Source organism: Meriones unguiculatus, chromosome 6, assembly GCF_030254825.1.
Source record: "Meriones unguiculatus strain TT.TT164.6M chromosome 6, Bangor_MerUng_6.1, whole genome shotgun sequence".
NCBI lineage: Eukaryota > Metazoa > Chordata > Mammalia > Rodentia > Muridae > Meriones > Meriones unguiculatus.
In genome coordinates, this window is record NC_083354.1 from 12,741,615 (window position 1) to 12,813,703 (window position 72,089).

Sequence of the window (72,089 nt, forward strand, 5' to 3'; positions counted from 1 at the left end):
GTACGGGAGAAGAGGCTTTCTTAGCCTCTCTCTGTCTCTCTCTCTCTCCTCTCTCCTCCACCCTACTTCTCACCCCTCTTCCTTTTCTCTCTCTTAGGAGTGTGTGGCTTTATGGTTATATTACTATCAAGAAGGGGAATACAAGCGTATTTCTCCCTTCCATAAATTCTCACCCTGGAGTCAAAACCTGTCCCCGGGTCAAGTCCTGAAGCTCTTTAGCAGGACGCCTCGCACCTCAGTTGCGCAGCCGTCCACCTTTCTTTCTGCTGACATATTTCATCATACCACACACTGTACCCTACAGTCCTTAAATCCGGTTAGATTTTGTGTCTACGTGGGTCTGTGGCTATCAGTACATACAGAATTTCTCAAAGGTTGATGATTTGAGTTAGTCAATCAGTCTAAAAGAAAACTTCCCAGGAAGATATTAAAAACAAACAAACAAACAAAAAACTGCTAAAGCAAGATCTAAGAACAATAGAAAAGGAAGACGATAAATAAAAGAGCAAATCTTGATACCAGCATTCACAGTTTCTAACTGAACTTCAGTGTTTACTGATTAGGATTCGCTTTAAATGCAGAACACGAAGTTGAGTGAGTGGCTTAAGGATTCTGAAGTTTACTCATGTTTCACCTTCTTGCAGTACAGAGTGTCCAGAGGAGAGGGTGTACCTTCATCGTCTTCAGGGTGTGGCCTAGGATTCCACCCCCTAGAGAGGAGAGAACCTAGAATTCCACCCTAGACAGGAGGAGGCATCACGTCACAGCCTGCAGAGGATACAGGGGTAGGATTCCAGCTACAACCTGAAAGTTCTCAGGATGGAGACTATCCCGAGAGCCACTGAAACTACAACTGTTGTGCACAAATTATAGTAAAAGGCGTGGGGAGGACTGGGTGATCCTCCGTGGAGACAGTGACAGCCTGCTTCAAAGAGACCCCAGTTCAAGGTGCCTAACAGATACTTCAAGAAAGATTTGGGGAGAAAACTGCATTGGCTATCCATTGGTAAACCCACACTTCTGTAGTAAAACAATGTCTACAAGTGTTTAAAATGGGTACTGAGATCCTTGAAAGGAAGAGGTGGTAGTTCAGGAAAGTTGTCAGAAAAATGGAAAATTGGAGGGATTGAAGTAATTCAAGGGGATGGAGAAATGGGTCAGCTGTTAAGAGTTTTTTAAGAACTGGGAAATAGTAAGAGCTGGAGAGGACAGGGTCTCCACAAGGAGAGCAACAGAACAAGAAAATTTGAACACAGGGAACTTCCCAGAGACTCATACTCCAACCAAGGACTATTCATAGAGATAACCCAGAACCCCTGCACAGATGTAGCCCAGGGCAGTTCAGAGTCCAATTGGGTTACATAGTAATGTGAAGAGGAACTGCCTCTGACATAATCTGACTGGCCTGCTCTTTGATCACCTCCACCTGGGGGGGAGCAGCCTTACCAGGCCATAGTAGAGGACAATGCAACCACTTTTGATGTGAACTGATAGACTAAGATCAGAAAGGAGAGGAGAACCTCCCCTATCAGTGGACTTGGGGAGTGGCATGCATGCAGAGGAAGGAGGAAGGGTGGGATTGGGAAGGGAGGAGGGAGGGGCTTATGGGGGGGATGCAGAATGAATAAAGTGTAATTGATGAAAAATTAAAAAAAAAATTAAAAAAAATCTGAGCACAGGGATTGCTCAGATTTTTCCTGAGACTGATATTCCAACCAAGGACCATGCATGGAGATAACCTAAGACCCCTGCACAGATGTAGCCCATGGCAGTTTAGTATCCAAGTGGGTTCCATTGTAATAGGAACAGGGACTGTCTCTGACATGAACTGATTGGTCTGCTCTTTAAGTACCTCCCCCTGAGGGGGAAGCAGCATTACCAGGCCACAGAAGAAGACAATGCAGCCACTCCTGATGAGACCTACTTGACTAGGATCAGAAGGAAGAAAAAGAAGTCCTCCCCTATCAGTGGACTTGGGGAGGGGCATGCATGCAGAGGGTAGCGGAAGGGAGGGCTTGGGAAGGGAGGAGGGAGAGAACCACAGGGGGATACAAAGTGAATAAAGTGTAATTAATAAAGAAAAATATAAACATAATAAAAAAAAGTTTTTTAAGAGGACCCAAATTCTGTTCCCAGCACCTACATGTCAACTCATGCCTAGGTGTCCCAGCTCCCTGGGATCTGATGCCACTGATCTCCCTTTAGAAGTGCGTTCTCATGCACATAACTACATGGAGGCTCATAATCAAACAAATAAAAATAAATACTTAAAAAAATAATAATTCAAAGAAAAACACTGAATTAGAAAATGTCAACAAAATCCAAAAACAAATGTATACTATTATAATAAAACTAAACAGTTGACTAATTACACTAAAATAGGAGATACAAATTTTTTGTTTATAACAAGTATACTTAAATTAGTAAGAATATTTGCAAAGTAAAATTGTGAGCAAAGATGCTATGGGAATGTACAAATAAAAGTATAGTTAGTGTTAGGCAAAGTAAACTTAAGGTGAAAATACGATGAAAAGAGAACGATGCCAGGATTAAATGCACAACCTCAGGTCATAAAATTCTATACATTCGAGAATACATGAACAAAATAAAGACACTATAACTACAAAAGAACTGGATAAAATTCAAATGTTAAATATGAAACTGAAATAGTCTGTTAAAATCTATCAATATTTATATATAGCCCATTTGTGTAGAACACACTTTGTCCTCAAGATGTTGAAATATTTACAAAAATTAGTAATTTGTTTGGATACTCAGAGAACCTTAGTAAACGCAGACAGAGATACGATCAGCCATTTTAATGCCAAGTGACTAATGTTGGTTCATAGATAGAAGCAATGTTCTACAGTGATTATGATCATCAACTAAAGAGCTAACCCCATCTGTGACCTTGGAAAGTTATTTATATTATCTATCTGTTGACCATTGATAATATTAGAAAACTGATACTTTCTTTGTGTGTGTGTGTGAGAATGTGTGTGCAGTGTATGTATGTATGTTTGTATGGTTATACATGTGTGTGCAGTTGTACATGACCTGTTTGAGTATGTATGTGTGTACAGTATATATATATGTGTGTTTACACAAGTATAAATATTGTGAAGTTGTACCTGACATGGTGCGGTGAGTGTGCATGTGTGTGTGTGTGTGTGTGTGTGTGTGTGTGTGTGTTTAGGAGGTCAGAGATCCATCTCAAGTCTATAAACTATTATTTAGTGTGGCATTCATCAATTCAGACACATTATTTGGCCAGCTAGGTCTAGGCGTCTGCCATTTCTACTACTCCCCAACCTCCAAGTCCCGGGGTTATGAACAGGTTCCACATTTCCTGATTTCACTTGGATGTTGGAAATCCAAACACAGATCCTCATGCTTGCACAGCAGCCACTTAACTCATTCAGTCCTCTCTCTAGGAATAAAATAATAGTTTCCACATCATAATGCACTTTGGAAAAGAAAATGATGCGACATAAACCGAATGTTTAGGACCACTGTAGTTCATGGTATACACAAATGATATTAGTATAAATATTAGCTCAAAGGCTAATAATGTGCTTTTTGTTGTTTTGTTTGAGTTTTTGAAACGAAAGGTCATTTGACAAGTTCTTTTCAGACACCCTGGACCTGAGTGCATCTTTCCTATCAGGTAGCATAGAGAGATATGCTCACTTAAATTTGAATATATTTTTCTACTTTTGATTAGTATTTTGCAGAGTTGTCTGAGAATATGTTTCTTTCCATGCTGTCTGTGGTGACTTAACAAGCAATGGAGACATATCATACCTATTGGGCTTATATTCCTAATTCTCCAATTAATATAAGTTAGGGAGACATGGATATTTCTGTGATGGTCAATGAATCTTCTTCGCTACCTGGTCATTATGGCCATTGTGGACCTACTTAATCTGCAGAGGAGGGTAAGGAGATTGTAAATTATGCCGTGGGAGTAAAGGAATTCCTATTTGTATGGGCAATGGATTTCATCACTTAAATATAACTTCTCAAATTTGAATGTCCAACATTGATCATAGTACTACCCAGAGCTCCTATAGAAAACTTCTCATGCTTTGTACATTTAAATTTTAGGGAAAAAAGATTAATGCCACTAGTTCTATAAATTTATCATCTTGAAAATTGTAGATTACTAACATGGAGTCTGATTGGATACATTGGCACCAATGTGTAGGTGAAATGTTTGCCAGTTAGGGATAGTTGCACAAAGGCAGATTTCAATTGCATGTGAATGCTCCCAGGTGCCATATTTGAGAGTAGAGTTGAAAAAGTACTATTGGTGTCAAAAAGCTCTGATAGAGACAGAAATTAAAATAATGTGATTACAAAATAAAAAGCCAATGTGATCGGTATTTTTTTTTCTTGTCAACTTGACTACATTTGGAATTAACTAAAATGGAGAGGCACAACTGAGAAGGATTTTGCTTAATTTGAAGCGGGAAGATCCACACCTATTCCTAATCTTTGGTGTAGGAAGACAAACCTTTAGTTTAGATCTTTTGGGGTGGAAAGACTCGCCTTTAAACCGGTCTGTGCCTTCTACTCTAAGTCTATGTACGGAAATGGAAAAAGAAATCTATTGCTCTTTGCCTGCTTCCTTTTGCTCTCACCATCAGGTCCCTTTCTTCACCAGCATGGGAGTGTACTGCTATGGGATTCTGGTATACACTGAAGACGAGCCTAGCTATACAGCCTCATGGCCTTAAACAACCACTGGATTCTTAGACATTCCATTGCAGTCATTGTTGGATGAGCCGCACCATAGCCTGAAACCATTCTAATATACATGTCATACATATAATAGAGATGTGTGTATATGTGATAGTTAGATAGATGATACAGAGATGATGGAGATGCAAGATACGTATCTGTTACTCTAAAGAACCCTGACCAATACAGCCCATAAACTGAATAAAACTGTTTTTCTCCTGCGTTATTACTTATCTGCGAAGCAAAGACAATTGCACTTAGAGGTTCATATGTTTAATGTAGTTGAGGACCACAAGGAATGGGCACCAGAAGGTAAAATGTGAACAATTGCCCAACGTAGGGTCCAGCTAGGAGGGAAGGTAATTAAACCAGCGGGAAATTGATGAGATTTATATTAGAATTTATGCTGAAGTATAATCACATAACAGAAGGAAGCAACAGGAGTCGATGAGAAAATCTGTTAGTGCTTAAAAGGCCTGCCTGGTTTTATCTTCCAATTATTGCCTCACCAAGATATAGCCCGTTCTGTACACTGTTTGCACTGTTGTGTTGGTACTTGTCCATTGAGAGGTAGAGTTTGGGCCTATTCCTCCTAGGAACTTAGAAAAACTTTGCCATTGCTTCTCCAAAGACACTGCAGTGAGTTACATATCCTGATTCTGGAAGCTACTTCCAAAAGTCACTGCTATAGTTTGTATATCATCAGGATTTGTCCTCTCTGATTTAACTCATGCCCTCAAAAAGACAGGAGATTAATTTTTATGGTTCTATATTTCTCCAGTTATATAAATCACTGGGCATAATGTTGCCATTAGCAGACTTCTGTAATACTAAACCTACATACAAGCATAATATGATTTACAACCATGATACAATCAATCCATTTTCAGAGAAGCAACATTTGATATTAAGGCATTTACTTAAATCTACAGAGAAAAGCAATGTTATAATTTCAGTCCATTGGGCTTTGGCAAACAGTATCCATTTTGAAAGTGAAATCTAATTTCTCTTCTTATGTAAAAATGAACAGTAACACAATGTAATTATGACAATAAATTATGTGACTGGGGGAACACAGATGCTTCTCTTTCGTTTGCCTATGTCTTTTTAATTTCTTGCCAAAGGTAATGCTTTATATTTACTAAACATGGATCATAAAAAGGGATCAGAATTTGTTTTACAAGCAAGTTTTAGACCTAAGTGGGGGAATTACAGCATAGAAGCCAGCGTGATGAAGATATATGGTGGATAGTTAACTTCCTGTGAAGAATTTATGCATCGCTGAAAGGAGTCATTTTTCACACTGAGTTTTGAAGAAATGGGGTCATGTTACAGACGTGGCAGAGTTTTTAGTCATCTTTGGGTTTGAAGCATTTGCAGAAATGACACATACCATTTTCTCACTTGAATGTAACGTGGTTTTAAAGCAATTTTTCCGGGATGCTTATATCTTTGCTCATTTTCGGTGTCCTTAAAATATACAAAATTGACTTAATGAGATATATTCACAAACAGGGGGCTAAACAAGGTCAAATGTCTTGGAAGACTGTCACATTCAGAGGGCACAGTTTAGTATTCTATTCCACGTGCCAACAATGCATCATTTCCCTGTTATTTGGTTTGCAGGCTTTCCTGAAAGCCTAATATCCTGGGTTCTAAGACTGAGAAGAACAATTGAATTTGAATATAATTAGGAAAGTTCACAGCTCAAAACAAATTGGTGAGGAACCAGTAACGTCAGAGGCTGACTCTCATTGGCAGTGCCCTTAGGAAGCAAGAGCAGAAACAGAAACCTTATTCCAGAATTTACAGTTAGGAAGTTGGCTATTGTTGGTACATCTGCCTTTCTTACAGGTGAACCCCTCAAGTGGTCTAACATGATAGTGTTCATTTTTCTGGGTAAGTAAACTGTGCCGCTAGTTCTGAGTTTGTTGCCATATTAACTCTTTGTAAACTGAATGCTGTACCATCTAGCCTAAGCTTACAGGGGCATGCAATAGAAAATGCCAATTGTGTTACTAACTCGTAATTTGATATTACTTACTGCTTTTGAGAAATGTATGTTTACCTGCTGTCGTTCATTTTTACTCTATAAAAAATACAAAACATGTACATTTCATTACTCCTGTTACTGCAAAGCAATCTAAATGACTTTAAGCTATTTATTAAGATCTAAGGAGTTCCCATATGTGCAAGAACCTTTAATAGCTGTCTAGTATATTTTTATAAGTTAAAGGATGACAAAGTTTTAACTATCTGTATAGCGTTGAAAGTAGATTTTTAAAAATAGAACAATGCAAACTGACTCTAATTTTCAGCCTTAATAATCAGGATCAGCTGAGTAGAGCAAAGATGCTGAGTTCTCCATTAAATGATCTTCCTCTTGAGTAGGTAAAATGTAGGCTTAACTTTTCTTTGTTGGGTTGTTATAAGAGGTTGGTCCAAATAACTTTCACTTAACAGGAAGCTTACAAAAATCTGCTAGGTAGATATGTGATTGATGAAGGTTAATATTTTTTCATGTTACGTTAGAGTCTATGTATTGATTTCAGGATGAGGGATAACTGTGATCATACTGGATATTAATAAACAAAACCAGAATATTTTCTTTACTGTTAGCTATAGTTGTTGATGAATGGGGCTAAATAAGAGCCAAGAAATAACGTAGGTTATTCCAAATTATAATTTTAAAAAAGGAAAAGCAAAATAAATCAAATCTAAGAAAATTAGCCAGGAAATAAAGGATCTTTTGCACATTTTCCATGTCTCCATGGAAATTCTTGTGTTGAGAGGTTTTGTTTCTCCTCATTCCTCTAATGTTTCTTTATTTCTTTATTAGTTTCTAGTATTTACAGTTTTGATATAAAGATAAATCTAAGAGTTTTCAATTTTTGTAGCAATATATCAGATCACACAAACTGTATCACTTTCTCCTCAAGGCTTTGGGTGAAAAGGTTATGGCCACTTGCTTTCATCTTTTACTTCTAAATTAACACAAAAACCAGGTTGTGGGGGGAAAAGGAAATTATTCCTAACATTGTTAGAACTGTGAATTTCCTTATACACAGCTCTTGCTCAGTATTATGTAATTACAGGTTATAGCTGAACAAATTCCTGTTGCTCCAAAATATGGAGGAGAGAGTGAATTTGTTAATGAACTTTATATATCTTTAAAAGGATGATATCCTTTACAACATTCCTTGTCTCACGACTTTTAACATAAAATTTATTCTTCACTTAACATCAGTAGCATTTATTTGACAAATCCCATTTCAAATATTAAGCCATGAATCATAGCCAGGAACAAGTAAGACGGAGTATGGAAAGAGAAAGCTGTGGTTTGGATTCTTGTGGGCCAAACCAGTGAGATGATTTCTTTAATCCATTAATTACATCATTTAAGTACAGAAAATGGTGTCAAATTCAAGCCGAATATTCAACAAGAAGTTGAGCGGGAGAAAGGAGGTGAAGCAATGTGGCAAAGAGATCACACAGGATCAACACACGGTGGAGCTGGGGAGGGTGCCATGATGCCCCTGTCTCGGATTCCCCAAGGCTGACATTCACAAGATGGCACAGGACTGTAATATCAGCACGGGGGAATCCCAATAGGGGAACCACGAGTTTAAAGACAATTTAGGGTACATGGTATGTTTAATACTCAGTTAAGCTATACATGAAGACACTGTATTCAAAAGAAACAAATCATCAAAAGATAAAGTAATAATAGGCATTTCCTAATAAAGCAAGCATTAACCATGAATCTGTAATTCAGAGTGTTTGGAGCTCTGAATTAGTATAAGTCACCTTGGACCTTTGTTGAAAAATAGCCTCTTAAAATGTGCTTGCCAGCTCGGAGTACAGGAGATTAGGGAGTAGATGAGCTTGTCTACAAGCAATTGAGAAAAACAGAAACTGGATATGTCATTTCCCAATCGAGTCTTCAGCAAGAAAATAATGACTGAGTTATCTGGGGAGATAGTTCAGTGGTTTAAAGCACTTACTGCTCTTGAGAGGATCCAGTATCTAGTCTCGGCACTAATATGGTAGCTCACAACCATCTGTCCTTCCATTTCCAGATCTAATTTCTCCTTCTGGCCTCTACAGGCATCAGGCTTGTACATGATGCACATACATAGACACAGGCAAAATACTCAAAAAGATAAAATAAAATAATTTTTTAAAAGAACTTCTAAAGATTTTAGTATATTTATCCTATATTATATGTCTAATATCCACTTATCAGTAATTATATGCCATGTGTGTCTTTCTGCTTCTAGGATACATCACTGAGGATGATCTTTTCTAGATCCCACCATTTGCCTGCATATTTCATGACTTCCTTATTTTTAATTGCTGAGTGGTGTTCCACTGTATAAATGTACCACAGTTTCTGAACCATTCCTCTGTTGAGGGACATCTGGATTGTTTCCAGATTCTGGCTATTACAAATAAAGCTGCTACAAACATGGTTGAGCAAATGTCCTTGATGTGTACTTGAGCATATTTTGGATATATGCCTAGCAATGGTATAGCTAAATCTTGAGGAAGCATTATTCCTAATTGTCTGAGAAAGTGCCAGATTGATTTCCAAAGTGGTTGTACAAGTTTACATTCCCACCAGCAATGGAGATAACTTAGAACCCTGCAGAGATATAGCCCATGGTAGCTCAGGATCCAAGTGGGTTCCCTAGTAATGGGAACAGGGATTGTCTCTGACATGAACTCAGTGGCTGGCTCTTTGATCACTTCCACCTGAGGGAGGAGCAGCCTTACCAGGCCACAGAGGAAGACCCTAACCTATCAGGTCTCATCAGGGTTGATGAGACCTGATAGGTTAGGGTCAGATGGAAGGGGAGGAGGACTGCCTTTATCAGTGGACTTGGGGAGGGGCATGGGAGGATGGGATTGGGAGGGAATGAGGGAGAGGGCTACAGCTGGGATACAGAGTGAATGAACTGTCATTAATATATAAAACAGTAACTCATTCTGTTGTATCTGGACCTAACTGTGTCTTTATGTACAGTCGTTTTGTTCTATGAAATCAGTGTCACCACTAATGTTCAGTGTATATATATATATATATTCACGATTATATCTTCTTGATAGATTTCTTTTATTAAAAAAAATACTTTTAAAGAAAAAAACAGAAAACGATGTCTGAGATAAACATATGGGCCTAGCCTCAGGAAGTAGTACATACAGCCCAATCAATTTTCTTGGATTCTTCTTAGAAAATGGGATTTGGAAAGAGGTAACCCCAAAAAATAATTTTCTTAATGCCTTATAACTCTACATTGTCACAGGCGATTCACTATTAATGCCCTCTTTCAATATAGTTAAATGACTTGGCTTAAACAAACAAAGCTTGTAATTCAGATCCCTGACTCAATTGTGATTTTCATATTTTTCCATTACTTGGATAAGCAAGTGTCTGTTTTGCAAGTTTTAAAATAGAAATTGATAAAACTGTAAAATGCACTAAAGTAGGATTGCTATTTTCTTGATTGCTTAAAAAAAAACAAACCCAGAACCCCTGCACAGATGTACCTCATGGCAGTTTAGTGTCCAAGTGGGTTCCATACTACTGGGAACAGGGACTGCTTCTGACATAAACTGGCCTGCTCCTTGATCACCTCCCCCTGAGGGGGGATCAGCCTTACCAGGCCACAGAAGAAGACAATGCAGCCACTCCTGATGAGATCTGATAGACTAGGATCAGAAGGAAGGAGAGGAGGACCTCCCCTATCAGTGGACTTGGGGAGGGGCATACGTGAAGAAGGGGGAGGGAAGGTGAGATTAGAAGGGGAGGAGGGGGGTTATGGGGGGATACAATGCGAATAAAGTGTAATTAATAAAAGTTAAAAAAGAAACTTCCTTGAAAATAACTTGTAAATATATGGATGACATATTAGTTATTTATATAGATCTTTTCTGTTAGGAGCCATGTCTGATGTAAAGAAACATACATTAATTGGCTACGCGTAAATTGCATCTGCGTGTTGAGAATACAATCCTGAATGGTCCCAGAAAGCGTAATGGTGTAGACAAGCCCATTTATACTCACTGCAGTACAAGCAATGCTGAACCTCTGGGATTTCTAAGCTGCCAGGGAGCCAAAAGACAGATATTTCCTTGTTTTGATTGTAGAAAAAGAAAGAAAGTATGAAATTCAGAGTTGTCCTTAACAGAGATGCTGATCATGATAAGTCTTAACAGGAGACCATTATCCTAAAGGTCATGAATTATGTGTTTACTATGGGCCAGAGAGTGTGCACTTCAAAAGGGCAAGGTAGCTTGGAGCACTGCAGAAAGATCTAAAACTTCTGGGTTGCATGTGGTGGAATATGAAAGTCATCTTACAAGGAGCCACCCAGAGAAACTAAGCGAAAAAGGGGGGGCAGCATTATATACATAAGGAGACGTAATAACTGCTCTGAGTCAAAGGAATCCAGGGAGGCAGACATTTGGCCAGGGAAGGAATTCAGTCGCTCAAAGTGCAGAGGCACAAGCTTCGCAAGGGTAGACATGGGACAGTGCAGGTAGATATGCACTAAAAGCTCTATCGCTTGAATGCCCATAGTAGCGTGACGGATGTTGTTGCAGGGATTCGTCACAGAGTATTGATAGGAAGAACCAGGTGAAGTAAATCTAATCTGGAATCTGATCTAGAGCAGGCAGACAGCTGAACTAGCTTTTTATCTAGGCTTGGTATTGAAAGTATTAGGATTAAATTACACATTAGAGAATTCCTGGTCTAGATATTTTATATCTAGCCATGAGAGAAATGGTATTCTCCATGAAGAGTGAAAAATAAAAGGGAGAGGGGACCGAGGACAGAACTAAAACAGAAAGTATAGTTAAACAGTGCTCGAAGAGGATGGCAGGGGAGACCGGCTCTAGGTGCTGTACAAGGTGGTTTAATCAAGAGACCTAGAAAAGAATATTGAACACAAATCAAAGAAATCATCAAAGGACCAGAGACTGGCAGATGAGACAGTTACAAGAGTTTTGCAAGAAAGTGATTAAAGACATTTTTTTCTTTATTAATTACACTTTATTCACTTTGTATCCCCCCTATGGTTCCCTCCCTCCTCCCATCCCAACTCCTCCCTTCCTCCCCCCTCTGCATGCATGCCCCTCCCCAAGTCCACTGATAAGGGAGGCCTTCTTTTCCTTCCTTCTGATCCTAGTCAATTAGGTCTCATCAGGAGTGGCTGCATTGTCTTCTTCTGTGGCCTGGTAATGCTGCTTCCTCCTCAGGGAGAGGTAATTGAAGAGCAGGCCAATCAGTTCATGTCAGAGAAAGTCCCTGTTCCAGAAAGGCAAAGAGGATGGACATCAGAAGAAGAAAACAGGAAACAAGTTAGGAATCTCCCACAGAGGGCCTCTGAAAGGCTCTGCCCTGCATACTATTAAAGCAGATACTGAGACTCATGGCCAACTGTTGGGCAGAGTGCATGAAATCTTATGAAAGAAGTAGGAAACAGTAAGATCTGGAGAGGACAGGAACTCCACAAGGAGAGCAACAGAACCAAAAATCTGAGCACAGATTTTTGCTTTCCTGAGACTGATACTCCATCCAAGGACCATGCATGGAGATAACCTAAGACCCCTGCACAGATGTAGTCCATGGCAGTTCAGGGTCCAAGTGGGTTCCATAGCAATAGGAACAGGGACTTTCTCTGACATGAACTGATTAAAGACATTTTTTTAAAAGCAGTTTAGGGGCTGGAGAGACAGAGGGCTCTGTTAAGAGTGCTTGCTGCTCTTGCTCCCAGGGCCCTTTTGGACAGCTTGCAATCTCACCAATACCAGCTCCAGAGGACCTAACTCCCTCTTCTGGTCTCCATGGTCACTCACATGTATGTGCATAAGTGCACATACACATGAATTAAAATAAAACCCGTTGTTAGAAGTAGTTTTGATGGGACAATAGTAATAAAAATTTTATAAGTCAAGGAGTAAATGGAAGGTGAGCAGCAGAGCAGGCGAATACTTGACCTTGTTGACCGTGTTCACCAGAGTCTTTCACAGCCCATCTGGCAGCCTCCTGGCGGCTGTCAGGATTTGTTCTCTTATCCATGAGGGTGGGGCTGGCCTCTGAGGACAACAGTACCAGGGCTCCAGGGACCAAATTAGGGATTCTATTTTTTGACTAACAGTGAGTATCAGAAGGAAAATGATAATGCTTTGTCCTCAGGAAACACAGCCAACATAGTAGAGCAGGAGCACACATTTGTGTCCCGGGAAAGAGCAGGAAGCCTGGCTATTCCTGTGGCTTTCTGGAGAAAGCCCAGCTGTCCATCAAGACTTGAAGGTCAGCTGGAGGCCCAGTTGCTGGAAGACAGTGAGAGATCTGCTGCTTAAAGAACAATTGATTCAATTATCACTTGCTTAGTTGGTTTTTTTGAGACAGAGTCTTGTTAGGTGGCCCAGGTTGGCCTTCACCTCATGGTTTGTTTCTTTGACACAAAGATTTGTTATGTAGCCCAAGCTAGCTTCCACCTCATGGCCCTTCTGTTTCAATTTCCTAAGTGCTGGAGTTATGGGTAGGTCCCACTTCCATCTCTATCTCTAAAAAGCACTTGACAAGTGTTTTCTGCAAACATTGATGGAGAAAGTATACACAAATGGGTTCTAGATCTTGGGGTTGGAGAATAATGTTCCATTGGCCACACGTCAACAACAGAGGAGGAGCAGGTCAGACCAGTATTGTTGGATCATAGTCATGTTCTGAGTGTTTTGCCCAGATGTATTACTGTTAGGTAGTGTTTTGTGCTTCAGAACTTACAAGTGAACACTATGGACCAGATTGTAGAGCTAGGGAACTGATGAAAACAAAACAAAACAACAACAAGAATCTCTTTAAAAAAATTTTTTTTTGTTTGGTTTATTGTTTTTTAGTCTTTCAAGACAGGGTTTCTCTGTGTAGCCCTGGCTGTCTTGGAACTCACTCAGTAAACCAGACTGCCTTAGAAATCCACCTGCATCCACTTCTTGAGTGCTGGGGTTAAAGGCATGTTACCACCTCCACCTGGCATTGTTTAAGAATCTTTTTATTTATTTTAATAAATTTGTATTTATTTTATATTAATTACAGTTTAGTCACTTTGTATACTAGCTGTAGTCCCCTCCCTCCTCCCATCACAATCCCACCCTCTTTCCCTCATTTCCTACTATGCCCCTCTCCAAGTCCATGAATAGGGGAGGTCCTCTTCCCCTTCCATCTGGCCCTAGCTTATCAGGTCTCATCAGAAATGGCTGCTTTGTCCTCCTCTATGGCCTGGCAAGGCTGCTCCCCCATCAGGGGGAGGTGGTCAAAGAGCTATGAGTTCATGTCAGAGACAGTCCCTGTTCCCCTTACTAGGACATCCACTTGGAGACTGAGCTGCCTTAGCTATGTTCAAGCAGGGGTTCTAGGTTATCTCCATGCATGGTCCTTGGTTGGAGTATCAGTCTCAGAAAAGACCCCTGTGCCCAGATATTTTAGTTCTGTTGCTATCCTTGTGGAGCTCCTGTCCTCTACAGGTTTTATTATCTCCCCCATCTCTCCTAAGATTCCCTGTACTCTGCCCAAAGTTTGTTTATGAATCTCAATATCTGCTTTGATACAATGCTGGGTAGCGTCTTTCAAAGGCCCTCCATGGTAGGCTCCTGTCCTGTTTCCTGTTTTCTCCTTCTTCTAATGCCTGTCCCATTTGCCTTTCTGAGTGAGGATTGATCATCTTATCCAGGGTCCTCCTTCTAGCTCAGCTTCTTTAGGTGTACAGATTTTTGTAGGTTTATCCTATATTATATGTCTAGTATCCACTTATAAGTAAGTATATACCGCGTGTGTCTTTCTGGGTTACCTCACTCAGGATGATCTTTTCTAGTTCCCACCATTTGACTGCAAATTTCATGATTTCCTTGTTTTTTTATTGCTGAGTAGTATTCCATTGTGTAAATGTACCACACTTTCTGTATCCATCCTTCCATTGAGGGACATCTGGGTAGAATGGAAAAGGATCTTCGCCAACCCTATAACTGACAGAGGGCTAATATCCAGAATATATAAAGAACTCAAGAAGTTAAAAAGAAACAAATCAGGTAATCCAATTTAAAAATGAGGTACAGAGCTAAACAAAGAATTCTCTGAAGAGGAATATAGAATGACAGAGAAACACTTAAAGAAATGCTCAATGTCCTTAGTCATCAGGGAGATGCAAATCAAAACAACACTGAGATTTCACTTACACCCATCAGAATGGCTAAGATGAATATCTCAAGTGACAACACATGCTGGAGAGGATGTGGAGAAATGGGAAACCTCCTCCATTGCTTGTGGAAATGTAAACTTGTACAACCACTTTGGAAATCAATCTGGCACTTTCTCAATTAGGAATAGTGCCTCCTCAAGATCCAGCTATACCACTCCTAGGCATATATCCAAAATATGCTCTAGTGCACAACAAGGACATTTGCTCAACAATGTTCCTAGAAGCTTTATTCGTAACAGCCAGAACCTGTTTAAAGAATCTTAAAGAGGAAGACAACGCAGCCAATTCTGATGAGACCTGGTAGACTAGGGTCAGAGGAAAGGGGAGGAGGACCTCCCCTATCAGTGGACTTGGGGAGGGGCATGGGAGGAGAAGAGACAGGGAGGGTGGGATTTGGAGAGGAAGAGGGAGGGGACTAGAGCTGGGATACAAAGTGAATAAACTGTAATTAATAAAAAATAAATAAAAATTTAAAACTCTAATCACATATGACACAGACCATACTCTATAGAATGGATCATGTTTCCCATAAAAATAAATTCACTTTCAGAGTGAAACAAACAGACAGAAAAGAATCTTAAACGGTGGATCTGTAAGTATATCCATGGTTTGTGGATATGGACCGTATGTCCGTTCTTTGGATATGGACCCAAGATAGAGCTCGGTGTATTGTCAGTCCTTTGAGAATCTTCCGTGCTGACTTCCGTAGTAGCTACACCAGTTTACACACCCACCAGCAGGGAACACGGGTCCTGCACCACGTTCTCATCAGCTTTGATTGTTTGCTTTCCTGACAAGCCATTCTGACTGATGAGAGATGCAATGCCAATTATGAATTATGTATTTGCACCTCCTTGATGACTAAGGGTGTTGACCATTTTATCAAGCAGAGGAACCATGTGGAGGATGGAAGAGGATTTGAGTATCCTTAACAGAGTCAACTAAGAATAAAACATAAGGATACTTACGTATGAAAATGTCATAATGAAACCAGTGACATCGTGTGGTAATTAAAATAATTAATGAAAACTATTTGTAACAGAGAAATACAGATCTACCAGGGGAGGGGAAGAAGATTCGGCTCAGCCTCACACTAGCTCTGCCGCATTTTATTGTCCATAATTCTGCCTTTCATTTTCAATATCTTAGATTTGAAGAAAATGGCTTCCAAACTGTAACACTGCAAACTTTCTGTTGTTTTCTTGCTGTTGCTGTTGCTGTGGGTCAAGCTGTGAGGCTGAGCTCGGAAAATGAATCTTCTTCCCCAACAAACGAGTGCGCATATTTAATGCAGCAATGCTTGACAGATTCAAAGGACTGTGAGCAGTCGTGGAGATCAGTGGAGGACGCCTGCATTGTTCCAGGTAAAAACCCGGTGTTAAAAGTTCATCCAAATGATTTATTTTTGCCAAGGTAGCAATGAATTTTAATATTGTCTCATACAGTCCTAAAAGCTAACTTATTCTTATGTTAAACTCTTCACTTAATTTTCATACTCGACTCTGTCAGTGAACCTCTTTACAAACCACTTTTATTAATGGGCCCTTATATGGTGACACTGAGGGGAGCTGTCAGTAAAATTTCAAGTTACTTTATTTCTCTATGGATTCAACAATTATATGCCTACTTCTCACAACATGACTAAAATTTTACAGATAATGTATCACTTTGAATATATGTTAATTTATTCGTGGTTAAATAGAAAAAAAATGTTTGTGATAACCAATTTTATTTGTACATTTACAATCTACTTCGCATAGAATTTTCCAATCCTGCTGTGTCATGGACAACTCAAAATATTTTAAAAAACTTGTATACTGCAAGGGAGGTTCGGGATTGCAGCAAAGATTGTAGTGACCGCAAGAATGCGTAAGAACTGAGCAGGCAGTGAGAAAACGAAGACACAGTTCCAGAGAAGCCTGCAAAAACAGACTTTTACTGGTCTGAGAGCTGGCAGCCAGAGACCTGGTCACACAGCATCTGGAGAGCGCAGGAGCTCAGAGTTTCTGAAAGTGTAAAAGGAGGAGGCCTTGGCAGAAACTGCTTTTCCAGGTGGGAGATAAACGGAACTGCCTGCTTTTTCAACCTCTGGGTGCAACCATTAGCTGCTCTCGGAATTCCAAGGAACCTTGGGCCTGTTTTATGGCCTCCACTTTTTGTTTGTTTTTGTTTTTGTTGTTGTTGTTGGATGGGGTGGGAGTCGTCTTTGAGTGTCCAGTGTTTGTAAAACAGCAACAAAGTTATCTGAATATTTGAGCAGCTGAGTTAATATTGATGAGAGTATTTCAGCATTCTCTAAAAGCAGGCTGCTATAAATGTACCAACTAGACAGTGAAACATGCCCTTGGTGTGGCTATGCCAAAGCATCCCACCATTATGATAACTTTAATTCTCTTTGTTCTGTGATTATTATAATTAAACATTTCTTGAAAATTGTACAAAGTTTGATGGGAGACAGGAAAGAGGAAAAGAAAATTTTGCGGCAGTGAACTTCAGTTTTAACCTTCCCCAGGTCTCCATCAGCAGGAACAGAAGGATTCCACAGGAAATCCAGGGTGCTCTGTTCTCTGGTCTGGAGAGAAAACAGAAATATTTACATCTCCAGTGGAGTTACAGTTATATAATCCGGTGCTCATATGTTTGCTCAGAATGAAATATTTTAAGATGAGGTCAGAAGTTGTTAAAAAAAAACTTAATGTTTAAATGATGAAATGCTTATCTATATTTGATAAGGCAACTTAAAATGCGGTGTTAAAATATTATACTTAATATGTCATGTTAGTATTATTATGTTAATAATGTTATTATTTCATGTTAGTTTATAAATCCGAGTCATGAGTCATTTGCAGTAAATTATAATAATATTTGAATAGTTACTTTATATGTGAAGCAGAGAGAAATAGCCCCAAATATACAACTATAATAATTCAATTAGTTTTTTTAAAAAAATAAGATATGAAAATGTTGTAGGATAGAGGGAGATTAAGTTTTGAGTAGAATATGAAATATAGGCAATTATAAGTGAGTTGTTCAACATTATAAAATGTTTTCTAAATGTTGGGAGGACTTTCACTTTTCATAGAAGTGCAGAACCACTCACATATCCTTTAATATAGATTTAGAAGAATAAGCACGTTATAGCAGCAGGTTATGACAGAAGAGCAAACAAAACAGTTAAAGTGATAAGAAAGCTTAGAATAGAGCGCTCCCAAGTCACCCTGGGTAAGGTCAGCTTTGATATTACAGAACAGAAAACACTGGCATTCTGCTGTGTGGACAACATCAATTAAAATACAGAAAGCCTTAAGGCATTTTGGAAAGCACTGTAAGGGGAAAACACTAAAAACACGTACTCTGTTTTAAAACTCACTTCTAGGGACAGGTTCACAGCATACTTCCTGGCATTCTGGCTCTTATGATCATTTTGTTTGTTTGTTTTTTAAGATTAATTTATTATTTATACAGTTTAATGCCTGCAGGCCAGAAGAGGGGACCTGATCTTATTATAGATGGTTGTGAGCCACCATATGGTTGCTGAGAATTGAACTCAGGACCTTTGGAAGAAGAGTCAGTGCTCTTTACCTCTGAGCCACCTCTCCAGCACCTCTTACAATCTTTCTGTCCTCTTCCTACATGACATTCCCTGACCTATGGATGCAGGAACAGTGATGTAGGTGAATCCTCTGAGGCTGGGATCCACTCGTGGAGGAATCCCCATCGTCCGTTGATCTCTGGACTGTGTCCAATTGTGGTTTTCAGTGATGGTCTCCATTTACAGTAGAGAGAATTTTCCTGGAGCTGGAGAGATGGCTCAGTAGTTAAGAGCACTGGCTATTTTACAGAGGACCCAGATTGCATTCTCAATACCACATGCCATTTTGCAGTTATCTCTACCCAACTTCCAGGGTATTTGATGCCCTCTTCTGTCCTCCACTGGCACCAAGCATGAATGTTGTGCACAGACATACATGGAGTAAAAACACTCATGCACAGAAATAAAAAGAAGTAAATCATTTTTTATTATTATCATTCAATTCTTATCCTGGCTGTGGCCCCTGCCTCATCTCCTCCTAATACCACCCTCCTTCCTTCTTCTCCCCCTTTGCCTCTCCCCTAGTCCACTGATAGGGAAGGTCCTTCTCCCATTCTATCTGACTCTGGCCTATCAGGTCTCATCAGAACTGGTTGCATTGTCTTCCTCTGTGGCCTGGCAAGGCTGCACCTCCACCATCAGAGAGCCTGCCACTGAATTCATGCCAGAGAAGACTCAGTCTCCAACTGGGGTCCCTATTAAGAAGTAAACGTTAAAAGTGAGACAGAGGAGTGTTCTTTGAGAATGGCTACGCTCATCTCTGGGTGTAAGAATAAGATTTAGAATGTAGCAGATCTACCAAAGTCGTAGTAGTTGACTTTTCTTCTATGATCCATGACCTCGTTAGTCAGGGGAAGCTGGCTAGGTCTCTAGCACCAGGCTTGGTTTCTTTCCTTTTGAGCGGGTCTTCATTCCAATTAGAAGGCTGTTGCACTTAGTACACCTTTATGAATATCTTGCCAAAGTGTGATTATGCAACAGTTTCTCATAGAAATGGCTGTATAAACGGTATCATCTGAACAATGGTAATAGACACGCTAATGGGGAAGGGAGAAATCTCAGGAGATCACACCTCTGGACAAGGAACTTCAGGCAACTGATGACTGCTAAGAAAGGGAAAGTTAGTTTCTCCTAGGGATGAGGGGCCTAATCAGCTGACCAATACAAAGTGTCAACTCTGAAAGCACATTTACACAAACAACAAACAAAAAAGACTCAGCAGATTGTATTTGTATATCTGTGCAAACATAGACACATACATGTAATAGCAATATATATACATATCTATATATACATGTATATGTAACACTGATAATCAGAGAAGACTATCAATTTAAGAGTGGGGGGAACTGGAAAAGTAGGAGGAAGGGTACTGAGTGCAGCTTGAGGAAGGAAAGGGAAAAGAAAAATTATATAATTCTATTGTAATTTAATATGTATAAAATTTTAAAACAAAAAAAAAATGAACCTGGAGGTTGAGAAGCAGCTCCTCAGTAGGATATTTGCCTGCTATGTAAGTTGGCACATTATATCCCTCTGGGGAGAGTTGGGGGAGGAAGATAAAATGAGTGAGCAGACCATAGGGGTATGGTCAAGCGATAGAATGAGTGAGCAGACCATAGGGGTATGGTCAAGCTTCTGATATTTTCTCTTTGATATTTGTAGGTTTTCTCTTTAAATGTGTAATTCCCAGGTATTGGAGGAATTCTTGGTTAGGTACATTAGCAACTCCCACCTTGATCCAGATGCTTTCACATCAAAACCTCTCAATCGTGGCTAATTTAAGAACAAAATTCAGAATTTTTTTGTATTCAGCAGATCTTAATTCATCCTGCTTCACTTAGTTTTTGGGGTACAAAAGATAAAGCTTCTTTGGAGCTCTCTGGGTAAATTAAGGACCAAGGAATCTGGTGCTTTGAGTATTGTTCCCATATCAAACTTAATATTCATATATTAAAATGCATCTCATGGCCAAAAATATTTTCATTTACTCTTAAAAATCTGGGGGTATGGGTGTGGGTGTGGAGTCACTTTCATGAACAAACCTTTAGCAAAACAAGATAATCTTGCTAAACTTACTAATTTTTTGGGTTGGTATATTAAAAAAACACTTTAGGAAGAAGAACTACAAATGTATATTCAGATTAATATTTCAGTGTTATATGTGATTAAAATCCAGGTGACTCCTGCAAGATAAATAATTCATCACTTTGTAACCTGAGTATCCAGTCTTTGGTGGAAAAAAATGTCCAGTTTAAACAGTGTCTTTGTATCGATGACCTTCACTGTACAATAAACAAACTTTTTGGAAAAAAATGCATCAATAAGACAGGTAATATTTGCTTCAGTTACTGGTTTAAATAGAATTATATCTACAAAATTCATCATGGGATAAGTGAAAATGTGAATTTTTATGATTGATATAAAGTTGACCCTGTTTCTATGTCATGGGTGAGCTTTTGTAGTTTATCTTGCATAAACATAATATGGGTTATTGGCTCTAGGTAGAGTAAAATAGTCTCCAAAGGGTCAAAATTGCTATGTTAGAATGGTAAAAAATACTTTCTTTTATTATATGTAAAAGCAAAATATACATTATAAATATGCATATATTTTAAATTTACCCTGTCTAACTTCATGGTCATGTGTGTAGACAGATGAAAAGTGGAATTAAATGCAATTTAATATGGAATTAAAGCTTTATGAGGAGCTAAGAGAATTAGGGAGAAAAAAACACCTAAAATTGTATAAGAAGAGAAATAAGGAAAACATCAGAGAAGCCCTTTGGTAAAGACACATTTCCAGAAGAAAATGAAGTTCATAAAAGTATATATGGGGAATAATGTCTTAAATGTACATACTTAAGTTAATTACAACTTGTATCAATTATCAGAATGTAAGGAAGACAAAAGTTAATGAAGACCAAGTATCTCCAAGAAAAAGTCAGTACTAATGTTATACACAATTGAATGGTGTATACACAATCTGCAATGGAAACTCACTGTCTCAACTTTTCTAAGTTACAGGTCATTTAAGACAGATCCCTTGAAACAATTTTCCAATATTTTTGAAATTGGACCCAATTCTTTAAAGTACAGAAGAGAGTTTGTGAATGCGTAAAGAGTAAACGGGCTTGTTCTTAAACCATTCTTTCAATCTATTCGCAGAGGAGTCACCACCGCCCTCCGAGTGGGTGCCACGATCAAATGTCACATCGTGGCTCCAGAGAAAAGACACATCTTTAGTGGCTAAAAGAAAGAATGACTGTGTCGCGGCGGCAGAGGCCTGCCAGGAATCTGAGCGCTGCGCTCGGCTCCACGAGAGTTTTACGAAAGCCTGCAGCACAGAAAGAACGCAGTGCCGCAGTCTCAGCGGCAGACTGTTGTGTGTGGGCCTGAGACAGAGCCTCAGAGGCACGGTTTTGTGGGACTGTCGGTGCGGATTCCCTTTAGAAGGAGACTGCATTCGGATTTGGAAAAGCTTGTTTGAAGACACTTGTGTACAAGATACTCAAGTCAATCAAATTCCCACCTTCAAGCAAGGCAACAGAGATGGGTCCAAGGACATTGCTTCAGGTTGGTATTTAAAGGAAGAATTTAGGAACATTAAACATAAAGAAAGTTAACTAAAGAATATTTAATTTCTGATTCTATTTGTCATTTCTACTTTGAATATTATTATTAAGTTTCTCTTGGAAATTTAATATCTGTACATCTTCATGCCATGATGATGGACAAATGGTACACGGCAAAATGAAGCAATGTGAATTTAATATTTTGGCACGTTGTCAGTTTTACTTCCTCATTTATTCATTGAGCAAATACTTAAGAAACATTTACAATGTGCTAAGTCTAGGAAGCAAAAGAAAGAAAGAAGTCCTTTATTGAAGAAGATTTCTATATTTTAGGGAAATTTTAAAATTAAAGAAACAACCAACTATAATAGCACATGCCTTTAATCCCCTGATGCACAAAGCAGAGGCAGGTGAATTTCTGTGAGTTTGAGGCCAGCCTGGTCTAGATACTGAGTTCCAGGAGAGCCAAAGCTACATGGTAGACTCTTTTTAGAAAAGGAAAGAAAAGAGAGAGGGGCGGGAGGAACATAAAGCATGGCAGGAGACAGTCATTTATTTAGAGAGCCTCTACCTCCCCACGATAACATCTAAACCCCTGAGAAAAAGGAGCAATGAAAACAAACAAAAACAAGGCTCTCTAGGGTCTTCTAGTCTCAAGTAAGGAGTTTCTCATGCCACCTTTCTGAGAAACAGACTGTGAGACAGATTTGCGTTCACAGCGTGCTCTGAGACAAAGGCTTAGCAGGAAAGGCCATGGAAAGGAACATGGGATTTAACGGAGGAGCTGAAATGCAGTGCAATTGCTGCAAGAACTTAGTTGCTTGCACAGAGCAGTGTGGGCTTGCAGAATTCTCTCCTATTAAGGCAAGAGGCTGATCCTTAATCCTCCTCTTGAGGATCTCTAGACATGAGTGATGGCCCAGGTAAGTCAATAACCTGCTGGGTAAACCCAGAACCTGGAAACACGCCAATAAACATGAGCCCTCGCTCGACGGTACTCACAACTATTATGAGACATGAATGATTGCACAGAAAAACATGTTGGATGATGGACCTATATAAACAAATGTTATATTCTAAATATGTGTTTGTATTCATGAATCACAGGAGAATGCATGAATGAACAAGACTTGAAGTTGATCCTAAAGTGTTTTGTTTTGTTTTTCTTTGTTTTCTCTTTTCTTTTTTCTTTATTTGGAGTCATTAATTCCAATGATACCATTGCCATTCATTTCATTAACATGGGTAGTTACTGGAAGAAAAGGCTTTAGGACCGAGAACAGATCTGGATCCAATGTGTCTGCAGTGTTTACTAGATATCCAAATGATGACCTTAAGCACTAAGTGTGAACTTTAAGTGTGATTTCATGTATGATGTATAGACATGAGATTTGGACAAACAGAAAGGACAAATTGAGAAGAAGAAATCACCCATTTATAAAATATAAGTCTATTGGACAAGTCTAGGTCACCGAAAATGTTTATGTTGTCTTAGGCCAGAATGGTAGCAGGGTCAGACGATGTCAAATTTCGAAGCTGTTGATGCAAGCGGATCAAAGCTTCTAGAAAATTTAGAAAATGGTTTAATAGTGAGAGAGTTAAAATGTTTTCTTTCTAAATAAGATGAAAAAGGAAAATAAGTACAGAGGGAATCTAACTACTCCTTTATATCATGGTAATGTATATAAACTATTATTTTTACCTACATTATAAAAACTGGATGTTATGATTTAAATGTTGTTATGAAGACTCTTAATGATATGCCAATATAAAGTAACTTGTGTAATTTAAGATTTGCACTTAAAAATTACAGCAAGACTGTGACCTTCTTTCCAACAATGATTACGAAGACAACTACTTTGCCCTTCCATTTTCTATTTATGAAATGATTCCTTTATTATTTTAAAAAATTCTTTTATGATTTTAAGAAATAATTCTCTACTAAAAGCAAAGGTTGGGTAAATTCTAAGGATGTTTTAATCATACAAGCTAAAGGATTTGAAGTCAACTGTTTTGTGTGTGCCTGTAGTGATGGCAGAGGCAGTAGCCATGTATGTTTATATATATATATATATATATATATATATATATATATATATATATATATATATTTCCATCAGAACATGAGCATCTTCATAGGCAGCGATAACTGTGTAGCACCTTTGTTAAGAATTTCCTATCCAACGCCCCTCCCCCAATTCACTGTGACAGAGCTAGAATGATTTTTGACTGGAGACAGTGACTTCACAATAGTTACATAGTTCATTTCTTTTTCTGAAGATTTAATGCTTGATTTTGAGAAAGTTTAAGTCAGGGATGTCTCCCCCCTCAAAGCTCCACTTTGGTCCGATCCATTTCCCACCCGTCTGGATCACAATATGCATATAGTATTAATGAAAGATGATTCAAACACGGGGCCATCAAGCCTTTAAAGAAATCGTAGGCCCTGGTACGCTTTTGTACTCAGCCTGTAGAATTATCATAGTTTGGTTTACAGGTTCTACACGTACAATCTTAGGCTTATTTCTCTATGACCTGGGCATTTCATTGCTTTCAGGATTCAAACAGATGCAGTCTTGTTTGGAAGTGACAGAGGCATGTGTAGGGGATGTGGTTTGTAATGCACAGTTGGCCCTTTACCTTAAAGCATGCTCAGCAAATGGAAATCTGTGCGATGTGAAACACTGCCAAGCAGCCATACGGTTCTTCTATCAAAACGTGCCTTTTAACACTGCCCAGATGTTGGCCTTTTGTGACTGTGCTCAATCTGATATACCCTGTCAGCAGTCCAGAGAAACTCTTCACAGCAAGCCGTGTGCACTGAATGCAGTTCCGCCCCCCACTTGCCTCAGTGTAATTCACACTTGCCGAAATGATGAAGTATGCAGGTGAGTAAAAACACACATACCTTGCTTTCTTATTTCGGCACCTTATTCATTATAGTCCAACCTTAACATTTGATCTCCTTCCATTACTGGAGTTCCCACCATCATCGGAAATGGTGTAAATAAAGCCAGACAATTCACATTCGGAATCTGTGGTGCATGTGTGGTATCCCTTTTGAAATTCAAATGTAAACTGCAGAGCAGGATTTTAGAATAATAATAGTAATAATAAAAACCCCACTATGTTGAACTGTGATGACCTGTGTATCTTCTTCTTAGAGATAATATTTGTTGTGTGTGTGCACGAACACACAAACACACACACACACACACATACGTACGCACTCACGCCCGCCCACATGCATACAGACAACAATGTCCACAAGCTGGTTCTCTTCTTCCACTATGTGGGTCTTATGGTTTGAACCGTTTGTTAGGCTTTTTGACATTGCCTTTCTCCTATCTCGGTCTACAATCAACTTTTTCCCACGGGTGTTATTACAGAATCTTTGTTGTTGTTTGGTTTGGTTTATTTTAGATAAGATTGTTCTCTGTATACCAGGCTGACTTTAAATTCACCATCCTCCTGCCTGAGCCCCCTGAGTACTGGGTTCACGGGCTGAACCACTACAGCTGAGCTGAACTGTTGTGCTGAAAAAGCCTGTTAATTTTGGCAAAGCAGCTCTTCAAACTCCAGAATCAATGCTTTCTTTCTCAAGCTGTGGATGAGGAAGAACAGGGTGGTCTGAGTGTGGCCTGGACATCCCCTGCACGCTTGTCTGCCCATGACATCACCAATGTCCTTCTCCCTTTTCCCATCTTCCCATTGTCTGCTATTGTCTCAGGGTTTCTATTGCTGCAAGTAAACACTATGACCAAAAAACAAGTTGGGAAAAAAAAAAGGGGGGTTATTCAACTGATACTTCCGTATTGCAGTTTGTCACCAAAGGAAGACAGGAAAAGAATCCAAACAGGGCAGGAACTTGGAAGCAGAGCTGATGCAGAGGCCTCGAGGGGTGCTGCTTACTGGCTTACTGTCCATGGCTTGCTCAGCCTGATTTCTTATAGAACTCAGGACCACCAGCCCAGAGATGACACCACCTACCATGGGCTGAGCCCTCCCCCGCATTGATCACTAATTGAGAAAATGCCTTCTGGCTGGATTCTTTGGAGGCATTTCCTCAACTGAGGTTCCTTTGTCTCTGGTGAGTCTAGCTTGTGTCGAGTTGATGCACGAGACCAGCCAGTACAGCCATGGAGGAAAGAAAAGCTAGTTGCTCAGTCAAGCTAGTTGTTATTTGCTCATTCAGCATACACAAATCAAGTGCCTATCGGGGCATCAGTTAGTAATTAATGTCTGTCCTGCTTGTTTATTCTGTCAAAGAAGACAGTTAATAAGAAAATGTATACCATATACAGTAATGAGTCATTCTCAGATTAAAAGGGTTTTGGGGAAGGAAAATGATTCAGTCTAGTGGTCTGGATCAAATCTGTTTTCTCAGACAGTTAAAAAAAAATTAAAAGTCAGGGAAAATCTTGAGTTCAACAGGTAGCAGCCAAGAAACCCCAAGCACTGTAGACAGAAATCTTTAAAGAAAGGTGTTTATGGGGGATGATGAAACACACATATGGGACAGACACATAGAAAAAGAGCCTTTGCCAAGCGGGGCACACACTCGGCAAGCAGAAACAGGCTAACTCCAGTTTTTCACTCTTTCTTCTAGGACCCGCTACAGAAGGTTCCAGACGGAATGCTGGCCCCACCTGACTGGAAGGTGCCAGGAAGATGAGACTTGCATTAGCACGCTGGGCAAGCGAGACCTTACCTGCTCCGGAAGTGACAGCTGCAGGGCTGCCTACCTGGGAATCTTTGGGACAGTCCTTCAAGTGCCCTGTGCTTGCAGGGGTACCACACAGAACGAAGAACCTCTGTGCCTCGTTTTCCAGCACATGCTTCATAGAAAATCATGTTTCAGTAAGTTATCCAATCAGAAGATTGTCTATGTATCTACCTACCTACATGTCTATCTTGTTTTCCACAATACAAAGAAAAAAAAAAGGTTATTTAGCCAATCTCCACCAAAAATAGTCATGAAGACAATTTGCATTCTTTAGTCTGGTTATGTTCTATTTTACCTTTTTTCCCTGTTTATCAGAAAGTGATACACTTTTTAAACTGATAGGCTGCTATAGTGATAATAATTTATTGATTTTAGTAATAAAAGCATAAAAGGTTTCATTTACATGCTGAACATATCAATTGTTCATTGTTATGTACCAACAAACCAGCTCCAAACATTCTCTTAAAATCATTAACCGATGATCCACTTAGCTGTACAGTTTTAGCCACTGGCTTTGAGTGCATCCTACCGACACTTTTGTCTGGATTCGCTCTTGCGTCGGACTCAGACCTGGCCGCTCTACCGAGGCTGGATTGACCAGGTTGGTATTTAGCATGCACAGTTGGCTGGTGCAGCCTAATTCTCCTTTGGGGTCTTCTTTGGCAATACAGAGTGGACTCTTACATGCGGCAGAATTCCTAGTGACTAAGACCAGATGTACAGGTATCTTTCAAGTATCTCCTCCTGTCATATGTGTGAATATGCCAGCGAACAAGGTGAGTCACGTGAGAAGTCACATGGCAATCTTGAGGTGACTGTGGAAGCAAACAAAACAAGGATGTGGAGAGCCAAGAGGGGCTCACCAGGGTTTATTGATTTTAAAATTTAGGAGGTAAACTGGCCTGCCCCTGAAGTAGAGATTTCCTTTGATTTATTTTTCTCTCCACTTGGGTTTTATCAAATCTGCTGGTCAACCTCTAGTAATCAGATGGAAATATAGTTTTTAAAGTTAACCTTTAATTTAGGGGAAAGAAAATGGAAATTTAGGCCCTGGGCTTATTTAGGCTTACGTGCTGAAATCACTGTCTTGAGATTATCAGACTGTTTTGTAAAACAGCTCACAGGACAGAGGAGCTTAGGGCCTCACCTCCTGTGTGTTTCTGCCTGCTACCATTCCCCCTTTGCCAGTGATGGGCATTTTCCAGAGCCAGTTATCCCTGCTTGGAGCCCTTAGCCTTACTCCCATCCCATCCAAAGAAGTTGCCTATGTTCATTGTTTCAGTTCCTTTCCTTCTTACACACTGATCCATGCACCGGAGTGTGGTGTCTGAGCATAGATCAGTGCATAAAGTGGCCTGCTTTTCCCTTGGTTATCCACCACATCCGTACCAACACTGAAGAAATTCTAATCATCTTCAGACATCTTTAGACTTCAAGCCAACTTCAAGAAGAGTTTACTTTTTTTGGTTAGTTTTTTTTTTTTTTTAAATTGCAGTACTCTGTCCTTCCATACCTTGATTTGTATTCTTCTGATAATTTTCCAACGTTTGTCTTGTAGGCTTATCCAATTATACGGTTTATAAAGCTCAGATATGGGTCTCTACTAATTCTGCTAATGCAAGTCTGTATTCTCCTACATATCAGCTCCGTGCCAGGTGGTATAACGAGCAACAGAAGCTTCACACAGGATGTGTTCTCTTCACTGCAACGTAAAATGCATCAGCGTTTAAAATGGCCACCTAAAAAAGACTGGCACTTTCCAATAGGTACATCTGATTTAGCGAAAGGTCTGAAGGTCCTTGTCACTTAGCCTCGGAACGGAGAAAGGATGTTTAGTATATAGGCTAACCACACCGGAGTGTTGATTGTCTGAGAGTGACAGCAGTGCATGTCTCTTATACACACCAGACAACACTCACGTGACTGTACCTACCTTCCCAAAGGCTGGGCGTTGTAGTCTAAGCTTGCACCGGAAGGAAGAACACTAGGATTATCAACCAACACCCACACAGTCGCTATTGTTTGTTTAACCTTTAACAAACACAAGCTCACTCTTGAGAACACACATAGAAGATATTTATCCCTTTCCTAAGAACACATCTCAAAATTTTCTCAATTTCCATCCTACCACTAGCTTGAAGGTGATTTTATGATAGGCAATCCATCCAGATGTCATGCCTTAGAATAAGGAAAAAAAAAAAAAACTGAAATAAAAAGACCGTTCACTGAGATCCAATTTACCCCAAACATCAAACACCAGCACACACACACAGACAGAGAAAGAGAGAGAGAAGTCATTACCTAGTATACAATAATGAGAACCAGCTATAGGAACCTCATTGCAGTGTAGATTCACTAACTCACACCATAGATCATGAATCTATAGAGAACAACCTCACCTTTCTTCCATTTGGTCTTCTACAAGGTTCTTCTTGGCCTGGCGTTTTACTAGATCCCTATCTTAGTTGTTTGGAGTAGTAATCCTTCTTTGATGACTGTGGAGGGCACACAGGCCAGATTCAGTTTATTCATTTTGAGGGATAAGGTAAAATTTGAAAATCACATGGTTTTGGTTTTTGTTGTTATCGTTGTTTTACAACCCAACTAGTAGTTCCTTTGGGAATATAATCTCTTAAGCATTTATTAATTTTCTAATCTGCTTTTAGTTAGCTTCATCTGCCAACATATATTTTTTAAAAAAGTTATTTTATTTAAATTGCGTTCCTACATCTGCTTTATTTATGACTTCCTTACATCCAGAACTTTCTTATTTATGATTTAAGATAGTCTAAACAGTAGGCTTGAGTGGAAAGGTTACCCTAAATCCTCAGCCATGTAGCCCTGTCATTTTGACTGGGCTTTTGTAGTTGAAAGGATGTGAGCCTGCTGGATCTTACCTCTTACCCTTGGGGGACCTACAGCTAACTTTTTTCAGCACTAGCTCACATTTTAATCCCTCTCATCTCTGTCTGAAAAACTAATGCGTTCCCACTTCAAGTCAGCAGCCATTCTCATTGGAAAACTTTACACAATGCTAGTGTAGAATAATCAGTTTCTGATGTTGTTTATGCTGTTTAGTAAAACCACCTCATCTGAACTATGGCTTGTTTGGATGTTTGATCTCCTTTTCTGTTGTACAGGATTACTGGCCTCTGTAGAACATGAAGTCTAGCTTCCTTTCCAGACTCCAACAGGCATTTCCCAGCTACCTGACTGCTGCCTGTTCCTGTGTATGTCAGTTTTATACACTGGCAACACCACACTTCAACACACACATTTTTATACAGGTATCTATAGGACTAGCTCCTTTGACTAATGACATCAAATGTCTTAGAGTGATACAAGATTTAATTCCTCACCAACATAAGCAGTTGGGATGGGAATTGAAGATTATTAAAATTCAGTTGTCAGAGAGCTATTTAGTGATTCCATGTTCTCCTGGGTGAATTCTCTTCTGAGTCCATAGACTCAGAGTCTATCCAGACTCAGTCCATGAGACCCATCCAACACATCCATGTTAATAAAGAATGCAAAATTTGCTGTAGAAACTTTGATGGGTCAGTCCTAACTGTCTTACACATCACATCCACTTTGACTTACCTGTGAGGGAAGCTGGGGAACACAGTTCACTTCTGTACCTGTTAGAAAGAAAAATGAATTCGGCATATTTCTAGACAATCTCTGCCACTATATCATATCAAAATATATAAAGCAATTTCTCCCTAATATTGATCCAATTTATTGATCATTATGCTGAGAAGCACAAATTCATATCTGAAGATGTCTATCACATTTAGAAGAAGACAAAGCATAGAGCAATGGAATGTGGATAGTAGTCTATCTGAGACCACTTTTGAAGAACAGCAGAAGCCAATGGTCTGTGCAAACGTGTCATATGTAGTTTTCTTCTAATTTGTTGAACTAAAGCTTTCTCCTTTTGAATCTCTCTGCAATGCTTTGCAAATATATCATGAGACTATATCATAGGAGAAAAAAAGCAAAGCATTTATCCTTGGAATTCTGCCCCTCTTTTCTGTACGGATCATGATTTCTGGAACTCTTAAATATGTGCACGTACAAATGTTGAATGGAGCCCTGTCCTGGTTAGTTTTTGTCAACTTAACATAAGCCAGAGTCCTCTGGAAACCTCAGTTGAGAAAATGCCTCTATCACATCGGCCTATAGGCAAGTCTGTGAAGCATTTTCTTTATTTTGTTTTGCTTGTTTCTTTTTGTTTTTTTTTTAAGTGTTTATTTTTTAATTACAGTTTATTCACTTTGTATCCTAGCTATAGCCCCCTCCCAATCCCACCCTTTCTCCCTCATCTCCTCCCATGTCCCTCCCCAATTCCACTGATAGGGGCGGTCCTCCTCCCCTTCCATCTGACCCTAGCCTATCAGGTCTCATCAGGACTGGCTGCATTGTCTTCCTCTGTGGCCTGATAAGGCTGCTTTCCCCTCAGGGGGAGGTGATCAAAGAGCCAGCTACTGAGTTCATGTCAGAGACAGTCCCTGTTCCCATTACTAGGGAACCCACTTGCAGACTGAGCTGCCACGGACTACTTGATTAGTGATTGATGGGCAGGTTGACGCGACTGTGGCAACCCTCTGAGCAGTTGGTCGTGGGTTGTATAAAGAAGCAAGCTGAGAAGCCATGAGAAACAAGCCGGTGAAAAGCTTTTGTTATGGCTTATTCCCGTGCTCCTGCTTGAGTTCCTGTCCTGACTTCTCTCAGAGACAAACTTTAGTAGAGGCATATAAGTCCAACAGCTCTTTCTTTCCCAAATTTGTTTGGGTCATGGCCTTTATCACAATAGATAGCAAACTTGTTTCATGTTCACATTTGATCACATAAGACAAATTTTACTGGAGAGAGAAGGAGGCAAAGGCATGGATACAAGGCAAAGCACTGTCAGGTTGCTGCTCAATGAAGACACAACTAGTGTTCTCTAGGAAGTGTTCTGATTGTAAAGAGGAAAGAAGAACCTGTACTCCGTATCCAAAGTAAATATAAATTTCAGCTGCAAGGTATCCCCGACTCCTTTGAGACAGAGCAATCAGTTTAGTGCCAACCTGCCAAAGTAGGGACTATCTACAGGTCTCTGTAGATGGAAGACTTGCCACTCATCATTAGAAGGACCTTGGCCAGTCTTAGGGAAAGAAAACCCATTTGTCATACCCAGCAATAACTCCAATCCTTCCTGCTATCGCAATGCATTTCATTGCATGGACATAGGGAGGTGGAAAAGAGAGCCTGGAGAATTACATTGTATAAGCCATAAACTCCACGTTGGTCTGAGGGCACTCTGTGTGTCTCCCATAAAAATCTGCACTCATTTTACCCCTAGCATGGTCCTTCCATGTGCCACTCTCCCCTCTCTTCTATATTTACAAATTTCCATTCTTGCTCCCTTCATCTCATTGACCTAGAAGTCAACCACTGACTTTGAGTCTTATTTGTAGCCACTTCTCTTTCAAAACAGAGCAAAACTGAATACCACGCATACACTGTCGGCAATGAGGGCTTCTCCTTCACATTGCTCTCTAGAGCCACCTCTCTGGTGTGTGGAAGATGTCCATGAATAGTGAGCCCTGGCGCATTACTACACTCTTTTTTCCTAGAATCAGGCAACTAACTGTTCTGATGATATCCAGCAGATATATTTCAAATGGCAAGCAGGCTTGGTGTGTGGCATGACCTTGTTCTATAACACAAGAGGCGTGTCCTGAAGCTATCCCAGGGGAGCCTACCAGACACCCTGTATGCCATCCTGAGAATAAATTCTGTGTATCGGGTGATCATCATATAGTAAGTAACTCGTGCCTTCTAAATACACTACTTTAACAACTATCATTTGGGGTTTGAATTTAAAACTAGCCCATTAGTTGGGCTTCTGGTGTTATTTTTTTCATATCTTACAAAGACTATATGCATTTTCAAGATTGTTTATTAATTGTTCACAAAAACTACTTGGTTCCTTCAATTTTATTTGTAATCATTATGCTGTTATCAATGAAGACCCTAATTCCAAGCCAAAGGAAATTAATTGACATTGAATTTTTGGTTCTCAAACTTGAATCAACCCCAGAAATCTACACAATTCCCTATCTAAAGCCACCTTCCCCACCAAATGACTCTAATTGTAGCTAAATTTGGAAGCCACTGCTCTTACCCACATGTGGAAAATTCAGTTGCCAGTGTCAGGTCCAAGAGCCTCCTTCTCTATGTACTTTTGTGTGGGAATAGGCAAGACTGCCAAGAGCTAGTCCACACAGCATCTCACGCAGCACATTTTACCTAATCCTCCCAAACAACGATGGCTACACAGTAGTCATTCTAAACAGAAAACGAAAATAGTGAATCAATAAAGCTACACAGAAGAGGAAACAAAACAGTATATATTCATCATTGGTGGCAGCATTGTCTTTGAATGCAATCAATTTTTTCCCTTGTTTGAATTCTTCTAATTAAGAGCCTTGATCTTTAATGTTTTGTCTTAAGCCAAATTTTTTTCAATTCAAATGTTGAAACAAAAGAATCAGAATTTAAATGCAGGCTGTAGCGCTTCACTGTAATGCAAACACTGTATTTATTTCCTAACACTGTTCTTTCATGCTGATCTACCTTTCTAAGTTCTGAAGAGTAAGTGTCTATGTCAAGCCAATACTTGGACTCATGTCAGCACTGCAAATAAACCACTATCCCAACATGCTTTTGTTCTTAAATGTGTACGTCACCTAAGCTGCCTACGTTTTGACTATATCCACCCAAACATATAAAGATGGAAGATTGTTTCCAGTAGATTTCTACATCCAGCTGACTTTCATGAAATACTGTGTGCTTATATATTAAGGAGAGACATAGTCTTAAGAAAATGACCTTTCTGGCCATTTCATGCTCTAGCATTTAATTTCATTTTATAGCCCCATTTCATCTGTCTATTCATGACTCCCCATAGATATCAAGATGCTAGTAAAAGTTTTATTTATCATGTTTGTGTGCATTCAATGGATATATGATTTACTCTTTCCTGACAGTGTTTGTCTGACTCTTTCCCAGGGAAGGTCTGGATCTAGAAGCTCACTCCATCAGTCAGTACATGCATAGACAGTCTTTGAAACCCACCCATGGTTATGAGATGGCGTGTAACACATCATTGCGTATTTTTCTGTACTGCATAAAAATATGTTCATTTTAAGGAAGATAATTTAAAAACTGTGAAGATGAGTTAATGAGAGCTCAAGCTCATCTTTTAAAATACTTATTAATTCTTAGTGTCATGAAATCACTGCTTGGCTGAGAAGGAGAATTAGACACTATAAATAAAATAATGAGCAAAGTGAACTGTGAAAGACATTCCCATTGCAATTCCGTCTGTCTCTTTCTCCCTCCCTCTCTCACATACATATTCGTACACAACCACACACACACACACACACACACACGACTTATTTCTTATAGCCAAATCATAAGGCAGTGTTCCAGGAACTTTATGTTAAGTTCTGTCTTTAAATAAACCATTTGAACTAGCCAAAACCACTGACTTTTTCTTGGTGTCTACACAAAACTTTAATTCAAGTTTAGTTTCCTTCAAATTCAGTCCAGGTGCTAAAATAGTCTTCTGGTTTTCAAGGGACATTCAACAGACTTTCACTAGTCTATATTCATATTTATTACGTAATCTCTAAGCATTCAAATATGTTGTATCTTCTAGATTAAAGCAGCTCCATTGTGAATTTGTAGGTTATCAAATTCATAGACACTCACTTATAAATTTATGTTTTTCCCTTTAGAACTCTGTGATTAGTCCTCTAGGATCTTGTTTTTCATTATTTGAAAAGGCTTTTATGATTTTTTTTAAGAGATCAAGCATGTGTATTTTAAGTTAGCAATAAAAAGAATAATAAAAACAAACAAACCATTTCTTTAAAATGAGTTCAGTTACAAATTGATGTAAAAACGTATAACCATGGTAAATTCTGTAAGTTTTGCCATTTATGTATTTTAATTTATAGACTTAGAAATCCAAATGTTTCTTTGGGCTTGGATCTCGGGAGAAAACCAGTGTTTTTGACTTTTATTAGCTTTTAAACCTAAAATAGAAACAGAGACCCTTCTTCTACTTTCTTTCTTTTCAGGCCAACTCTTACATGTGGATTAAAAACCACTATCAACACAAACAACCTTCATGTTTGAATGTCATTTTTGGAAATTAATAGACTCTAGTGCACAGTGTGGCTTTGTAAAGGCAACACAACACCAAAATGTCTGCAATGGCCACAATCTTCATCATCTCTACCACAAAACCTTATCACAAAAATTACATAGTTAACTCATGGGCAGTATCTGGAACTCAGTGAACAGTGACTCTGTAAACTTGAGAAAGATGGAAAGCCACAGAATCCTAGGCTTGGCACTGTCATAATAATATTATAGGAAGTCAATATTTTTGGCAAAACCTAAGTGGCTTCTTAAATACAGTGTTACAGTTAAGCAAAGGTAGGTCATGTGTTCAACTAGGGATAAACAGACATACATTATTGTGTACAAAATTATCTTCTATAATGTTAAGGGTTTTTTTTTTCTGAGACAAGGAACACTAAATCTTCTTTAGAAAATCCCAAGCTGGCCTCATAGGCTGAAAAATTTTTTTTTGCATCCATCTTCCAAATATTGTCACCAGGGACAGCTTTTTATTTTCTTAAACTATCTAAAAAGTGTCAATTACTTTTTAAATTTTTGTCTTAGGCCTCTAGGTGGTGTTCCAAGTACTATATTGAAAAGGGGTGGGAAGGGAGGGCAGCTCTGTCTTATTTCTGATTTTAATGGAATTACTTCTAGATTTTCTCCATTTAGGGTAATGCTGCCTGTGAGTTTTTACTTCATATGCAGTCTTTACTATACATTTATTGATTTGTTTAAGTCAAACCATCCCTGAGTCTCAAAATAAAGTCAACATGATTGGTGTAGGTGACTATGATGGTTAGTTTTGTCACTTTGACACAAACTAGAACCATTTGGGAAGAGGGGAACTTAAAGGAGAAGATGCTTCCACCAGATCGGATGCAAGCCTGTGGAGCATTGACTTGACTGAGGCTTGATGCCAGAGGGCCCAGTCCTCTCTGTGTGGAGCTAGCATAGGCAGACAGTCCCGGGTTGTATGAACACCAAGATGAGAGAACCACTGGAAAGATGCCAGGAAGCAGATTTCCTCGATGGTCAGTTCCTGTCTCTAGGTTCCTGGCCTGACTTCCTTTCATAAAGGACAGTAACCCATACGGTGAAATAAACTTTTTCCTCCTCAGCTTGCTCTGATTTTGTCACGTTTATTGGAGCAATATGAAAGCATTGATATTCACCAGGGATGAATTGGTCTATTCTATTTCTTTGTTGTATCTTTACCTGTCTTTGTCTTTGGACTCTTTTGCAGCTTTATGGAAGATGTTTAGAAGTGATCCCTTCACTTCTAATTTCTGAATAATTTGAGAAGCATTGGTTTTAGTTCTTTGAAAGATTGCTGAAATTCTGTTCTCAAGCCATGTGATCCTGGGCTTTTTCTCTTTTTCTGAAAATTTTTAAATTACTGTTTCCATATCCTTAGTTTTATGATCTGTTCAAGTTGTTTGTCTCCTCTTGGCTTAATTTTGATGGTTCAGATGTATCCAGAAATCTACTGATAATTTTTAGGCTTTTCAACTTAATCTGTTATATACGTTTTCAAGCCTAAGTATTCCATTCTCTTGTGATTTTCTTTGGTCCCTGATATAATGCTCCCCTACCAATCTATACTTTTATTAATTTGGGTTTTTCTTTCTTTTTTAAATTAATTTGGCTAAGGGTCTGCTAATCTTATTTATCTTTTCATAGAACTAGCTCTTAATTTCATTGGTTCTTTGACTTATTTTGATGTTGCTGTTGTTCCATATTTTATTGATCATTTTGCCCTGGTTTTATGTCTTCCTCTCTACTGATTTGGGGTTTGGTTTATTATTGATCTTTGTAAACTTTTTTTTGTTGTTGTTGTTGTTTGAAACAAGGTTTCTCTGTGTAGCCCTGGTTGTCCTGGACTTTCTTGTAGATCAGGCTGACCTCGATCTCATAGAGATCCAACTGTCTCTGCCTCCCTGAGTGCTGGGATTACAGGTGTGCCTCACTGTGCCTGGCTGATCTTTCCTGATCTTTCTAAAATCTTGGCATAAATCATTCAGGTGTTTATTTGAGCTCCATTTGATTGTAGGTACTTAGTGTAATAAATTTTCCTCTTGAGACTACTTTCAGTGTGTCCTAGAGGTTTTAGCATCTTGTGTTTTTTATTTTCATTTATTTCCAGGAATTTAGTTTTTTTCTTTCTGGATTTCTTAATCTATTACTCTTTAGTGTTGTTTAATCTTCTCGAGTTTGTGTAACTTCTAAATAATATTTTTCTATTGATTTTGAGTTAATTGAATCATGGTCAGAGGAGAAACAGTTACTTCAAGTTTTTTTTCCCTGAGACTTTTTTTAATATCTCAGTAAGGGATCTATTTTATAAAACTTTTGATGGGCTGCTGAAAAGAATGCACATTATGTAATGTTTAGGTAAAACATTCTTTAGATGTCTGTCAGCTCCATTTGATCTGTGATATCATTTAACTCCAAGTTCAGTGCATACATGTTTAGAATTGTAATTTCTTCTTGACTGATCATTCCAATGATCAGAATGAAGTATCTTTTAGTTCTGGCTAAAGATAGAATCTTAACTGAAATAAAAAATACCTTGATAGAATTAGCCTGTGGGCAAGTCTTTAAGGCTTTTTCTGGATTGATGATTGGTGTGGGTGAATCCAGATCATGGTGAATACCGGCACCCCTAGGCAGGTGGTTCAGGGAGGTATAAGATGCAGAGGGTAGAGGGATGGGACTGGAGGAGGGAGGGAACCACAGGGGCTATACAAAGTGAATAAAGTATAATTAATAAAGAATTTTTAAAAAAAGAGAAAAAAAATGTAGTCTGACAGGAGTTCCACAAGGAGAGCAACAGAACCAAGAAATCTAGACCCAGGGGTCTTTACTGAGACTGATACTTCAACTAAGGACCATGCATGGAGATAACCTAGAACCCCTGCACAGTTGTAGCCCATGGCAGCTCAATGTCCAAGTGGGTCCCCTAGTAAGGGGAATAGGGGCTGTCTCTGACATGAACTCAGGGGCTGGTTCTTTGATCACCTCCCCCTGAAGACGGAGGAGCCTTGCCAGGCCACAGAGGAAGACAATGCAGCCAGTCCTGATGAGACCTGATAGGCTATGGTCAGAGGGAAGGGGAGGAGGACTTCCCATATCAGTGGATTGGGGGAGGGACATAGAAGGAGAAGAGGAAGGGAAAGTGGGATTAGGAGGGAATGAGGGAGGGGGCTACAGCTGGGATACAAAGAGAATAAATTGTAATAAATAAAAGAATAAATTAAGAAATAAATTTTAAAAAAGAAAGTAGTCTGAGTAAGCCATTAGTGGATAAGCTACTAAGCCTCGCTCCTCCATGGCTTTGGCCTGAGTTACTACTTTCAGGTTTCTGACTTGAGTTTTTGCCCTCTGATGATGGACTGTGATGTGGAAGTGCAGGGAAAACAAACCATTTTCTCCCTAGCTCGCTTTTGATCATGGCCTTAGAAAACCTAACGATCTATATGTAACAACAACTGATTCAAAAAAAGAGGCCATACCATGAAAAATAGAAAGTAGGGGTTCATGAGAAGGGTTTTAAAGGAGGAAAGGAAAAGAAGAAATGTTGTGATTATGTTATAATTTCAAATATAGAGAAAAACATCTTAAAAGTCAACAGGAAGAGATACTGATTATGATTGTTTTGTTAAGAAAAGAGAAAGTGACTACATTCCAGATACATTCACTTTAAAAATGCCATGTTATAAGCATGGAAAAAAGACCTTTAAATTCTATCTTCTTTTATTCTTTGAGAATTTCATACATTTGTACAATTAAATTTGATCGTATCCAGCCACCGTTTCTTCCTTCCAACTTTCCTTGGATTTCTGCAACTTGTCTATGTTCCTTCTCCCAATTACATGAGTGTGCTCCTCCCCACCTTTTTTTTTTTTTTCAAATAACCCACTAGCACTGCCCATTTGTGTGTGGGCACACAGCCGTCCAATGGAGCATGGATGACTTTGATCTTGTAGAATTCTCCTTGACTTCTCTGTTCTAGTGAATGAAAACTGAGAGTCAAATAGCAGAACATTTTCACCTCTTGAGTATCAGGTCAATGTTCAGAAAATTGTACAGAATATATGCTTTCCCTTGTAAAACTGTGCTTGGATGAGATGTACATCTATCAGCTGGCTCATGCTACATGTTTACACACACAAAATACAACCTGGCAGATTTGAGTATGCCGTGTTTGCCACGGTAACACTTGCAGCTTGATGAGACGCTGTCGTCTCTGGCAGCTGTCATCCGAATCGGAGCTTCACAGTGGACAAACAGCCAAGAGCTGTTTCCTTCCAGAGACTGGATCAAATTTTAGGAAAACTACATCCTTTCTTTCTGTTCCTCTGTAAAAATACTTATTCTTTCAGATAACTGAACTGAAATTTGGAGTAAAGGGAGTCTCCTCTGGTTAAGATGAGATTACCTTTCATTGCTTTGCTTTTAAAATTGTGAGAATCATTGTCAATATTTTGCGATAGAACATGATCGTTTGCTTCTATTGTATGTTCAAATCTACATTTGCATACATTTTTATAATAAACATAGGAATTCCCACCTAAACATACTTAGAAAGTGGGGTAGAGCTTTGCCGTCTGCAAACCCAGTAAGTTTGCCATCATGTGCCATTACTGCCAGGTTATGCTGTATGTGTTTGTGGATTTAAATCGATGTGAGCATGCCACTTGGTTTTTGCTTTTGAAAGTATATGCATAGAAGGCATGCTTTGAGCAACTTGAAATCAGATGACAAAGAACTGTAACTTCTTCTTACCTCCGAATTTTGACCATGAGAGGCAAGCAGCATGTTTGCTTGCACCGTCTATCCTTGTTAGCTAATATTCCAAACAGATACTCTAAGGAGTATCTGGCACATTTTATGTGAGGTCCTTTCAAAATTCAAAATTCGCTCAAGAGAAGATAGATGAAATGGATAGCCTAAAGACACATCGATTCCAGTTTGGGAAAATGCTGGCTTCATTTTTGCCACTAAGTTTTCTTGCACACAAACGTTCCCAATAAAATCCAGCTGGTTCAAATTTTGTCTGCAGATCTGAAACCCAGTGAATTTGGCTTGGCTTCTTATTTTGCAGAAAATGTTTCACACGGCTCAAATCTGGAAATACTGAAGTATACAAATCCTCAACAGAAACAACAGGAGAACATCTGTCTCCGACCTTCACTTTTTCCCAACTCTCCTCTTAAAGGTTTAGGTGTTTTCAAGGGAGAAGGAAAACTCTGCCACCAAGCATGAAATGATGCATGAATCATCCGTGACTACCTTGGCTGTGTGCTTATGCCAAAAAAAGAAAGATTAAAGAGTTGCCACTGATGAGTGAGACAGCTCACATTTTGGCATCACTATAGAGGACAGAAACATTTAAGATCATGGAAAGAAATGAAGAAGAAAACAAAACAATATTGTTGCAATTTGAACAATAACACTCTTTATAATGTGAAGGCATTGTGCTATCTTTTCCATTTCCCAGCCTACGCTTTCATTGGCTTCATCCGGTCCCCTCATTGCCTATAATTGGGGATGGAGTCCATGCCAAGCCTGCATAAAATAAGCAATCTTTCCTCTATACTTTCTGCACATCAGGACTGTGTGTATGTGAAGTCATAAAAGCCATTTATTATGAGAGTGTGTATTCCTGGCTTAAAAGCCAAGTATTCATGTGACAGCAACATAATAGCATCAGATTCTTCCCATAAAACACCACATGTGGGCATTTAATAGTTACTGCTCTGGCACCTACACTCTGGGATATTGTCTTAAATGGGGAACTTCTATGGAAAAGGATGTTTAGTGCTTAGACAAATTAAGCCTCTTTGATGAGGCCAGTAAGCAACAAGTAAAGCTTTGCTAGCAATTCACTGGTCATGTCAAATAGTGTATCTTCCATTAGTATCATGTTTTCCAAATTTTCTGTTGGAGTCCATTTTCATCAGCCTATTAAAATCCTTACAACATTAAGAACATTGCTAGAATATTTGAAAATCACTTCGCTGCCTTGTAAGCTGTAAAGGCACCCAGACAGCTTTCATTCTTCTAGTTCACTACTCTGAACCAATCAGCTTTCAAACTAGATAAAATGATGAGGGATGGTACAACCTGGCTTCGTGACGCGTGGGAGTTCTTAGTGATGACTCAACACGTGCCTCTACGATAGACACTTTCTCTTCATCTCCTTCCTTTCTGCTGCCTCTACTTAGGACGGAAGAGCTTCTTTGATTGGTTGTTTTTGTTTGTGCTACCATCACGGCTGCCTAAATTTTCCACATGGACAATATTCTTTGAGTTTATAGAAGTTTATATTGTACTGTTGCATCACCACCTGAGTATCGTGAACAGAATCTCCCTGGAGGCACGTGATAGCGACTTTCATAACAGCTCCCTTAATAGAGTTCACCAGTTTCTGATGGTAGCTTCTACCTTGGTTGGGAGGCAAGGAGCTCTGACGAGAGGCCGCATAAATCGTTGACAAGGCTTGTTTCCAAGGGGCAATTTACCGTACTGATCCTCTGTGGTGTGTTATGAGGTTCTGCAGATAAAGAGTTTCTGGTGGTGTGGTAAGTATCCAGGTCGCCATGATTCAGCTCCTTTATCTTCAGCCTCTCCTTTTCTAGCACAACAGACTGTCTAAACCTTACAGTGGTATTTTCTTTAAGCTACATGTGGTAGTTATTACCTTGAAAATGTACGCGAAGCATATGTCTACAGCCTTAATAGCTGCTCCCAACACTTTCTCCATGCCTGCTTTGATCCAGTCGGTTTCTCCCACTGTTCCATTCCAGCACGCCTACTCTACAATGGACATACTGTTTCTTTGAAATGTTTTTGTTCTTTAAATACTGCCAGGTAGCTAGCCTAACAGAACTTTCCACAGGGTACCATCCCTACTGATCCAGGACAAGCTTGGCCGTTACTGTCCCTATGTCTGATTACATTTCTCTACCAATTACTTGTTTTTTGACTCCTGTATCTATTAAACATGAATCTAGACTTTTTTTCTTTCCTTGTCCCTCCTGTATCCCCACTCTTTTATTAAGAATCTCAGTTTCACTAGCTAACCTCAATGAGAGGTTTATATGGCTTGACAACATTTCTCCTTTTTAATACCTTATTTTTGTGACTCTCATATTTGAATATTGTATGCATGTCATTCCCCCACTCCCTCCAATTCTTTGTATGACCCTTCTCCTCAAATTCATTGCTCCTTACTCCTTAATTATTATTGTTATGTATATATTTGTATACATATATATACATATATATATATACATAACAATTATATATAAACATTTATAAATACAACTTACTGGTTTTATTTAGTGTTCCGGACTGACCTCTTAGGATTGGATCACCTATGAGGCTCATCCCTGAGCAAATTTTGATTCTTCAGTTCTCAGCAGTCATCAATGTCTATAATTCTTCATGTCAGGGTGGGACCTTGTAAGAGAGTGCCGTCCATGTTGGCATGATTGCTTTCTTTTCCTTCCATAACCACATGTTTTTAGCTTTCTCTATTCTGAGTGTTCTGAGAGTATCAGGAAAGATTATCAAAACTGTAAATACCCAGTATTTTATATTTGCTTCACTTTTGAACTATTAAATCAAAGCCTATAGTGATAGGACATATGAATATCCATCCATGCTTAAATATTCCATGATTAATACTAAAATGTAACTACTATCAAAACGTACTTGTCTAAAGAAGAAAAAACTATGGTTTCTACTTTATGCCTCTACTCTGCAAGATCATTTACATGCTCCGCCCTGTTTGATCTTCATTATGAGCTAACAAATGTATTACCTTAACTTAGGCGGATGATAAACTAGGGTACAGATGACTTAAAAGTAAAACAAAAAATAGTCCCAGCCAAACATTCAGCAAATTAGTAGGCAGTCTTAGGTCCATGTCAAGACACATGGCCTCTCCCCATGCTGTTACCCCCGTCTCACTCACTGTTGTCTGCAGTGTTGCAACTTATTTTCATTCCTAATTACATCTCTGTAGATTTATGTTAAGTTACAGAATGTTTAGAAAATACATATTTACAAGGACGATAAGATCTTGTGATACAACCAAAATGTGGTTCTAACTGGACTGGGACTTTTTCCTTCTAAAACTTTAGTGTTTTGTATTTGCATAAAAGGCCCTTTATGATCACAATTAAACATATTCTAGAAAGAAACCAGTGGAGGGATATCTGAAAACTGTTGGTCCACATTTTTTGGTCCCTGAACTTAAGGTACTCATTTTCCCCAGCTGAAAAGTTAGTAATGCATGTGCACTAACGTCTTCCAGTTCCCTGTGGCCAGCTGTCAGTGGGCTCTACCTGGTGAGTGTACATGAGTGATGGAAGTGACTTTGGGTGGAGACTTTAAGTGATCAATTCCAGCATTTTAAAATGAAGTGATTTACCTGAAGGGATCATGGGACTCTCAGCACAATCATGCTTTGAGATAAATGCTAATGCTTTTTTTGCTTTCTTTCCAGTTCTCAGTTCCTCACTCTTTAAGGGCCAGCAATTCATTCGGCTCAGCATGTAAAAGCGCTTGCTGCTTAGGCCTGGTGACCTGAGCTTGATCCTCACAGCCCACATAAAATTAGAAGGAGAAAACTGGCTCTACAAAGCAGTGCTCTCATTGCATTTTTATAACATACCACACCGTGTCTCATGTCTTTGCTGAAATGTGAAACTTCAAAGCCCTGAAAAGGTCCACACATAATGGAACCTAGCCTATAATTGGCATGTTTTAAATGAAATCCCCTTGAATGTGACATCATGGATAGCTGCGATATTCTAGTTTTAATTGTGTTTAAATTTGTTTTGTGCGTGTGCATGGTCATGTGTGTGAATGAAAAGGTATCTACATCAGTCTCAGCCATTATTTCTCAAAAGCCATTGATCTTGAGTGTTTTTAAAAATATTTACTTTTATTATTATTATTATTATTATTATTATTATTTTGTACAATAAATCTGAGACAAGTCTGCCACTGGGCTCTGAGACTCACAATTTCTCCAAAGATGGCTAGCATGCAAGTCAAAGGCATTTTCTCCCCTCTGCCTCCCCTGTGCTTGGACTACAATAGATTACCACTACATGTGGCTTTTTATGTGGGTTTTGGAAGTAGAACTTACATCCTCATGAATGCACAGGCAACTTTGCTGTGCATGACTGAGCTGTGACACCTGTTTTAAAGGAATTACGGCTTCTGTGCTATGTATTTTCACACTTGATCGTTCACCTTCTAATTGATTCCCTAAATTAAAAGTAATAACAAATCCTAAATTTCTTACTGAAATCCAAAGCATAGTTTGGATACTGAAATATCTGTCAAAATACTATTTAAAACTCTTTTTATATCTAACAGTTTGCTATAAAACAGGAGCAGCAGCATGGAGTTAGATGGTCGATTGGCTTGGCTCCAGGGACAGAGAACAGAGCCCTGTGCAAAAGTGGCTGAGAGCAAGAAAAATCATGTGGCAGGAGTTTATGCATATGTGTTTAACAAACAGAAAGATTTTAAATTAGTGTTTACTTTCATGGACACAGAACACTGTTGTATAGTGTCTTTCTGCTTTCCATTGACCGGTTAAAAAATAAGAATCCTCAATGAATATTCAATGAATCCTCAATGAATATTCAATCCTCATCCCTAACACACGAGTCCGGTTACACAGACCATGTTTTACAAGATTTTGTTCATCGATCCCATGATAAACCACCCTGAGAACTTTAATATTTTTAACTTTTTATTGACTGTGTATGAGTTTCACATCATGTACCCTAGTCCTGCTCATCTCCCTGTGCCTTCATATCTTCCCTTTGCCTTTGAAACCTCCCTCCCCCCAAAAAAAAAATACCCATATCAACAAATGAAAAATAAAGCATAGAAAACATCTCATTGTGGACATTGTAATATGTCACAGTGTTGTCCCACAAGATTCCCTCTGTCCAAAGATTTTCACTTAAAATGTTCGTTGCAATGAGACATTGGTCTCATTAGAGATCTCTGGCTTCTGTGAGACCAGCAATATGGGATCCTCACTGGGACTCTCCCAAGTTATCCTGTTGTTTCTCTGTGTCATGGAGATCCTGCAGCTCTGCATCACCAGGATTGCCCCTTTTCACACATCCCAACCATTTATAGGTGATATAGATTTTGGGATGGGCCAACTCAGAGCCCTGGATCTGGACCTGGGTGGTAGCTGAACTCAGTGTAACAGCTCTCCCTTATCCACACCACCAGGGCTAGCTCTCTAGCTAGGCCACCCCATGCCTCCATCAGCAGAAGGTAAGGTCAACTTTCTTGTTCTCATGTCCTTGAGTTCGGCTCACCCTCACCCCTGCCACCAGGGCCAGCTATACTGTGCTGTCCAGTAAGGGTGTGGGACACACTCTTCCAAATACGGCAGTCAGTGGGGGCCAGGGACAGCTCACCAGCTCTCATGACCCTGGGGCCAGCTTTCCAGACTAGTGAAGGGCAAGGGAAAAGGAGGGCATCAATCCTACATCCTCATCACCCCATGACAGACAAATGGTGAGGTCAGTTCTCCCACATTCACACCCTTGGGGCTGGTTCACCCACACCACTGCCACCAGGGTCAGCTCCACTGTGCTGTTCTGTCCCCCACCCCCACCCCCACCCCAGGCACAGTGCTACTCTTCAGAGTGCTGCTGCAGCTGAGAGGTGGGGCCAGCTCCGCACAGCCCCTGGCTATCCATGTGGTCCCAGGCAGCAGCCCAACCAAGGAAGTCCCCATGGGCTACTATGAGGCACGGACATCAACACTGTCCCCTGCAGCTGTGTAGCCATGGACCCAGACATGGCCCTCAGTGGCATCCTGGGCTGGGACTTAAGCATGACGCCAGGTAGCAGGGCTGGCCGCCCACAGCAGGCTACACCTCTCCGCCATGGTCCCATCCCTCTTCATGAGACTCAAACAGCTCTACTTCTCTTTCTCTCCCATCTGTGCACCACATACTCACGCAGGTCTCTGTCTTCTTCCTCCCATGCGGTGCTGTCTTGATTTAATTTGATTGATTATTTTTTATGTGCCCTGTGCATAAAATAGCTGTGCTCACCAAGCCAGGCATCAAGCTAGGACTGCCATCTGCTCTGCCCCTAGTGGATATAAGACCAATACCACCAACAAGGTATCTCTTTGTCCATTGCCAGAGGGGAGACAACTTTAATTTTAATTAATGTGTTTCAGCTCATTATATATACACACACACACAAACACACTGAGAAACACTTGCATCATAGAACTGCAAGTGATTTGTTTTCTTAGAGCAGACTTTTTTTCCTTCTGGCACCTTATATTTTCTTAGTCTGAAGGTAAACAGACCTAGCGTCGCATGGAGAATAGTTTAAAAATGCTGCTTCCTAAAACTCTTTCAAAATAATGTGCCTTTTGAAGTCAGGTTTCTAAAATAGACGACAATAGATCCACTTTAGTAAATTTGCACAAGATCTCTCCAAGAAGCTGTCCTTTGAATGGCCACTTGAAAGAGAAGTGTGGTCTAGCAAGAGACAAGAGAAAATGTCAAATGATCCAGCAATAAATGCCATGTGTTTGACAAAGAAGAAAGGAGGAAAGGAAAGGTGGGGGAGAAGGGAAGGTTAGAGTGAAACAGGCAAGGTGAGATGTTGTGCTGAGATAAGCGTTGTCTTTGTAGGAGATCCTAAACAGTGTGAAGTTCCTGCGCTTAAACTTAAGTTTTAAAAGTTCAAAGGAATTGCACACTCTTTGCTTTGGTTTTGAAATGGATCATTCTGTTTCCTGCTGATGAGAGGCAGGGAGGATCAGAAATAGGAAGATAAATTCACCATGCTGGGAATATTTATCAGTGTGCTTCTGATGAAATATGACGATGTTTTTTATTGGGTAGATGAAATCAGAACATAATTCGGATATGTATTTTGGTAAAATCAGGTTGAATGATTGGCCAACGTGGCCTGTAACAGAGAAAGAGGAAGGAGTAGGATTCTTTCCAGATTGTTTGAATAATATCGGAAGGTTTCATCACTTACTGTGACAAAAAAAATGCATGAAATAAATTAATTTAATGAAAAGAAATCTAAATTTAGTGTGGTGTTGCTGATAGTAGGATATGCAAATATATATATATATATATATATATATATATATATATATATATATATAAAAGAAGACAGCTGGGTATTCTGCAATTTACTTAAAACCATTTTTTTCACTACTGAATTTTATACCATTCTGGCAGTTAGACATGTGAGATAGAAAGAAGAGCCAATAGTGGAAAATAAAGGAAAAATGGTTGAGTTTAAGCAGTCTTGAAAAACACAATTTCAGTATAACAGTATGTTCAAAACCCTCGATACTTGATTCTTGATACTTGAATGGCATATCACAGAATTTTCTGAAAGTACCTAAAAATACATTACTGAGAAAAGGATGAGAATAGAGGGATGAGGAGATTTGCTGAGACACAACCAGTGTGTACACAGTTGTACACAGTGTTGAAAAGGTGTACTCACCCCCACTGTCTGTGAGAACTCTAATAAGACAACAAGCAGAATTTTTCATATTTCTGGAGAGAATATTATTTTAAGTTTGTTCTTGGTAGAGTGTTAAAGTAAATCTAGATTTCTGGATTTTTGTAATATAATAAAAACCATTTAATGTGGGTTGTAATAAACGAGACAGATGATATGGGACTGAGGGTAACTATCAACTCTAGCAACTTCGGTTGTGTGGTACATGTCTCCACAACTTACAGAAGTGAAGGGAGACTACACACTGGGTCTCAGTAGCCAAGAAACCTGTGGTAACACTAATCTTTCTTGCTGACACTCAATGTTCTGCCAGGGGACAATGTTTAAGCAGCATAGCGGCTAGTAGATACATTTTCGCTGGCATCATAGCTAATATTTCTGTCACTAGCTTTTTAGATTATGTTCATGGGTACCATGGAAATTAAACTTAATGAATAAAATATTTTCTTCTATATTTTCTAGGCACTGAGTAGTTATCTTAGTTCTGTATACAAAAGGTTACGTAATTTGTCAGATAACAGAATTTTCATGTTCAAAGATGAGTTAAACTGTGATATCTAATCAAAGCAAGCACCCCTAGGAATAGATTTTCCAGACAGAAATTGGTGTGTACATAGGTGTGTGTGTGCGTGTGTGTGTATGTATGTATTTGCAACAAGTCCATGAAAACTACCAAAACTGCTATAAAAATTTTTAAGTCTTTTGTTTTTATATTATATGTAGTAAATATAATTGCATTGTCTCTGATTTTACTGAAAGCCTGTATGAGCAACTTGATCATAATTGATTCTTCCCCTCAAGGATCACTGGTATAAATAGTTCAATGTAATAAGAGAAATAACAACATTTGTTTCATAGACATAAAAATGCCCAAGTTGTACACCTGCTCCTTTTGGACTACGTTGAGGTGTATTTTTCAACTGGTAAGACCTGGAGATGAAAAAGAGTATGAACTAAAAATTCTGTCAATGCATTGGAGGATAGAGTTCCTGAAAATAAACTTCTAATGCCAAATCATTTCTTACACCTTTTTGTTGTTGTTGTTGTTGTTCTTGGAGCTTCTTTCTGATCCACCCAGAAATTTCTGGTACTGAATATTTCAATATATTCATGATTAGTAACATACAGAATATAAGCCTGGCAACAGGACACATGGAGGGAAGACGGGCTGGCTGCAACCTTCAATATTACATCTTATCTCCCTGCTTTCTGAAAGCCTTGCATTCAGTTGTCTTTGAGTATAAATTCCCCAGTCTTTGAGAACTTGTATATTTTTTTAAAAAAATAAATCCCAAATTATGCACAGCTATCGTTCTAGCTCCCAAAATGAATGGAACAATTTATAATAAAGGACAGCTAAGCTTTCCCGTGTAGATGGTTTCCTTCAGCCACCTTTTCTTAAATGCTCCCATGCCAATCTGAGCCACCAAACAAATTTGCTGGTATTTTGTTTTGCATTCTTACTTCTGTTGCATTCAGTTGATGCTATCTGTGATTAATAAACTATAATGGATCCTTTAATTATTCATCAATATTTTATCTCCTTAAAGGGGAGAAAGTTAGTAAAAATAATATACACCACAGTAAAAAAATATCTAGTTTTTGAACTGGCCACAAAGAAGCATGGCTTTCAGAGTAGTGAGGCAAGTAGTGCCTAGAAAGACTCTATTCCCAGAGATGTTCAAGAGTGCTTAAATCCCCAGAGAAGGCAGCCATCATCCTGCAGGAAGGCAAAAAGGCCAGTCTCCATAGCAGGAACTAGAGGTCTCCAGTTGGTGAAGTGGGAAGGAAGAACGGTAAGAGTACAGAGGAGATATAGCTGTGAAAAGCAGTCAGGTCTCTTGTCTAAGCTGAGGGGGCACCAGCATGTTTAGAGACTTTCCTTTATAGGAAGCCATTTATTGGTGGCTCTCAAGAAAATGTGATATCTTTAAAACACATTGAAATAGTCACTTGTGTAAAGAAGAAATCTTCTTCAGTATCCAAACAGGAAGCCTCAAATTACTGCTTTCTGTCTGTCTCCTCCATGTGCACGGCTCCATGAGTTATACTATAAAGCAGGGTCTTTTTTTTTTCTTATCATGGTTTGTAGGGAAAAGGTTTTCATAATGTAATTAGCTGATTCAACACGGCAGGGACAAGCTTAGTTTTGGCATTCCTACTTCCATCTATATCACTGGACTTATGAAAATGGTGGCAAGGAACTGGATTGCTGTCATTTAATATAATATAAAACAAATTATAACAATTTGATAAAACCACAGTATTATTTTAAATGCTTCAATATCATCTTTTAATATTTTCTTTCAGATTATCCAACTCCTAATGCCAAAGACATTTCCTCATATAAAAGAAAACAGCCAAAGGAAAATACTCTGACTGCATTCAATTCCCCTTTCAATGGTCAGTTTAAAATTCTCTATGAAAATGATGCTATTGTCTCTAAAACTCCAGTGAATTATAAAATATCTTATTTTTTAAATCATAATATAATCACATCATCTCCCTTTCTCTTTCCTCCAAAACGTTCCATATACCCTTTCATTCATTTATTCTTCCTTTCTTCTTTCTTTTTTCAAACTCATAGCCTCTTTATGCATTAATTGTTGGTACATACATATAAGAATATACACATATATTACTAATATGACCTCCTCAGCCTGCAGGGAACTTGCATGTATGTTTTCAGTACTGACCATTTGGTACTGGGTATTGAATCTGCACTCATGAGCATGAACATTTCTTGCGCTCTCGGCATTCCTTAATTGCCTGTAGTTCTTTAATAGGTTGAAGTCTCCACCCCATAGACCCCACCTCAAACCCCATCCATATTAGCATAGCAAACAACTTTCTAATTTTTTCTGTAGAGGAATTTTAATCCAGCCACATGACTGCTCTGGCAAGGGATCATATCCAAAGACCTTCTAAGTCTATGTAATCTGGAATGCAGACACACTCTGGATTACAGTATGATACGGCTGAAATTCAAGCATTCCCTTATTAGACACCTTTAATCCCAAACAATGAAGGTAAGGCTAGCTTATAGAAGGAAGCAGCCATGTTTGAAAGTGACATCTATGTGAGGGGCAGACAAAGTGACGAATCAAAGAAAGATTTGACAGAATTGAGTCAGAGACAAGATGCACCCAATTCTCATGAGGAAAGAAAAAAACGAAAGGCTGCTTAAGAGCAAAACAGGGAGAGTGAGTTGTTTTTTTTTTTTAAACCAGGAAGTGATTACCAGGATAGTTTTACAGAGATATGTTGCAGAGAAAATAAGGTAGACAAAAGTGAAGATAGAATGAGCCTTAGAATGAGAAAGAAAAAAAAAGCCGAAAGATTATAACATATTGCCAGAATTAGTTTGATGCCAGGCAGAGCAATTCAGTGAGAAGCCAGTTTGAATCAGTCAGCTTGGAGAGGAGTTTAGGCCAGAACAGCTGAGTTGAACCAACCAGCCAGAGTTCAGCAAGAGCTAGAAAAGTTTGGGAATGGCTCTCACCTCATTCTCTCATCTGAGGAAATGAAAACAACATTTATGCTTTCCTTTCCAGGAGAACTAATCTATGCTATCGTGTGCATGGCAGTGTCCTGTGGAATTCTTTTCTTGGTGATGCTCAAGCTGAGGTAAGCAAATGTAACTCAGAAGGGAGGGAGCGGACAAAATCCAGACCTTGGAATAAAGGTATTAAATATAGTCTCATGTAGGCTAGATCTACGGAAACGTTCTTTTTACTCTTCCATGTAGGAAAAATGTGACCAGAGATAATTGGTTTTATGTTGCATTTACAGGTACATATAGATTATGGGTTCCTTCCAATTAAAATGCTTCTCAGTCTTTTACTTGATAACAAAATGAACTGTGCTGTTTCCAGTTCACGCTATTTAGAAAACTGATCAATTCACATAAGTCACATATTGTATTCAGTTATATTTACCTGGCCACATATTCATCACTGTAGCTTTTTATATATTGGTAAATTTTGCTCAATTTTTAATGTACTTTTATTGAAAGACATATTCAGAGAGGCCTCATGTCAGATCTATAAAAAGTGAGCCACTATCTGATGTTAATGTGCTCTTTGCAAGTCCTTTTCCTTACCTTAGCTGTTCATTGCCAGGATACGTCAATTTCTATATTTTTAAATCTCTGAATTTTAAAATATTCTAGCTTATTTGTTATTGACAGGTAGGTAACTTTCTTGCTTTTAGTTTAAAAGGACAACCTCATATAAAGTGTCGTGTTCATTTGCTCATTCTTTATATATTTATTCATCTGTGTGTTTGCTTTGAGTATCATATATCTTTACATGGGAGACAGTTAATTGACTTTTCTTTGTGTGGCTTAAAATATTTGTAATCACCTCTCAAGTACTCTGCTTGCCTAGCTATTTCATGAGACGCATACTGTTTTGAAGAAGCACAGTTTGCTATCCCAGCAAAACCCATACATAGATGGTTCTTCATCTTTAATTTTAACCACATGCATCATACAAAGTTGATATTAGCTAAATGGGCTCATGACGCCTCTCATGCAAAATTCTACCAGAAATACACAATGTGTTGGCGTTCCCTATGAGTTAGCCATGATTCTCTCTCTCTCTCTCTCTCTCTCTCTCTCTCTCTCTCTCTCTCTCTCTCGCAAAATGCACTTTTTTTTCTAGAGGACAGAAAGAGTGGCTGTTATTATTCTACACAAACTCTTGATTTACTCCAATGTATATTTATGGTCTGTTTTTGTTTTCTGTGTCACTGGGGATTGAACTTAAGTACCCCACTACATGCTAGGCAAATCTCTACCCCTGAGTCATATGCTAGCTGGTAATTCATATATTTAAGGTAAATTATCCATACTACTAAGTAAAGGTTATTTTCTGTGTAATTTAAAATTTACTGTGTTATGTAACAAGACCCAGAATTTTAAAAATGCCAAAATCAAAGGTATCATGAATAGGACAGAATAAAACATACATTATCAACCACAAAACTTCCTTTATCTCCCAATCTAAAATTAGAGAATACTCCTAACAGATTTCAGTTACATATTCCCAAAAGACAGCTTAACCACCGTAGATACCCTTCACCGACATGAAGAGTTTCACACATGTTTTGTACAGTCATTGCCAAAGTAAAATGTGCGGTCTTACATGAAGTTTTTAAGAAACATAGCTTAAAAGTTACCTACTTGAAAACTGGCCATTAAATAAGATTGTTTGGAAGTCATGGGGAAAATATGTGTTAGCCCTTAGGAAGCCTTAGAATATTCCACTCCTGAAGCTTTACATTCAAAAACTTCATTATTCCCATCTCTCAACAAAGACTTCATTCCCAAGTATAAACATGCACATTTATAAGGAGCTGAAGTTGGCATATTAACTTTCTCTCTCTCTCTCTCTCTCTCTCTCTCTCTCTCTCTCTCTCTCTCTTTACAGGATATCAAGCAAAAAGAAAGATTCCTCATCCATGGAAATAGCTGGAAGTGTCGTCACTCAGTGAGCCAGAGATCATTATCAACTGCAAGTCTTTGTAGTCAACCAATGAATAATTACATTTTACAATAATGCAGCTTAAGATGGATTTGACTATATTACGTTATATGGGTCATTATATATAACAATATCTGGTAGGGTAATATAGCCTAATGATCATGGATCTGTTTTTATTTTTGTAAAAATATTCAAGTAAATACTTGCAGTGGTGTCACAACAGGTTGGTACCTTTCCTTTAAAGGCAAAAGGTGTCATGTAAAAGGCAGCATTTTTGCCTGAACACTATGAGTACACATATCAACTTATCCCATACTGTCTCATCATTAGTTAGTGTGTGCATTTCTTGAACAACTTTACAGTTTCCCATTAAGTTGATAAAATTAAAATGATAATGGGAGACTATTGAATAAAGTCATTATTTGCACATTCTTACTTATTGTCTAATCATTAAACAAATCATAAACATTAAATATATTTGGTTAGATGACTTGTTATAAAAATAAAAACTGACATCCTATGAATTTTATAATTGAAGTAGTACTGAATTTTACTTTTAGTTTGCTGTCTTAATATCCATAAATAGGTAAAGCAACTACAGTGGCTGAGAAAAGTCAATGTTCACTCTAATAGTGATATATTCTGTAATTACTTTTTGCTGATTACTCATCATGAAATTCTGTAATAATAAAGGCATACTTAAATTGTTATTTTTTATAAATTTTTCTATACTGCTACTTTAGTCTGGTTTGTCATTAGTATGGTTGTATTTAGAAAATATATTTACCAATTAATGAACACATAATTTACAATTGCATACAATCTTAATAGCATTCATAGTTCACCATCTTAAGGTTGCATTGTCTATAGTCACACACAAACATAAATATTTAATAACCCAAGGACACCATGCTAGTAATTAAAGACACACTTGCAACTGAAGGTCAGATTCCCTGCACTCTGTCTAAAGTTTGGCTATGAGTCTCAGTATCTGCTTTGATACCCTATTGGGTAGAGTCTTTCAGAGGCCCTCTGTGGTAGACTCCTGTCCTGTTCCCTGTTTTCTCCTTCTTCTTATATCCATCCTGTTTGCCTTTCTGAATGAGGACTGATCATCTTACCCAGGGTCCTCCTTCTTGCTTATCTTTTTTTAGGTGTACAGATTTTAGTATGTTTATCCTATTTGTCTACAAATTTCATGATGTCTTTGTTTTTAATTGCTGAGTTGTATTCCATTGTGTAAATGTACCACAATTTCTGTATCCATTCCTCAATTGAGGGTCATACTGTTTGTTCAGTAGAGAAAGAAGACAATAACACCTACATGATTTTACCAAAGCAGAATCTTTTTTATCCAATATAAAAATATTTTATATAATCTATTCTAATCATGGTTCCCCTCTCTCATCTCTTCCCCCATCTTCCCCCCATCCCAACCGTCCTACTCCCTGCTTTTCTTTTCTGTCTTTAGAAAACAAACAGGCAAAATTCAAACCCTCCAAACAACAAAAGCACAAAATGTGTACATATGCAGAGACTCAATTATATAAAGAAACAAAACCTGTATAAACACGAAATCTGATACCGTAATAGTCAAGATCAGTAAGGTAAATAAATGTCTAAGAAAGCAGAGACAAAAAATTAATAAAATAAAATAAAAATACTGTTGAGTTCATTTTGAGTTGGTCATTTACTTCTGGGCCATGGAGCTGACCTTAAGTGTGGCTTGTAAACCCAATGAGATTCCCCTGGAGAAAACTTTTTTTTTTTTTTTTTATTTCCAAGCAGTTGTCATTAGAGATAGCTTTTTGGTTAGGAATGGGAGATTTTGACTTCTTCTCCCTCTCAGTGCTGGGATCCCATCTAGCTTGGACTGGACCTGTGCAGGTTCTGTGCACACTGCCACCATCTCCATGAGTTGTTTTGTTTGTTTGTTTGTACTTCAGTCATGCTGAGTCAGGAAGAAATGGTTTCCTTGGTATCATACAACATCCCTTCTGGCTCTTGCACAATTTTTGCCTTCTCTTCATAGTTCCCTGAGCCTTGTGGGTTCAATGAAGGTGTTCCACTTAGAATGTAGTGTTCAAAGGTCTCTCTCTACCCTCTGCACATTGTGTACTACCCATATACTGTAGGAAGACACTTTTCTAATGATGGCTCAGTAAGATACTAATCTACGGACAAAGCAGAATATTCCTAGGAGTCATTGCATTGCTGCTAGAACAGAATCTTGTTTTCTGGATCAGTAGAGCAAGAAGACAGAGCAACTTCAAAGGACACAACATCAAACTTTTTTAGAAAATTTGAAGTTGCCTGTCTCAAGAACAGGGCATCTAGAATTTGACACAGTAGATGTCTGAAACACAAAGGGCCCTTAAGCACAAATGTCACTTAAGTGTTCTCTCATGCCGTGGCTCCCTTTTTAAACCCATCAATTCTTCTATCTTTGGGAACACTCTTTAGAAGCATGCCTTGTCTGCACTGGGCCAAGAAACCTTGCTCAGTGTCTTCCCTACATTTAGTTCTCTTTAACTTAGACCACTATATTTCACTGTAACTGTTTCCTAGTTATTATTCACAGTAAATTTCAACACCCTGATTATTTTATCTGTGTTTTCTATTCCTTAGTACATAGTATGTATTCACTACACAGTTGTAAAAAAAAAAAAAAGAGTATTTCTTCATTTGGAAGGTTAGAGAACACTCTAATGCTGTATTATGGAATTCTAGACTACAGGCCTGCCATGGCTGTTGCCTATTTGAACAATCAGCAGATATTGCTCAAAAGTCATCTGCACAAGATTAGGCTCATTACTTTCAGTCACGGAACTGTGGCTCACAAGGCCATGCCTTTTAGACAACAGTTACTAAGAGAGAGGGCTTATAAAGCCCAATGCTACCCAAGTGTATATGGATGTGTAACCATTTTGGGGAGGGAGAATTCTTTCCTTAATGGTGTAGGTGCCTCTAAGCTTTGTATGCTTCTGTGAGTATACCTTAACTCACATACTTGTAAATAATTCTAGTTTATGTTCATTTTTTTTCATCAATTCCTTTCTTTGGTCTGTTGCTCAGGTCATATCTGGGATGAATAGATATTTCCTTGTCTCGCCAGAAAACATACACACAGTCAGCAGTTTTAAACAAAATACTAGGCTGATCAAATTTTGGAATGAATAAAAATGAACTAGAAAAATGTAAATGATGGGTGGAAAAAAATCTATGACTTACTCTAAAATATATTGCAATATTGATCTAATAAGAACTAAACATCTGCAGTGATTGATTTGTTCAACACTCATTGACTGAGCACATCTTATGCATCATTCAGTGTACTAAGAATTAGAGGTACAATTATGAACACATCAGAATTAAACAAGACCCTTAGACATTTGAAAAACAAAGAATTACACAAGGAGTGAACACATGAAATCATGTGATACGTGCATGCTGAAAGTAGGAGTAAACAATCTCGGGGGGGGTAAATTATCTTGATGATAATTCCACGTAGGAAGTAAATGATTTTCAAATACCGGCAGGGTATCCATGTGGTATCTAGTAGTCAAGCAGAACACATGCTGAATGAGATCTGAGCTGGAACCACCATATTCTGAGATTTCTACAATCTTCCTCGCACCCCTCTGATCCTCACTGAGAAGGCTGGTTCACAGAAAATACTAACTTTGAGGGAAGTGTTATCATGTGAGGAAGGCTGAAAGATTACCAGACGTTGCTTCGAAAAAACTTAACACTGATGAAGTTCTCTCAAGAGCTGTCTTGGTTACTTTCCTGTTGTTGTGAGGAGACAGCATGAGCAATGCAACTTATAAAAGGAAAGGTTTATTGGGGCTCACAGTTCCAGAGGGTTTATTCCGTATTATCATTTCAGGGATAATTATCATTGAAGGCCACAGGCATGGTGCTAGAGTAGTAGCTGAGCACTTACATCTTAATGCATTCACACAAGACAGAGAAAGAGAGGTATCTAGCTTGGAATGTCATGGATTTTTGAAACCTAAAAGAATATCCACTGATACACGTCCTCTAACAAGGCCATACTTCATAATCCTTCCTGAACAGTTCCATCAACTAGGTTCTGAGAATTCAAATAAATGAGCTTGTGGGCTCATTCAAACCACTACATTTAAGCCACCCCGGGAGCCATTTGATTGTTCCAGTAAGAGTATTTTGCCCTTCTGTGTGATTCTTCATATCTCTTTGCTCTCCTCCATATCCTTCTTCTTAAAAATTCCTGGAGGCTTTTATGCAGAGTTAGCATTTTCCAGCTAGGACTCAGCAAAGTCTCTTGGAAAGAAATTTAAGGCAGATAGTATCGGGGATATTTTGGTCACCCCAAAACTATGGCTCATGTGCATTTTGTAGGTATTTTAAAAAATATGTATGCTATTGTCTATCGAAATTAACACAAATTAACAGTAAATAGAAGATAGCATCTTTTTTTTATTTTCTAAACTAGTCACAATGGTAAGCCTAGCAAACTCAAGAATAAAAATTAAAGGACAATGTCTACATTTCTTCTGACGGCCCTATCAGCCTGGCTTGGTCTTTCAATCCTCATTCTCCTCTGAATTTGAGATGAGAACTGAACTGAAAGAGGCATGGTACTTGAGTATCCTAAGTTGTTCTCCAAATGCCTCTCTGGGGCATCAATGTCTGTTCATATCACACTGACTGTACCCCAAGAATAAGCTAGTAGAAAGGCTGTCTCCACAGTCTTTCTCCTCTGTAAATAAACCTATTGTGAAAGTACGCACTTAATCAGATTTTCATGATACTCACACTTTTCTGTAACCATCTTTAAAAAAAAAATTACCACAGGCCTTTAATCACAGAGGTCTGAGGTTTTAGTTAAGAAAGATTGGCAGGCTTAAATATAAACACGCAATTTCATAACACTATGGAATTTTTCTGTCTAGTTTATATAATTATGTTAGTCTGTGAAGTTAATATATGATTTTATGTTGAGTGTAATGGATATCTCATATTTTCAGTTATAGGGGGAATAACTGAAGCATAATCAGATAAAATATTTTCTAAATCTTTTAAATCTAACAGCAACTATAAAAACTCTCTGAAGCAAAATATCCTTTCTTAAACCTCAAGTGTGCTTTGGGCTCATGCTCTCAGTGCTAATTAAGCGTAGTTTTTGATTCACAAGTTAATATCTTTTAAAAATTCAATTGGCATATGTTGTGGATGGACATTCTTAAGAAGATTAACATAATATGTCATTTATTAAGTTTCATAAAATGATATTTATAGAAACTCTGTGTGTATATAGGGTAGTAAGACACACATAGAATCAACATTAAAATATTTTAAACTGCAGGGTAGCAGCACAAACCTTTAATCCCAGAATCCAGGAGGCAGAGGCAGGAGATAGAGGCCGGAGGTAGAGGCAGGAGGCAGAGGCCAGCTGGGTCTACAGAGAGAGTTGTAGAATAGCAAGGTTACAAAGAAAGAAAATCCCGCCCTGAATTTTTTTTCATTAGTTAATTTATTTATTTATAGCTGGATCTTGAGGTAGTACTATTTCCAATTTTCTGAGAAAGAGCCAGACCAATTTTCAAAGCGGTTATACGAGCTTGTACTCCTGCCAGCAATGGAGGACTATTCCTCTCGATCCACATCCTTGCCAGTGTGTGCTGTCACTTGAATTTTTGATCTTAGCCATTCTGACAGGTATAAAATGGAAGCTCGGAGTCATTTTGATTTGTGTTTTCCTGAAGACTAAGGACGTTAAGCATGTCTTTAAGTGCTTCTCAGCCATTAGAGATCCCTCTGTTGAGAACGCTCAGTTTCGCTCTGGGCATATACCCAAAGGATGCTCCACCATACCACAAGGACACTTGCTCAACTATGTTCATAGCAGCTTTATTCATAATAGCCAGAAACTGGAAACAACCTAGAGGTCCCTCAACAAAAAAATGAATAAAGAAAATATGCTATATTTACACAGTGGAATACTACTCAGCTATTAAAAGCAAGGACATCACGAAATTTGCAGGCAAATGGATGAAACCAGAAAGGATCATCTTTAGGGAGGTAACCCAGACCCAGAAGGACAACACATAGTGTGTGCTCACTTATACGGATACTAGCTATATAGTACAGGATAACCATACTACAATTCACAGACCCAAAGAAGCTAAGTAACAAAGAGGGCCTAAAATAGGCCATCCTTGAATCTCACTCAGATGGAGAAACAGAATAGACAGTGGTAGTGGATACACAGAGGAAACTGTGTAGGAGAAGGTGTGGGGAGGCAAACAAGGGGGATACCAGATGTGGGGAGTGAGAAGAGGGGAGATGAAAGGGCTTGGAGAGAAAAGGGAAACTGAGTGCACAGCCATCTCTGAGACAAGCTGAGACCTGTAGCAGGGTAGGTTTCAAGAAGGAGATGGGGATGTCACTAGCTGAGCCTCCTAGCTCAGCTAGGAGGAATGGAGTGGGGGAATGGAGACTGAGGAGGTCACTTTCCAGCCAGGCAGGACTTACAGTGGTGGGAGGGAAACACCAATTCACCTACAAAACCTTTGACCCAAAATGTAAATTTATAGGGTAACCTTCCTACAATATGTACAGAGATAAAGACAGAGACTGAGGGAATGTCCAACCAATGCCTGGCGCAGCCTGCAACTCACTGCATGGGAGAGAGCCAACCCCTGACACCATTAAAGATATTCTGCTACATTTACAGACAGGAGCCTAGCATAACAGTCCTCTAAGAGGCCCCACCCAACAGCTGACCGAATCATATGCTGAGACTCACAACCAAGCATTAGGCCGAGCTCAGAAGAGTGGGATTTGGGGGGAATGATGGAAGGACCCAGAGGGGACAGGGAAACCACAAGAGGACCAACAGAGTCAACTAACCTAGACCCATGGGGGTTGTGGAGACAGAAGCACCAACCAAGAAGCATGCATGGACTGTACCAGGCCTCCTACACAAGTGTGGCCCACCCTACCTCCATGCCCTTCCCCATCCACTTCTGATGTCTATTTATTTCCCCTTCTGTGTGACATTCAAGCATCCTTTCCAGGGCTCTCCTTGTTACTTCCATTTTTTGGGTCTGTGTATTATTGCATGGTTATCCTAAACTTTATGGTTAATAACTACTTATTAGTACATACCAGGCATGTCTTTCTGGTTCTGGGTTACCTCACTCAGGATGATCCTTTCTAGTTCCATCCATTTGCCTGCAAATTTCATGATTTCCTTGTTTTTAATAGCTGAGTAGTATACAATTGTGTAAATGTAGCATATTTTCTTTATCCATTCTTTGATTGAGGGACATCTAAGTTGTTTTGTTTCTGACTATTATGATATAGTTGTTATGAGCATAGTTGAGCAAGTGTCCTTGTGGTATGGTGGAACAAATTTGGGGTGTTTGACCAGGAGCGGTATAGTTAGGTCTTGAGGTAGAAGTATTTCTAATTTTCTTAGAAATGAGCAAATTGATTTCCAAATTGCTTGCACAAATGTGTACTCCCATGACCAATGGAGAAGTGTTCCCTTTGCCAGCATGTGCTATCACTTGAATTTTTGATCTTGGCAATTCTGATGTGTGTAAGTTGGAATCTCAGAGTTGTTTTGATTTGCATTCCCCTGATAGCTAAGAATATTGAACATTTCTTTAAGAGCTTCTTAAGATTAGAGATTTTTCTGTTGAGAAGTCTCTGCTTAGCTCTGTGCCCCATTTTTTTAATTGGATTATTTGGATTGTTGGTGTCTAATTTCTTGAGTTCCTTATGTATTTTGGATATCAGCCTTCTGTCAGATGTAGAGTTGGTGAAGATCTTTTCCCATTCTGTTGGCTGGCATTTTGACAGTGTGGTGTCCTTTTACTTATGGGAGTTTTTCCATTTCATGAGGTCCCATTTATTAATTGTTCATCTTAGTGCCTGAGCTGTCCATGTTCTGTTCAGGAGGTCGTCTCCTGTGCCCATGCATTCAAAGCTATGCCCCACTTTCTCTTCTGTTAGATTAAGTATATCCAGTTTTATGTGGCAGTCTTTGATCCACTTGCACTTGAGTTTTGTAGGGTGATAGCTATGGATCTATTTGCATTCTTCTGCATCCAGACATCCATTTACACCAGCAACATTTGTTGAAGATGCTCTCTTTTTTTTCCATTTTGCTTCTTTGTCACTATCAAGTGTCCATAGGTTTGTGGGCTTACTTCTAAGTCTTCAGTTCAATTCTATTGATTTATCTGTGTGTTTTTATGCCAATAACGTCCTGGTTTCATCACTAGTGCTCTGTAGTACAGCTTAAAATCATGGATTTTGAAAGCTCCAGAAATTCCTTTATTTTACAGGATTAGTTTAGCTATCTTTTCGATATGATGTTGAGTAATCTTCTTTAAAGATCTGTTTAAAAAATGTGCTGGAATTTTGACGGGAATTGTGTTGAATCTGTAGATTGATTTTGGTAAGATGGCCATTTTTATTATATTAATTCTACAATTTCAGGAGCATGGAAGAACTTTCTGTATATTAAGTCCTTGTCTGATGTCTTTATCACATTCCAAAGGTTGCTTCGTCAATCATCTAAGTGTTTCCTTTTAACTTTGTAATTTGATATAACTGTGTTGACCTATTTTTGCTTTAATTTTCTATGTTTGGGGGGTTAGATCAACTCTTTTAATCATTATATACCTAATGAGGTATGCAGTCCATGGGAGAAACCTGCCTAAAGTAGATGAGGTTATGAGATATAATCTACAGACACACATAGGTCATGCTTGGCCCTGCTCTGTGGTTCTTAAATTTCAATCCTTATAAAATCACAAGGATGGATTTTTAACCACATTCCTGTTTCTACTTCCAAAATTTCTGACTTGAGTCTTCTGGAAGAGGATGAGAATTTGCATTTCCAACAGACCCCACAGTATGCCAAAATTCTTCCTCTGAGGCTGCAAGTGGATCTCAGTTCTTTGTGCTCATTTTAATATTCTGCCTAACTTCAGACTTTTTGATATTTCATCCTTTCCAAGAGATTATTACTAAATAGATACATCATTGTGCAGAGTATTGGTGTATTTTTTTTATTCCCTGGTCTTCTGCTAGTTCTCTCAGGAAGAAAGCAGCTACCTCGCACTCCTGTGGAAAGTAAAATTATCAGCTGTTTCCCATTGCATTGAAAGAGTATGTTGTCCTTAGTGAAACCCAAGTTTGACTTCCTTTTTTATTTTGTCTTTCTGCCTGCCAGAGTCTCAATGTCATGTTGATTTGACATATAATTTACACACACACCTTGTTGCTGAGAAACAAGAAATAAAGAAATCATGTGCTAGGAAGTTTCTTGCACTTACCGAGATGTTAATGTTACTCGTAGTTTCTTCTCTGGACCCTAGTTCATGCTGGAATCAACCATGAGTGGGTGCTGATGACTGGGAGAGGAGGAAGCAGTTGTTGAGAAAGGGTGGGTGAGGTCAGGCTGTCAGCGTTGGATGGCACACCTTTCTTTCTTATGCCCTGCTCTCTCCAAGGGTCAAAGCACCTTTGTGGTCGTGGCTTTTCTTTCATCACACCTCCCACAGTTTTTGTATTATAACTTTCAATACAGAGTGACAATACCGCATCTGCAAAAGTTGAATCCTTTTTGGTACAAGTTTAGAAAATTTAGAAATCATTGCTCTTTCTCTCAACCATGCCTGGTTTTTAATTCTGTTGCTTTCATATGTGCTTGAAAAGGCCAGTGTTGAACTCAAACTGAGCAATGACTACTTTATTCTGGGAATGGAGTCAACCTGTCTCTCCAGGAACAAGGGCAATTCCTTTGCTGGTTCCAAAACTGGAGAATATAATGATTTAAGGAAACTGAAATTATCCATATATGGCTTATGATGGTCCGTTATTTTTCTCTTACATGCCCACAGTGGTTCAACTGAAAATTGGTTAAAATAGGAGCTACTTTGATCAAAAATTAATCAAAATATGTGAATAAATAAGGCTAAAGAGAGTCAGAAGAAGTAGGAGCTGAAAGCAAGTCAGAAGAGAGAAAGGATAAAAAAATAGGATTTCAGAGTCCCAGAATTGTGCGTCCTTTCATCTCTTTCCATTTTTTTTGTGTTGTCTCTATTGCATATAGAAGACAAGAGCATTCTTATTACCATAGACAGCATCACAAATTTTAAAAGATAATTTTGTCCCTGTGTGATTGTGGTTACCACGTCACAGCTTGCACATCGCATTTTATGACAACCACAACTCAGAGAAGACAACCCCCAGTCAAAGAAGTTTCCCACACTAGATTCCACTTCTAGACCGAAATAAACAGTTTATTAAATCCGCGCGACACAGCTGTCTGAGACCTCTCAATATTAAAAGGTTTCATTCCCTCTAATAAGTACTCTTTGCCTATACGATTGATACTGAATCTACCATGCATATAAAATCCCCTTTATGGTGGCCAGAAATGTGAAACTCCCATTTTCACCAAAAAAAGAAAAAAAAAAAAAGAAAAGAAATCACTTTGTATAGATTTACCTTTAAATTTTTCCATATCTGCATTCATTGACATTTCTTTCTCCCTCATTTGGACTGACAATTCTGATAATAGATGTAGATGTTATGTAGGCTGGGTTGTTGTACATTCACAAGCAATGGTAGGCTAGTGGTGATTTTCAATAACAACAAAGCTGGAGCCTGCTGCTCTTGTTTTCTCTTACCACAGTGCAGTTTCACTCGTGGTCAGCTGTGACTACTCACCCTTGCCTGATCAAAAAGTCTCAGGCCGACGAAATAACTGTCCTCTGGAAAGTAAAGCTTTTTGACAAAGAACATGTTTACTTTCGAAATTCCTGTCTGTGGGGGGGTGGGAACATGTGCCTTTTTGTTCATGTTGCATTGCTCAATACAATTGATATGTTTACTTAAATCAGTGAGGATGGGAAGCGGACTCCAGAGAAGCCCGGGGGATATCGGGGGATAACATGGCAGTTTAACAAAACAGGCTACATTTATTTAAGTAATTAGTCTACCTGGCATCCTTCCAAGATGCATATATTTAATATACGTTAGAGTTTTGTTTGGCGTACACCAAGTTTTTCTTTATTTTACAGATAAATAACAGTGAGCTTAGAGGGACTAAGACATGTTTTCCAAGTGATACAGCTGATAAGGGGCAGATCTGGGACCAGACCGAAGCTAGATTTTTTTCTGCTCAGTCCAGTCTCTACCATATATTGTACTATAACCTCTCCTGGGATGGGAATGAGACCAAGCTTTCAAATATGAGAAACTGATAAATAGATGAATGGTTCCCATTGCCACTCAAGATTAACCTAGTTTAGATGGCTCGGGGTTTCTTCTAACGCTGCTTAAAAAATCAATTGTCCTTGACCCCAGAGTTGCTTCCAATAAGCCAGTAATGTCCTCTCATCAGGAACAAATTAGCCGTGATCTGTGTAAACTTATTGGTTAGGGTTTCAGAAAAACAGTCAAGTGTGGGACCAACTGGGATGGGTCCAAGAGTTCAGTGACTTTTGAAAAATAAGAATTATGTACACAAAATCATTACATGTATAAAAGAAGAACAAGGGGAAAAGTGAGGCCAAATGTACTTGCCATCCTGCCCTCTTTGTATTTAGACAGAAACACTCTTATTTAGCCTGTCTCTGACCCCACCGTTACTGGACAGTTAGTTTCACAGTTGCTGGACCTCATTTCTTTTCCATAAACAGCGCTCTTGCTTTACCATTGCTATTCACCGATGTGATGCTTTCTTTCATTTTTAAAAAGATGCGCTTAATTTAATGCATATGAGTGTTTTATCTGACTATATGTACATGCACCACATGCATGCCTGTGTCCAGGGAAGCCAGAAGAAGGCCTTGGCTCTTTTGGTACTAGAGTTACAGATGGTTGTGAGCTACCATGTGGGTGCTGGGAATTAAATCCCAGTCCTGCTCCTCACAACAACTGCTCCTCACAACTGCTCCTCACAACAACTGCTCCTCATTGTTGGGCCATCTCTCAAGTCTCCACTGATCATTTCTTATGGTATCACTGAGAGTGGTTAGTCAAACAAATTTTGAAACACTCTCATTTACCATTCTTGTGAAAGACCTACGTAAGAATGGCAAAGGCCTTGCTTCACAAAGCTGAAAGATAAGAAGTGATGAAGCAATTACATGGACATCTTTGCAAATTAACACTAATCAAACCTCAAGTGACAACACATGCTGGAGAGGTTGTGGAGAAAGGGGAGCCCTTCTCCACTGCTGGTGGGAATGTAAACTTGTACAACCACTCTGGAAATCAATCTGGCGCTTTCTCAGACAACTAGGAATAGCGCTTCCCCAAGATCCAGCCATACCACTCCTAGGCATATATCCAAAAGAGGCTCAAGTACACAAAAAGGACATTTGCTCAACCATGTTTGTAGCAGCTTTATTTGTAATAGCCAGAAGCTGGAAACAACCCAGATGCCCCTCAACTGAAGAATGGATGCAGAAATCTATACAATGGAATATTACTCAACAATGAAAAATGAGGAAATCATGAAATTTGCAGGTAAATGTTGGGACCTGGAAAGGATCATCCTGAGTGAGTTGTCCCAGAAGCAAAAAGACACACACGGTATATACTCACTCATATAGACATACACTAATCATAGCATTATTGAAGCATTTTATTTTACTTTATTTTTTGCTTTGTCAATATTTCCTTTTTAAATTTCTTTTTAAATTGAGTACAGTATATTCACTTTGTATTCCAACTGTAATCCTCTCCCTTGTTCCCTCCCAATCCCATCCTCTACCCTTCATTTCCTTTCATGCCCCTCTCCAAGTCTACTGATAGGGACTGATAGGGAGGCCCTCCTCCCCTTCCCTCTGACCCTAGCCTATCAGGTCTCATCAGGACTGGCTGCATTGTGTTCCTCTGTGGCCTAGTAAGGCTGCTCTCCCCTCAGAGGGAGGTAATCAAAGAGCCATGACTGAGTTCATCTCAGAGACAGTCCCTGTTCCCCTTATTAGGGAATCCTCTTGGACACTGAGCTCCAAGGGATACATCTGTGCAGGGGTTCTAGGTTATCTCTATGCATGGTTCTTGTTTGGAGTATCAGTCTTTGGAAAGACCCGGGGACCCAGATTTTTTGGTTCTGTTGCTCTCTTTGTGGAGCTCCTGTCCCCTCTAGGTCTTTCATCAGCCCCTTCTTTCACGAGATTCCCTGAACTCTGCCCAAAGTTTGGCTATGAGTCTCAGCATCTGCTTTGATACACTGCTGGGTAGAGTCTTTCAGAGGCCCTCTGTGGTAGACTCCTGTCCTGTTCCCTGTTTTCTCCTTCTTCCAATATCCATCCTGTTTGCCTTTCTGAATGAGGACTGATCATCTTACCCAGAGACCTCCTTCTTGCTTAGCTTTTTTTAGGTGTACAGATTTTAGTATGTTTATCCTATATTATGTGTCTAGTATCCACTTATAAGTAAGTATATACCATGTGTGTCTTTCTACTTCTGGAATACCTCACTCAGGATGATCTTTTCTAGATCCCACCATTTGCCTACACATTTCATGATTGCCTTGTTTTTAATTACTGAGTAGGGTTCCATTGTGTAAATGTACCACAATTTTTGTATCCATTCTTCAGTTGAGGGACATCTGGGTTGTTTCTAGAATCTGGCTATTATGAATAAAGCTGCTACGAATATGGTTGAGCAAATGTCTTTGTTGTGTTCTTGACCATATTTCAGATATATTCCTAGGAGTGGAATAGCTGGATCTTGAGGTAGCACCATTCCTAATTGTCTGAGAAAGTGCCAGATGGATTTCCATAGTGATTCCAATTTGACTTTTTTATACGGTGACCTGAATTGGACAGAAAAGCAATATCTTAATATAATCATTTTGGTTGGAATATTATGGTTAATTTATACTCTCTATTGCAAGGTAAGTATCAATTAGGCCTTGCTAATAACTGCTCGATCTTGCACAATACTATAATAGAAGTTTAGAACTGTTTTCTTTTTAGAATTATTTTTTATCAGGTATAAAAACATACATGTGAAACTCCTTTTTGCTTACTTAATTTTTTCAAATCCTTAATAAAGTACATGTCAAATTTTGAATGTTATTTAAAACATATTTACAGTAATATAGGAAAGTGGTTGCTTAAATTTTCTTCCATCTCTTATTAGAACTAAAATCATTTTACTAATTCTTTTTGAAATTCTATATATAAAAAAAATAAATACCACTATCTGTCCAACATTATTGCAATAAAAAAACTTAAAACTTTCTGGTTTTCAGAATATATAACCATGTATTAAACATAACCTTTGAATGTATTAAAATATACTACGGAGCCAAGCATAAAACTAACAGGCCTTCGAACAGGTGGATAACATAATTTTCTTTTTTCCTAATGTGTACCAGAAACTAAATTGCATCTTGCCTTCAACTGAAACCCTACCATTCAGTTATGGTAAACGGGCTTGGCAGGAAGTTTATCTTAAGACTTATGTAATCCCTGCCTCTTGTGTATCTTGATATTTAGGGAATATATTTTCTGGGGAGCACATATGGTGGAGCAATCTTTCAGGTTACCTGTTCTGACCCCGAGTTTGCATCACGGGAAGAAAATATGCTTCCAATTAAAATCGTCCAGTGGGAATCCTATTCTTTATGAATTCTGGGGGAAGAATAGCTAAGGAGTCTGGTCTGTGTCTGACAGCTAGTGCAAAGCACCTCGAATCAATAAAACCCTTATTAATTCTATCCTAAGTATTTGTTATTGGTTCATATGGACGCGACTCTAAGAAAAAGAAACCGTAGATTTGGGAGTTTCTCCTGCAGGTTGCTATAGGAAAGAATTCTGAGTATTTCTAAAATGGCTTGGGTACTGACAGAAACAATGCCACCTAGATAAGCAGCTGCATATCAGAAATGTGTACACTAAGAATCATGAGGAAAAAAATAAAGACATGATTTCTTTCCCTAAGTCATTTTTCTATAAAATAAGACATCGAGCTTTGAATTAAAGCTGTGTGGCCCATGGCAGAGATGAGTTCCCAGGTATTTGGACTGACTTTCACATCTGATACAGCCATCTCCAGACTACTCCCTCTCAACTGAGTCCTCCAGAATTCTGAGTCCACACACTCCACTGCAGGAAAAACCTGCTTAAAGGAGATTTATCTACTTTTTTTTTCTTTCTCTTCCCCTAGAATAGTACCTGTTTGTTTGTTTTTTTCTTTCACCCAGTACAAAATACCACAATACAAAATCTTGTTAATTATTTACTGTCATTCACTAGTTTCCTATTGTGTGTCTCTATGCTTTATTTTTCTGGAACATGTTTTACAACTTCTTTACTTAGTATATTGGCTTGCCCTCAACATTGTGGCCAATAATTGGGAAGGACTGACTATTCCTTCTTTTACTGTAACATTTTCATCTTAATGGCTATGATTTGGATAGGGCTCACACGTCCTCCAAGACTCCACATATTGAAATGCAATCCCAATTGTGGAGTATTGTGCTAAGAGAGAAATTAGAAATGTTATCCAACTCTGGGTTTTTTAAGTGTGGCTTTTAGAAGGTGGTAAGTATTAGAAAATCATAGCGGGACTTTGGGGTACACCAGCAGTACAAATGATGACACAGAGACCTTTCAATTTTTTTTTTTATTACTTAGGCCTTTAGCTGAGCAGATTCCCAGTTACCTATTTAGCTTAACCCAACTAATCCTGGCATTAAGTCCTGCCATGCAGCCAGCTCTACCCCTCTGCTTCATTCTGGTCCGTCTGTTTACCTGTGTCCTGCTGGCAAATCTCCTGCCTTGCATTTTTCTCCCAGCATCTTTCTGTCTCTGTCTTTGTCTCTGTCTTTGTCTCTGTCTCTGTCTTTGTCTCTGTCTTTGTCTCTGTCTCTGCCTCTCTCTGTATCTCTCTGTCTTTACTTCTGTCTCTCTCTCTCTGTTTCTCTCAGTTTCTCTCTCTCTCTCTCTCTCTCTCTCTCTCTCTCTCTCTCTCTCTCTCTCTCCTCTCTACTTCCTTCCCAGCTATTGGCTGTCAGATCTTTATTACATCCAATAGTCAAGTGAAGAAGGATGAATGTTTACAAAATATAAGACTGGTTCTGGGGCCATAGAAATAAAAATGCCAAGATCTGCCTAGTACATAGCTCTCTGCTGGTTTGGCAGCAATTGATTATACAGAGACACACCTTCACACAAAGTATCCCAAAAGAAAATACTATTAAGATGCATCCCTTATGATTGAATCTTATTTTTCTTAATTATTTTTTATTTCAGTTTATTTACTTTATATCCCAAGGGTGCTCCTCCCTCTTCTTCTCCAGTCCCTCTTTTCCCCATGCCACATTCCCCTCTCCCTTTCCCCACTGAAAAAGGGAGCCCTATTGCTCCCCCCATATCAACCTTCTCCAGTACATCAAGTCACACCAGGACTGGACTGAGCATATCTTCATCCCCTGAGGCCAGGCAAAGCAGCCCTGCCAGAGGGAAGTGATCTAAAAGCAGGCAATAGAGTCCATGTCATAAACAGTGACCCCCCCCCTTGCCAGATGGCCCATATGAAGACCAAGCCACCCATCAGCTACATGTGTAGAGAGGGCCTAGGCCCAGATCATGCATGCTCCATCCTGAGTGAAGTAACCCAGACCCAGAAAGACACACATGGTATGTACTCACTTATAAGCAGATTTACACCTATAGTACAGGAAAACCATATTACAGTTCATGGACCCAAAGAAGCTAAGTAACAAGTAGGGCCCAAGCCAGGGTGTTGGAATGTCACTCAGAAGGGAAATAGAATAGAGAGCAGGAGTGGATGAAGAGAGGGAACTGGGCAGGAGATGGAATGGGGAGGGAAACTTGTGAGGATCAAATGTGGGGAGAACAGGGGTGGGAGGTGAGAGGGCTGGGAGCAAGAAGGAAAACTGAGGGGGACCATCTCTTTGTCAAGCTGGAAGCCTGTAACAGGATAGGCTCTTGGGAGAATGTGGGTGTGACTCTAGCTGAGACTCCTAAGGGGGGGGGGGTTGAAGACGGAAGTGACCATGTCTTAGCCAGGAAGGACTAGTGGAAGGAGGGGAACAATAACCTACCAACAAAACCTATGAGCCCAAAATTACCCTGCCTACAAAAAGTGCAGGGACAAAGAGGGATCAAAGATTGAAGGCTTGGCTGTCAATGAAAGTATGCTGGACTTTGTGTCACTAGCATACAACATGAGAATTTTTCCTGTGCTGCAAATCTGTCTAAACAATTGTCTAGCTATATTTTAGGTAATTGGACTGGAGAATTCGATACTACAAAGGAGCAGCTGAGAGTGGCCATTGTCACGGTAAATTCTACCAGAGTGGACGCAGGACTAGCCACAGGATTATCATCATGGATTGCTGCAGCCATGAATCATCTGAAGGAATGGGCGGGCATGGGAGCGTTAGCAGGCCTTCTGGTGTTGGTCTCCTTGGTTTGCCTGTGGTATATATGCAAGATTAGAGTCTCACAACAGCGTAATGCAGCCATGACCATTCAGGCCATTGAAGCAGGACAGTCTCCCCAAGCATGGTTGGCTACCATAAAAAGCTAAAATGTTATGCTCAGGATGCGAGGCTAAGCACTGCACTCAGGGTCAGCCGCTTTGGACCCAGAGAAGAGCATGTCTGATTGCATGCGGGTTGATGTCCCAGGTCCCGCCTCTGAGAAAAAGGTATCGGACGGGTCTGATGCTCTTTGGGTGGATGACACCTAAATGAACATCTGTACAAAGTCCCAATTTATTTCTAATATCAGAGATCAGACCTCTACTCTTGCCTGATGCATCTAAAATAAAAAGGGGGAACTGTAGAGAGCTGCGTAATGCCGAGCCTTAAAGATGGAGCTGGTTTCCGCCTTCCACTTTCCCGATGGTGAGTGCTCTCTGTCATGAACAACTCCACATTTGGCTAAGGCTGAGGATCTGGCTTGCTTCCATGTATGTGGACCTATCTGCATTGCCCACGTGGCATGCTGGGGTTGGCTACCCAGAGGCTGTTTAAGCTGTGGGCTGGCTTTCTCCAGGGTCAGATGATTGTTCAAGGTTCCTGAATAAACTGCATTGGAAATAAAATAAAATAAAATAAAATAAAATAAAATAAAATAAAATAAAATAAAATAAAATAAAATAAAATAAAATCGAAGGAAAGTCCAACCAATACTTGGCCCAAGGTTATGATCAAATCTTATGGCTTTTTAAGAGATCAAGACAAGAGAGGAAATATCCATGTATTCATGTGTCCTATCACTCAGCATTTGATGATCTAAGTATCAGCTAGAAGGCCATTACTAGATGTCAGCACTCAACCTGAAATCTCCAAAAACTCGAAGCTAAACTATATTTCTGTGTATTGCTTCTTTCCCTGCTTGTGCTGTGGTATTAGTTGCAATAAACCTGACCCCTGGAAATGAAAGCAGATAGAGCTCTCATTAGCAGCTAGCCACTAGAAAGAAGTACCAGCTGCCTTCTTTACGCTTGTTGAGCCCCAAGGAATTGATATGCTCATAAATGTTTATTAAAATAATGATGTCATTTCACGTGGTGAAGTGAGTTCTTCTTGGACATCTTTTTAATTTATACCACTTTACTTGGGGAATACATGGCCAAGGGGAGAAACTGTGGAGTTTCATTCACTGATCACATTATATAAAATGTTTGAAGCTCTAAATGCGATTCTAAAATCTGCTTAAATGAGTGCAGTATAGCTTAGAAGTTTCCTATTAACTTGAGTTTATTTATCTGTCTTTCACAATTTTCTTCTGTTCTTCTGCCACAAATGCCTTCTTTGAATTTCCCAAAATGTATTGTGCTTCTATCTTCCAGGGATTGTTTATATGTGTGTTCTTTTTTCATAGAATGGTCTTTTCTTCCTCTTTTGTACTTTTACTACCTTATTCTCCATTCATCACTCATGTGAAAC

General features: G+C 39.0%; 1 protein-coding gene across 1 annotated transcript; it reads left to right on the plus strand.

Moving 5' to 3' along the window:
- The first annotated feature begins 6,553 nt into the window (after positions 1-6,553).
- Positions 6,554-53,638, plus strand: Gfral (GDNF family receptor alpha like). The gene is made up of 9 exons (XM_060386170.1): positions 6,554-6,642; positions 16,235-16,369; positions 20,777-20,929; positions 21,765-22,172; positions 24,729-25,059; positions 26,781-27,031; positions 49,959-50,051; positions 51,203-51,275; positions 53,081-53,638. The coding sequence occupies exons 1-9, from the start codon at positions 6,621-6,623 to the stop codon at positions 53,142-53,144; spliced, it is 1,530 nt and encodes a 509-aa protein (XP_060242153.1). The 5' UTR covers positions 6,554-6,620; the 3' UTR covers positions 53,145-53,638.
- Positions 53,639-72,089: the final 18,451 nt, after the last annotated feature.

Bases quoted from the DNA above. Each gene is read 5' to 3' on its own strand.
- Gfral (XM_060386170.1), top strand. From the start codon at position 6,621: ATGATAGTGTTCATTTTTCTGG. The intron at 20,930-21,764 runs GTAATATTTGCT...ATCTATTCGCAG, and splicing joins AAAATGCATCAATAAGACAG to AGGAGTCACCACCGCCCTCC. The intron at 25,060-26,780 runs GTGAGTAAAAAC...TCTTTCTTCTAG, and splicing joins CGAAATGATGAAGTATGCAG to GACCCGCTACAGAAGGTTCC.